This window comes from Lagopus leucura, unplaced genomic scaffold (genome assembly GCF_019238085.1).
Source record: "Lagopus leucura isolate 7727_CA_CO unplaced genomic scaffold, USGS_WTPT01 Super-Scaffold_100001, whole genome shotgun sequence".
NCBI lineage: Eukaryota > Metazoa > Chordata > Aves > Galliformes > Phasianidae > Lagopus > Lagopus leucura.
In genome coordinates this window covers 39,381,108-39,438,809 of record NW_024962262.1, presented here as the reverse complement: position 1 = coordinate 39,438,809, position 57,702 = coordinate 39,381,108, and the positions used below count along the sequence as shown (strand labels likewise).

The 57,702-nt window shown below is 39.8% G+C and overlaps 1 protein-coding gene across 1 annotated transcript; it reads left to right on the top strand.

The window, feature by feature from the left end:
• Positions 1 to 4,168: 4,168 nt before the first annotated feature.
• On the top strand, positions 4,169 to 47,504 carry EFNB2 (ephrin B2). Its single transcript, XM_042867771.1, has 5 exons — positions 4,169 to 4,333; positions 24,903 to 25,186; positions 41,177 to 41,269; positions 42,027 to 42,140; positions 43,719 to 47,504. The coding sequence occupies exons 1-5, from the start codon at positions 4,206 to 4,208 to the stop codon at positions 44,099 to 44,101; spliced, it is 1,002 nt and encodes a 333-aa protein (XP_042723705.1). The 5' UTR covers positions 4,169 to 4,205; the 3' UTR covers positions 44,102 to 47,504.
• Positions 47,505 to 57,702: the final 10,198 nt, after the last annotated feature.

The window sequence follows — 57,702 nt, the reverse complement described above, 5'->3', positions numbered from 1 at the left end:
AGCGTAGTAAAGGTTTAGTCCCTGTTTCTTTCCCACCCTGTCTCTCTATGGACCACAAATAAATAAGAATTCTTACTTTCACTAAATGGCAGTGAGGGTCCATATAAAAATAAATCAGAGAACTGAAGCGCATGGTTAGAACATACCACGCTCTTTTCCGATTTTTATTACAAGGCTGCGTCAATTCTATGGCTATATTTAGGAAGAGCCAAGCTCATTTTCTAAAAAGCTATGGTTAACCAAAATTGCAGTTATAAAACAGGCATAGAGAAGTACTGAAACATCTGGATGTGCATTAACTCTACCATAAATACAGAAGATACACTGTTATGGTGTTAATGGTATTTTAGGAGCTTCTTCAAGTATCTAGCACACTTGGCCTTTTGTACAACCAATAAACGCTGTGTTTAAATAGCTTTGAAGAAGCAGCAATGGCCCAATCATTTATCTCTATTAAATGTGGCAATACTTGTTAGATCTTTTCCACTTTTCTTTTGGTAATTTTTTGAGTAATTACAAATGAGGGTGGGCTTTTGTGGAAAAGCAAGATTTCAAAATTTCCATTAAAATTTTCTTGCCCCCTGTATTCTTATTTCATAGAATCACAGAATGGCCTGGGTTGAAAAGGACTGTAATGATCATCTAGTTTCAATCCCCCTGCTGCAGGCAGGGAAATGATGAGCTGTTATTTCTGATATGTGCTTAAAAAAGCGAATGCAGGGTACGGGCCCAATCTTGCTCCGGTTCAAATTAGCTGCAAATTTTGTCACAGATTTCTTAGGATTAGGGCAAATATTTATGCATCGCCCTCCTCAGTGCCAAAAAGAAGCCAAAACAAATTATTCCGGGATAAACCCGACTTTTCCGTTAGGCTGGCTGAACTAAAGGAAATAGAGGTTTAAGCAGTGCAAACAACAGAGCCCTGATTTTTATCGTTACTTTTTCCCTGAAGGTCACCCACACTCGGCGGCTCTCACTTGCTCGCCTATCGGTCCTTGACCGCGGCGTCCTACCGACCGGCATGGGCAGTTGGGGTTTAGAGGGGATGTGGGGCATCGCTCCCCAAGGCGCCGACAGGATTTCCTCCCCCCAAAGCCTGTCCCTTTCTAGTTAGTCTGTCAGGAAACCACATTCCCCGCGAATCCCAAAATGCGCTTCTCCTCGACTTCTGAAATCACCTCCCGCGTTAAATAAAAAAAAAAAAAAAAAAAAAAAGCCTCCTTATAATTTATTTTTCAGTTATTATTTTATCCCCTTCCCGTCTCGTATTCCCACGTCTCCTTGTCCGAGACTATGCCCTTGGAAGCAGCGGGGCCGCGGGGAGCAGAGCGCCGGGCCCTCGGCAGCCGAGCACCGCCCGCTTCCCACTCCCCTGCTCCGACCCGCAGCTCGGCCCCGCTGGTAGGACCCGAAGCCGCGTCGCTTTGGGTTTTTTAACCGTTTCTGCTTAGGATATCCCAGAAATAAGTTCCCATTTTTCGCCGGGTTCCCAAGTCAAGATGGTTTTGTTATTGTGGGTTATAGCGAGCACGGTGAGGACGAAAACAGCTGTATTTACGCAGAATGATTAGCCTCTGGACAATAGGAGTCAAGTGATATATTTAGCCGCAGGAGGATATTTTCAGACAATACCAGCGCTCTTCATTTCCTCCGGTTTACTTACGGGAAGGATACGGCGAGTTAGAGGTCACCGTTTACTCGCAGCTTTCACAAAACACCGCCCATCACCTTTTGCTTCCAAACAAACAGAAGCAGCAGCGTGACAAAATCGAAGCAAACCCACTTTACACCTCGGTGGTGTTGGGAGCGACCATCGGGCTCCGTGTTTACCTTGGTTCCCGCCGGGCTCCGCGCCGCGCGTTTGCTCACAGTCGGGTAACGAAGCGCTTCGCTCCGCGGCGGCCCCCGACGCGCAATCTGTGCCTCCCACTCGGGCGCTAAGCCCTGGGGAGCGGATCTTTTTCCCACCAAAGCGCGTCTCCGGCTCTGCAATTCCGTCCCGCCTGCGAATTCAAATTGAATTAAGCAGTTTACTTAGAACGCGTTCGATGTTTGGTGCGAAAAGCAAACTGCAGCCGTTCTCCCTGCCCGTCTGCGCGACGTTCGCCCGCCGATTTTTAAATGAATGCCGATTTTCCTCTGAGAATAAAACTACACGAATTTGGTTCTTTATTTGCAGTCCTTTGTCGCGCACTCTTTGCTCACTTGAACTAAACGGTAGGGAAACGACTGAGGGAGCGGCGCCGCTATTTTCTGGGATTTAACTTTTAAGCCTTTCTGTAGATACTGTTTTGGCATGAAATCCCTGCCGGAAGAAATTCTGCAACCCCTCTGGCCTTCTACTTAGCGGCTATTCACCGCCGCGCGGCTCTGAACGCAGTCCATTCGGTTTCAGCTTAGATGGGAGACCGCCACCCGCAGTTCGCGGCTCCTTTCGGGGGGAACCGCGTGGGCTCGCGGCCAGGGCACGGCCGAGGGGCGCAGCCGAGGGGCCGCCTATTGCCGCTAGTGGGAGCTGTGGGGCCGTGCAAGCGGCGCCGGGTCGAGAGAGGCAGGGACGCAGCCAGGGCAGCGGCGGTGTCCCTCCGTAGGTCCCCCGCCGCCACCGGGCGAGTGCATCCAGCGCTGTCCGGGCTTAAAAATCAGTAAAGTGAATGGTGACATGAGATAACAGGGCCTAGTGGGATGTGCGAGAGGCTGAAAAAAGTCGGATCCGAAAATGCAGTCCGTCAGTGTGGAAGGGCAGAAAGCGGCGGGCATGAAATAGCGGGGGCATGAACCCGGCGCGGAGCTCTGAATGTCACCGCCGGTTCCTCCGGTTCCGGCCCCTTTCCCACTGAGTGCCGGGCCGCCGGGTCGCCGCGCAACCGGAGAGACTTGGGAAGCCCACGTGTGGGAGCGGGCGGCCGGCAGCGGACAAGGAGAGCCCCTGTCCCATCCCCGGCTCCAGACAGACGCGTGCTTCCAAAGCGCTCAATTTTAGCAATGAGTTTTAGTGCTTGCTTTTTTTTTTTTTTTTTTTAAGCTCTTTTTTTCGCTTCTCGGCTACTCCCCTTCCCCGTCGGCCGCCCGCTGGGCCGGGGGGTGTTACCTGCCCGCTGAGCCCGGCCCGTCGCGGCCCCGCCCGCCGCGGCCCCGCCGCTAAGTGACACGCGCGGCGCCCAACCAGCGCGGCGGCCCGGCGGCGGCCCTATGAGCGGCGGCGACGGGGCGGCGGGGCCGCGCTTATATGGCTACGGCGGCGCTGTGCCGCCGGCCGCGCTCCTGCGCCGGGGACTTCGCCGCGGTGGCAGTGGAGCGCTCGCAGCGGCGGCGGCGCGGCTGAAGGCGCCGCGGTGGTAACGGCGGCGGCGGGCGCCGCTTCTTCTTCTTTTCCACCTTCTCCGCGCTGAGCTACGCGTACGGCTCTCCTCCTCTCGCCGCCGCGGCGCGCACTGCGGATCTTGGGGAAGGGAGAGAGAAAAGGAGGTTTTGACGCCGCGACCCCCTCTTCTTCTAATTATTTTTTGTTGTTTTTTAATTATTGCTATCGTCCTTTGCCCTGCTCTGGGGTCCGTGCTGGCGCCAAGGACAGCAGCGGAGCCCCCGGGGGTCGGAGCGTTGCGGATACGCCTGCCCGGCAGCACGGGTGCCGTCTCCAGGAGTGGATTTATGGACTCGCGGCTGCGTCCGAGCCGCCCGGAGCAGCGCGGGCCGGTACCCGTGTGGACCTCACGCTGCGGGGAGTGCTGAGAGAGATCTGCGGGAGGAGCCTCAGTCGTGGCACTGCTCTAACCTCTTGATTTCTCCCACCGCTTTTTTATTATTGTTTTTAGTATTATTATTATTTCTACTCCGTTTCACGCGAGCCTTAGACACTGTGAATGTGTACGGCGCACTGGATCCAAATGGGAGTTGGCAGTGTGAGTGGCATCTTCCGAGGCAGTCGGGGAATCCCGAGCAGGAGGAAGGACTGAGGTGCTGCTCGTTCCTGCCGTCGTCGCTCCGGAGGTGGCCTGGATCTTTACCCCGCGGAAGGAGTGCCCACACGCGCCTGGCATACATGACTCAGTAGATCGGTGCCGATTCTCGCCCAGCCTCCGACAAACCGCCGCAGCGCGTCTTTTTCGCCTTTTCGCCCCGTCCCGGCGGCCGGGGACAGCGGCAGCCCCCGCCGCCAGGTGCGGGGGAGCCGGGCGGGGGACTCGGGGCCGCCCGTCGGCACCATGGCAGCGCGGCGGCGCGACGCCTCCGCCTGCAAGTACTGCTGGGGAGCCCTCATGGTTTTATGGAGAACTGCGCTGGCCAAGTCCATCGTTTTAGACCCCATCTATTGGAATTCCTCCAACCCCAAGTAAGTAGCAGCCCTCCTCCGCAGTCCGGGGACGGGGTATGGGGACTCGGCCCTGCCGGGAGGGAGCGGGGTTGGGGGGTACCCCCGTCGTCTGGCTCTGCCAGGAGGGGCTGAGGGAACCTGGGAGGGGCGGTGGCCCTGAGCCGAACCGTGCGGGGCCGTCCCCCCCCTGTCCGGGGTGTGGGAGGGAACCTCTTCTTGCGGGGTGATCCTCTTCAACTTCTCCGTCTGCAGATGCACGCTCAGCCCGCTGAGCCCAGCGAAGCTCCATCTGCTTATAGCAGGGCTAAATTTGGTTGTGGAGTTGATGGTATCAAGGCACATGGCAGTGAGTAATGAACTAAGCATTACCCATCACACAACCATTTAGTGTCATTCTTCATTAACAAACCCAGGCAAAAAAATACATGCGCTCCCAGAGCTTTGCTATCAAAGCACACCCTTAAAATAGGAGCTTAAGCATAAGAAATAATGAATGCTTTGGGGAACAGGAACTTTTTGGAAAGTGGGCCGTTCTTCTGAGGGGAAGTCTACAGGATGAGAGAACTTTTGTCCCTTTCATTTTTGACGTATGCAAAGTAAAAGTTGGCTTTCTCCAGCGGTGAATCCCTTTGAACTTGGGTGATGAGCAGCACCTTAGCAACGTTTTTCCATGCTAGGGAGAAAGTCTGTAATGAAATAGGAAGCTTCCCACCAGAAATGAGTTGGAGTAATTTCATCTAACTCATACTGCGTCTTTAATGATATATGTATTTAAAAGCAAACCGTATGCACTGAATTAATTGAATTTTAAATTTCCCATTAAATCCAGTGAGTACACGTCTGTATTCCCGAGGGACTTTTTGGAGGAAATGTTGTGCAGAAATGAAAAGAAAGGAGAATTTCCTGGATTTGGGGTTTAATCCTGCGTGGGTGGCAGACTCTGAAAACTTGGGGAAGGTTTCCAAGTTTGGGCTCAAAGTGGCAGCCTATGTTGACCAAGTAGGCTCACTTTGCTGTCATCATTCCCCATCACTATTGGAGGAAAAAAAAAATCATTGAAAAACACTGGCAGAGATCAGCAGTAAGTAAAATATTTGCTGTGAGACTTCTTTCCAGATAAGTTTTCTAGTCTTTTTTTTTTTTTAAAAAAAAAAAAAAAAGGGAGACTGACAGGAACACTGCAGACTACCCACGGCTATATTCTTACTCCCAGTACTGTGTGACAAATGACCACATCACATATACACCAGGTGGGAAGCCTGTTAAGATAACAAAGTTTAGCTCTGGTCTCTGACTCTGCACTTCCATGCTGCGTGCAGCCAAAGCATTTATTTGGCTTGAGGAAAGATATGGCAGGACACCTGAGAATAAAGCCAACCGCCCGGCTTGCGGCGGGCTTTATCATGCACTTTGAGCTCGCTGTGGTGGCAGCTGTGGGCCGGGCTGCGCTGCACGAGTGGGCCTGCTGTGCTCAGGGCGCAGCCCGGCAGGAAGGGGGAGGCTGTGCTTCCTCAACCCTGTACGCGGTGTTTTCCTACAGAGGTCACTCTTCCAATACAGAACAGCCGCTGCTCCGGCCTTTGCAGCTGTTCCGTTTCCAACCTGCTTTCTTTTTTTTTTTTTTTTTTTTTTGCTTGAATGTTGTTAACGGTAGATCTAATGATAATATCTAATCACTTTTTCAACTTAAATGCATGCTTAAAAATAGGTTCTGCTGTTGATGTAATTGAGTTTTCTTGAGTGATTCATTGAGGCTTAATCACCACAGTGAAGAAGTACACTATTAAAATTAGTCTTTTCAATTGCTGGGGCTAGTGATTTATAGGCCACTCGGAGGCCTCTACTTTGAGGAAGCTTACAAATGCATTACCGATATTGCTGCCGGTGAGACAGTTCCACTTCTTGGAGCAGGATTTCTTACTAATTCTTGTCACAATTGTTTGCCTGAAGGATACTGAATAATTTCTCCTTAGACAGGTTGTCTTCACTGGGAATTCAAGCTGCTTGAGAAGTAAGCTGCTGAATGGATCTCAGCATAGCATAATAAAGCTCCTTTCCAGGCTCAAAATAATAACTATCTTTAGTGCTGGTTAATGTATTCAGGGAAGCTATGCATTTAACTCCATTGAAAGCCTCAGTGCATAAATCTGCCGAACAGGTAGGCAATTAAATGCTGGGAGAAGTTATTAGTCAGGTTAATATAAAGTAAGAAATAATAAATTTTAGGTTAAGGTGAACATACAAACTGAATTGGTTTTGCACTGAAGTTTAGAGGTTGTAATTTCTAGCAGGTGGCAGGGATTGAGAGCTTGTGGTAGCTGTTTGAACACAGACTTCCCTGCCCTGCTCTCCTGCTTTTCTCCCTTCCCAGAGCTCTGCTTTCACTGCCTCAGCCCAATCACAGGAGGTGTATTTAAGTGACACACACAAGATAATTATACCTGTGACTTTATAGCTTGGGAGGCTAAGTGTCATTGTTACAGATGCGTTTGTAGGTGTTACAGACTTCTCATTTGAACAACAGTAGATTTCATGATATTGAAAGTACAGTGAAAAAAACGTATTCTGTACATTTAATTCCTGTTGGTAGTTTTTAATTGGGGACTTTCTGCCTTTGCCGTTTCTGCCAAGATAAACAATGTGTATAGATTTCCTCTGTTACACCTCCCAGGCGCTGAGTGCTGCCTCTGAAATGTATGATGGAGCATAGCACTGTGGAGTGCATTTCAGTCAAACCTCAGAGAAATCTCATTCAGAACCCATTGTTTCTGTCTCAGTGTTGCTATGCCTTTCGTGCCATAGGTTGGTGAGCGAAGCAGTTCTCCTTGGTAACATGTGGTAGCTTATCCTCAGAACTGCTGCATTTGACACTGATTAAGTTAGATTACATAGCTATTTTTCTCTATCTCTGATAACCAATTATATATGGGATATTTCACAGTCCATCTCTGAATGTATGCTCAGATGTCAGAAACCAATAAAATAAACTACAATTGATGACCCTGTTAAATGGTCTGTTCAGCGGCATATAGACTAGTCTGCTGCTCATTGTATCTGAAATTCTTATTTTTGTAGGTAAACAAATGCACATTCACTACTGATTGAATAGCCCCTTGAACTATGCTCTGCAGTCTGCATTTGGGTTAATCTTGTCGGTTTTAATATAGAGAGAAAAAAGGAGAAAGCACCAGGGGTGGAATTGTTAGTGCTTTCACATCCACATTCCTCACATTTTGTCAGGATGATAAACTGTAGGTAATGGACAGTCCTTGTTCCACAGGACAAGTGAGCCCGGCGAAGCACAAAGAGCTTGCTAAAACGATATCTCACAACATGTTTGGTAGCCTCTTGCTAGACAAGAATTTATTTGGGAGTCGAATGTCATGGGAGTGCACTTTCTAACCTCAACAATTGCAGCTTCAAGCTGAAGAAACAGGAGTGGAAGGCTAAAACGATTTAAACACATGCTTCTAAATTGTACCCAAAACATAGCTGTTGACACTTGGCACACTAATACAAGCAGTGAGTGGTGGCCTCCAGTCCATTTGATATCTCTGGTGTTTGTAGCCAGGTATTAAGACAAGTGAGTTAGCAAAATGAATTTAGAATGAGCTGGCAGCCGAATTTTTTCACTTGGTTATTTTCTCCAGCCTTTCATATGTGCAGTATAATTGCTATATGACTTATAGCAATTATTGTAAAGTATGTTATCTGTAAGCTGTGCTGTATTGTTTCACTTTGTTTAATGAAGTAATTGCCTTTAGAAAGTCAGTGACTAAAAGTCAAGCTAGAATCACAAAGTTCTGTCTTCCCACACACCTCCTTCCCTCTTTTTTTTTTATTTTTATTTTTTTTCTCTCCCTTCCTCCTTCCTGTTTTCATTGCTTGAGGTGTGATACTTAGGATGGTCTCAGATTCATCCGAGATTCCTGCAGTGGGAAGGTGGTGGAGGGCCTGAAGTGATGGTGGTGATGTTCTGGCACAGATACTGGCCTTGCAGGCCTGCACAGCAGCTTCTTCAAGGATCTGGTCTGCCTCTGTCACACAACCTGCAGTACTTGAAATTGCTTATTGCAAATGAGAAGAAAGTGTTCTTCTGAGGGGGGGAAAAAAAAAAGTAGTGATTAAAATGTTATTCATGTGAGCCTTATGTCTGCCTGCCTTGACTGCTGACATAAAGGAACCTGTTTTTCAGGTCATTTATCATACAATCTACATGGATTTGCTTATGAGCTCATTCTTTGTGAGGCATTGTGGAAACTTAAATAGGAATGTTACACTGCTTGAAATATTTTGATTAAAATATGCAGTGCCGTGGAACTATAAACTTTCAAGCAGAGCACGGTTCTGGGGCGGAGGGGAGAAGGGAGTGGCGGGGGAGCGGAGTTTGGGAGGGAGCTGCCTGGAAAGCAGAGGAAGGGAGGATGGCAAAGGGACCACGGTGTCAGAAGAGCTTGGAAAAACTCCTGTGGCTTCATTGTCTCCTTAAAGCTGGGGAACACAAAGACAAACGCAGCTCAGCCTTTCTCCCATGATGGAAAATGTAAACCGTTGACACAGCTCCCATGTTTAACTTGTTTAATTCCCATTTTAAATTCAGCACTATACCGGCCGTGTGAACTCTGAAGATTTCTGTAGTGTAATCCATTTTGTAGTTCCGAATCAAAAACAAAGTGAAAAGGTCTGACACAATTTGCTTTTATTTTTAGGCAAATCAACCCTGGTCATAGTTAATAAGGGGATTACAACCCAGACTAGGTCTTTACAGATGTAATGTAAATCAAGGGCAGAGTATAAAGAAACTGATCCCTTTTGATTGAAGTATGGTAAAAAGGCATAGAGAAACTAGCAGCAGTAATCTGATTGTATGGCAATAAAACCACCATTTTCTGTCTTTCAGATAAAAATAATGTGGTAAATCCATGCAGTTCATAAGATGCAAAGGCAGATAAAGGGTGATGCCATGGCAACATATAGATTAGCTTGATGTTAGAAATGACACGTCTCTGAAAGGGGTGCTGGAGACTAAGGGCCTTGCTCGGGGCTGCGGGGCATTATGTGAGAGCTGCACAGAACTTGGGAGCGGGATTAGGAGGTATGAAAGCCCTACTTGTGGCTCGGGCTGGGTAAAGCAGCGAAGAAAAAAAGCTGCTCAGTTCTTGCTCATTGGTGGTGTATAATATGGTAAAGATAGATTTCATTTTGCTGCTCCATCTGGAGAAGGGGCTGGCTGAAGCGGCAGGCTGCAGTGATGAGGCTTGGAAAGCCTTGTTCCTTGAGGCCTGGCCTGGCAGCAGCCATGTGCCTCCCTTCGTTCACTTGCACATGGACAGGTGGGGCTAGGGTTATCTGCCCGTAAAAACAGAGACCTTGTGATTTCGGATGTGTTTTGGGCCTTGCTGTCAATCCCAAACTCCGTGAGAGCAGCACAAACACGCTGCGTTGTCCTTGCCTCAGCCGGGTAATATGAAGGCATTTCTTGTGCAAAAATAAAAAAGTAGTAGGAAAAATAGAAGCCAAAGCCAAAAACAGCATTCTTTCCTATTTATCAGGAAAGCTTGCAGATAACCGAATTGATTGGCTTAGTCTCTAGGTGGTGTTTACTCCTGAAAGGCTGCCTGAAATCTAGAAATGAACAGAGATAAGCATCTCCCCCCCCCCCCCCCCCATCCCCAGTCATTGGGATGAGTTTGCTGTCAGCTTCTTGGTTCGGCCTGCAGAATATAGCCATTGCTTTGTCATTTATTTTAAGCGATCTGCAGCTGCAAAGGTAGTAAAATACCTCTCCCATGCAGCTGCTTGTGTGTTTTTTTTTCTTGCCTTTTCTCATAAAGTGCCTTCCAAGTAGTTAAGGCTTGCTTTTCTACCCAAATAGCAACCATAAACGCCCAGAACTTCAAGTCAGCATTACATTGCAAATCGGGGTTACCATTCGAAAGAGAAATATTTACTTTATTGCCTGCTCATTTGTCTACTGAGGGGAAAAAGAAAGTACTCTGCATTTGTTAGGCAGTCTAGACATAAGGGAAAAAAAGCACCAAGCCTACAATAACAGTTGTGTCTTTCTTTAGTGAGAATGAGCCTCGGATGAGCTAGGCAAAATGGGATTCATGCTGTTTGTTTGGCAGTGGCTTGGATACTTTTTCAGGTTTTTTTTTTTTTTTTTTTTTTTAAATGAAGATGTTAATTACATGCGTGAATTTATCATTCTTATCCTACCCTATAGTAAGCTGGAATGCTTCACAGTTCTGCCTGGAAAGGGAACTCCAGAATCCAAACTGTCAAGCTGCTGATGTCGATGTGATTTAGCAAACGAAAAGTAAACAAGTGCATATAGGGAGCCGAACAGATTGGCGTAAGTCTGAAGTACTCAGATATGTTTCCTCTTTTGCAGCTTAACCTTCAGAAATCTGTATCAAAAGATCCAATTCATTTGCTGAAATTATCCAAAGCGCAGGGGCACCCTCATCTAATTTACAGGCCGGTCACATCCAAGCACCTTGCATTCTGCATTTGACAATGATTGCTAATGGGCCATTCAGCTAAAGTATTTGCTTGTTAACAGGGAACAGAGCATGATAAATGTCCAGCAAGCTTGCGGCCTCCTTCAGCTTTTCAAATGCAGACTGGTGCATATTTATGGCAGGCAAATGACAAAGAGAGAAGCTGAATTACTCTGGCCTTATGCTTTCTGTTAGAACAAGGGTTAAAGTAATTAAAGAAATAATGCAAAAACCGATGTCCTTTGTTTGCCAACCATTATCCAACATTTAGCTTTCGAACCTGCCTGTCATGTCACATTTCAGAAATGTGCAAGATAAGACTCAGTCCGTTCAGCAAGGCGCAGAAAGAAGTAGGTAATCCTTTGTGGAGGGCCTCCTGTGCTGGGGGTGCCAGAGCTGTGTCCCAAACAATCTGCAGGTTTCACTTTCCTGAACCAGTTTGCACTATTCTATTGCACGTCAATTCAGAGATGCACTTAAAACACGGAGGTTTTGCAACTTGCACTTCGTTTCCCTAATTGAGGGGGTAAAAAAAGCATTGAGGAAGTAAGAAAACAAGCATATTTGCACTCAGTCTATTTCTGAACGCCAAGTATGAAAATCAAGAAGCAGAACAAAAAACAGTTTTGCCATTGCTCCTCTGCCATCAAGTAAACTAGGTCTTCGAAACTGAACTGCTAAAGCACACATAGAAATTCCTTAAAATAATAATGTCTGCAGTCTCAGCCTGAATTAGTTGATGGTTTTGTTATTTTTGTTATAAATATATGTTCAGGGCTAGCCAGATACTCAAAAATCTTCAAGCAGTCTTAAATACAGGATAACAATCAATAATTTTAAATTCCATATTTGAATATGTCTTTAAGGATTTTGTATTTTCATTTTTAAGCTGATAAGCATGTTTAAGGCTTCTGTCTAGCTCCTGTTCAACTCCATGAAAATATTTCCAGTGACTTCGGAATTACATTTGCCTTCAAGGGCTGTACAGTGTAATTGTTTGGGTTTTTAAAATTACTATTATTATTATAGGCAAAATTTTGAATTTTCATGCAACAAGCAAAATCTATCATTTTCCTTGAAGAAGAGAACATCCAGGTTCCTTTTTTTCTGCCAGCTCTGATGCAGAGAACTTTCCTTTGATGTGATTATATACATTGTCAAATACAGCGAATAAGGGCAGGACCTCTATCTTTTTTGGCAATCCTGGCCAGCCAACACCCACTGTTTATTGCGGTATCAGCATGATAATTATAATGCAGCTGATTTAAACTTTGATGTAATAGTCTGTGCTTTCTTCTGGTATTAAACACGGGTCCCAAGCCAAAAAAGATAAAGGCTCATAGAGGATTATGTTGCTAGGTGAATCATTCCTGATGTAGAGCATATGCATAAGTTTCTTTTTTGCCTATAGTGTTCTTTTAAAATGTCTCAATTATTGGCTAAAATAGAATTTCCAAAACTCTCTTTAGTAGCATTTGGAACTGTGTACTCTTTGAAGAATAAACAAGTTTTGTGCATCAATGAAAACAAGAAATTACATGGTTTACCTTGCACAGGAGGATAGGTTAGATACTGGAATGATATGTTAGCCTGAAAAATCTGTGGTGCTGTAAATTACTTCTCACTATTTTGTTAGCTTTCATTTGAACAGTGTATTTACTTAGGTACCCATACCAAAAACAGTGGTGGGAAAAGTGAACAATGCTCTGTAAAGGGAAGTGCATGTTAAAGCTAATAAGAGGGATTTAAAATTTATTATTATTATTAGTTAAAGCCTAGTTGCAATTGAAAGCTATTTTATTTTGAACTGGGAGATCTGCCAGACACCAGGCTGTCAGAACTGAGAAGACTTAAATCAAGTCCAGGCCTATTTCTGCAGTAGACGGGAATCCTGGCTCCTTGCCTGTGGATTCATTCAGGAAGGCCCATCTGGCTTTTGATGTTCTGCAAGTTTGAAGCAGTTTGTTTAAGGAACCTATGCACCAAGTGCTGGTGAAAGCACACATAACTACAGTTCATACTCTTCAAGAGCTGCATCATTTTGCATTTTCGTTTTTGCTGGTCGTTTCCATCTGCTTACCTGCTGCCTGAACAGTGGTTGGTTTCATCCCACCAACCTGGTGGGATGAAAGTGTAGATTTGAAGTGAGGTACATCTTGACTTCTTTGGAGGTTTTGCAGTCTCATAGCATTCACTGTCCGTATAAAGTTGCTTTTTTAATTAATTTCAATTTAGTTCAGAAGCAGTTTAGTTTAATCACTGCACAACACTTGGCTGTTAGCTTTTTCAATTCTTTTTTTTTTTTTTTTTTACCTCTGTGTTTCCAAGATGTATGGGTTAGCTGAACAGGTCATGTTGGAAGACAAGACTCCTGGTCTGCATGATAAATATTCTAAAATATGTGATTTTTGGTGGTAGTCATTGATCCTTTTGTTTTTATTTTATCAGACAGTTTTCACATTGTTTTTGGAGAGAAACAAAAGATCTTACAAATTTACTGCTCACTGTAATCTTCTCAGTGCATGACAGCAAGGTGAATAAGATTGAGCTGTGCTCCTAGAGCTTGACTCAGAAAACTGTCCTCATTCAGAAGAGCTCATGTTGAGCATGTGCTGAATGCTGAATATTTTTGCTGAAGCGGGACGAATTTAAGCATGAGCTGTCTTGAACCAAAGCCAGTGTGAAAAGGTTTTTTGGGGTTGAACAAATACACATCTCTCTGAAGCTTCATTACATTTCTTTCTATCAGAAAGTGATGTCAGAAGCTACAGCTCTGTCTGCACTTGGAATGACTCTTAATTTCCATGTACCTTGCCAGCTGTCAGGGCAGCCGTGCCGGTGGTGATCCTTCTTGCTCTCTGGGACAGCTTGAGCAGGTCTGTATCTGCACCAGTAGCTCTGCCAGTACCAAGTTTTATGTCCTTTTTGCTTGCAATTCAGTGTGATGCTAATGCTTTTCTACAGACAACTGTGCTGTGAACAACTCTGCTGATCCCCAAACCGGTATAGGTGTACCCCCTGAAAGGTAACCCATTGGTTCCTAAATGGCTATTCTGAACCTGCCTGTGCTAGAGGCTGAGACAAAACTTTGCCAAATGCAGAGCAGTGAGTGGAGTCAAATGGAGTGGCTGAGGCTCCTGCAGTCTCCAGCTGCTTGGTGAACCCCCTTTTCCAGCTGGGTAAGGATTTCCAGTCTAGTGATGAGTACACCTCTGGACCTTTGCAGGAGTGTATAAACCATTCTACAGTCAGTTTATCTTAATTTGAGAGGCTCACTACTGCAGTGGACCAAAAGCTGATTTTTAGTAGTTCAGATGTTACTGCTGTCTTGGAAGTGGCAGCAGCAAATGTATTTTGTTCTGCTTCTGCAAATCAAACTTCAAAAAAGTTGGTATTTAACATAGGATCCCTACATTGGGTTAATGTGAGGTGCAGGTGTCTCATTTGTTTGGTTTTTTTTTTGCTCAAGGTCATTTTTTCCCATCCAGACCTGTATTTTTTTAATAAATAGGAAAAGAATGCAATATGGGAAATAAAGAGAGTTGTAGCTAAATTCTGAAAATCTTTGCGAAGCAAAGGTTTGCCAAAATGCATTTGTTTTGTCTTATGATGGTGTAGTTGATTTGGCCTAGCTTTTCCTGAATGTTGCGACTTAACAACTTGTTCCACTTCCACTGTTTCCTTATGCAGGCAAATGGTATGCAGTAATATCTTCTCTAACAACTGCAAAGCAGCTGAATTTTTTTTTTCTTTGAATTTGAGATATCATCACTGATAATTAATGTCTCATCAAGAAACAAGACAGTCCCTGCCCTCTTTTATAGACTTTGCTTGAAGCATGTCTTGGGACAAGACTGTACAGGTGTGAACAAATTGTAGTCAAGAGGAGGAAGACCAAAAACCTTGGTTTGTTTCCCTGTGTTGTGGCTGACATAAGATTTGTTTCTGTAATAAAAATGGTGGAGAAGAGTGCAGAACAGCGCAGCAATAGAACAATCTGTTTTCATTGTTTATTTCTCCCATCCATAGCCTGTGATTTACAGTGCTCTTCTTGAAAAGTGTTTTTTTGGCAAATGCCAGCTGGTCTCTGTTAGATTTCTAACAGCAAAGACTTCAGTGACTTCTGTAAGAAGCACACATGGTTTGGTTTGACTTTGTGTTCCATGCTAACTACCGCTCTGCATCTTTTCAACAAAGCGCCATGATTCTTAGGTTTGGCATGCCCTGCTTCTGTGAGCACAAGTAGAGCAGTGGTTTTGTGTTACGCTGAATCCATGGCACAGACTTCTTTTATTTTTTTCAAAAACCCAAACCATATAAATACCTGATTATCTTTGCTGAGAGAGTAAAGAACTACTTTAATATTCCCAGTAGCATATTTTGAACAACAATTCTTTAATTAAAACAACATTGGTCTCTTCCTGTATTTCATGGCTAGCAAATGAGAGAAAACACCAGTGTTAATATCAAAGGGAGTCAGTTTTCATTACAGTAATGGTTCAATTGTGCAATGCTGTAGGCAGTGAAATTTAATATTATTGTGACTTGTATTGTAATTGTAGGATGACAGAGGAAAATGGATTAAGTTTAAATACAAGCGTACGCAGCAGCACATGGACTTTGTCAAGTGGAAGCTGAGGGGTGAGGGTAGGATGAGTCCCCCTCTGGCTCTGTCATAATGAATTAGTATTTTGTAAATAACTGGCCACTAGACTATAGATTTATTATCTTTTGTAGATATATGTGGACACACACAGACACACATGAATTCTGCACTGACTGTAATTGCAGTGTGGAGTTGCAGAACGGGTTTATGCCTGTAGGCTTGCAGGGTATTTGAATGTCTAGGCTTCTTGTCTTCACCTTTCATGAAAATATCCTTGCCTGCCAGTTTGTGAAGTTTTCTTCTGAAGGATACACCCATCCTTTCAGTTAAGAGATTGCTAACACATGAATGGCCTCGGACTAGAAAGCCCTTTGTCATTCTTTTCTTCCTGTTGAATAAATCCAAATTCAAGTTGCAGATGATCTGTGCTTTAGAAAATTGTGACAGAAGGACAACTAGTGTTAATGAACACTAGTTCTTTCTGCGTTGCCTATGTACATGCAGATTGAAATGGAAAATGGTCATTTAAACCACCCTTCACCGATGTCTTCTATGGAAAATCAGGGACAATGAAGGCTAGATGTTTCACTTGTTTACAGTTCGGGTAAGTAGAGGATGTCCCCAGAGCAGTGCCTGATAATCTCTTACTGTATAAACACTGTGCCGTTGTCTTAACCTATTTCTTAACAGTGTTTCATAAAAGCATGCATATGTTGAAACCTGTTCTAATGTTAAAGTGCAAAAGGGGGCAGTAAAGTGCTATCCAAAAAATGTTTATTTTTTAAAAGGTGCTTTTTTTTGTGGTAAAAGTTGTATTTCTCAACGGGCTTATAATCTTCTATATCTGGAATAATGATCGTATGAATATTTTCTGTTTGAAAAGCTCGCAAATATAGCAAAAGTGTGTCTGTAAGCATTGTGGGAACAGTGCTCGGAGGTTATGTGTCCATGTTCTGTCCTTTAACCTAATCCTGAAACATGCTACATATTTGGAAGGAATTGAAGGCGGAAGGCTGCCCTCAGATATATTTAGGGCATAGCTATATGAAGCATTTCTGAAAGAATTCCAACATTGCTAATCATGTCTAGTTCTCATTTTGTGCACTACCAATGCTGCCTTTCTGGAAAAACAAAATGAAAAGAGTGCTGAGGCTAGAGGTTTCTGCTTGAAGTACTGAAGTGTGTAGTGGTGGCATGGGTCAAGAGTTGGGCTCCCATCCAGACCCACATGCATCATTTGTCAAGAGGTAACTAGAAAGAGCAACTAATTACAATGCACCTACTGAGTGTTTTCTCTTTCAGAAATTCCTCAGAATAAGCCATTTATACAGAGTGGCTTCTGCTCTCCAGTGCAGCCACTTGCAGTTTTTAAACTCTACGTAGAAAGCATGTTTCTGCTGAGCTGCAGTAAAAGAGAGAGTGTGTTTGTGTGTCTGCATGCTTGTACGTGAGAGATAGCAGGCAACAATTTGAGGAGTAATTCCCTCTTTGTTGAAGTTAAATAAGTCCAGCACTGTTGTGATGGTTCATATTTTTGTAAATGCTGATGAAATTATATTACAACACACTTAATACACTTACAAGTTAAATGTTGGTCTTATCCATCTTTTTTTTTTTTTCTTCTTCTTTTTTTTCTCCTCTTAATTAGCAGCCTGTTCTGAAGCACATTAGGGTTCTTTGGTGATAACCAGCATTGATTTAGTAAGTAGATCACAATTCTGTAGTGCTGTATGTGCTTCTAGCAAAGCAGTAACTGCTTTATGCACAGTAATGCAAAAAGTTAATTGGTAATAATAGTGCTTTATGTGAAGATCAAGTAGAAAAGTTAAATATAAAACCTAATAAAAAATCCTTCACCATCATTGATAAAATATCAAATTGTATAAATTTTCAGTGTTACAAGCCTTAAAGTATGCACTGCTTTGTGAAAAAAAGCCCAGATCTTGTTTCCCTTTGATATAGACTGACTGTTCTACGGGCAACAACAACAACAAAATAAACAAACAAAAAACCAAAGAATCTAGAAACAAACAAACAAAAAAAAACTAGATAGATGTTTGCTCTCAAAGAAGTTTTTAAGGCTGAGGAAAATGTGCTTTCCTTTTACAGGAGGAAAACTGCACATTAATTTTACAGCCTGGATTTATGTCAAGGGATGATAGGCAAAGCTCAAGATGACTGAAGATTTTATTTATATAACTAGGTGGTTTTTATTTTTATTTTTTTGCTTTGCTTTGTGTGTGAGAACCAAGCGGCAAGGAAAAGGGTGTTTTTCCAGCAAAGCTAGCCCATCTCTGGCAGCAGGAACAGCAGGAATTCAGCTGTACAGCAAGGCCCAAGGCATGGAAGAGTCTCCAAAAAGATGTATCTTGTGTCAGGCTCCAGGTGACCTTCCATCTATAGGGAAATGAAGGAGTAGGTATGGTTATCACCAGACTTGTCACAGTTGCAGGTATTGGGCTCTGTCAAGTGCAAGGCTGCTTTAGATTTGTGTCTCTTACATTGAATGGAAAGTAGAAGTGAGCATATATATGTCTGCAGCAGCAATAGTCACAGGAGTTATTTGGTTATCATGACACATCGTTCAAGGAGGCATTTCCCAATGTGTTTGAAGAGTCATTGTGTCCGTGGGTGTTCTACTATACACTGCAAGCTCTGTGCCTTAAGGACTGTGATGTGATGGTACAATTTGACTGTCAAATCTTGCAGATCCATGCAAAAAAAAGTCTTATTTGGAGAAAAGTGTATGCACTCTCAGCAAATTCTTATGCCTATAAAAAATTATTTGCTGTATTTTGAATGCTTTCCTGTGGTATTTTACAAAGAGTAGAATAACGAATTGCTAAATGAAACAACTAAAATTTCATGCATGCTTTGTTCTCTGTCCGTTTAGAATTTTGAGTAAACACATTAAATATTCCTTTTTGTACAGGAAGCTAAGCATTCATTTGTGAGTGTGTTACATGAGCATGCCCTAGTGGAGTCAGTGAATGTTTTGCAACTGACTTCAATGAGGGTTCAGGAAAAGTCACAGAGAGCGGCATCAATTTGTGTGGCTGCTTGAGAGACAAAATGGTGGCACTTTTATTTATTTTTTTTTTTTTACCATTTTGTCTCCAGGGTGGTGTTTAAAAGAAAATAAATCCGTGAGTGTTCCCTCTTTCAGTGCACTGCAAGGCTTTCTCTCAGGAGGCCTGAAAGAAGATGGGCTACTGGGGAGGTAAAAAAAGATGGGCCATGAGGAGGTGAAAAAAGGGGAAGGGCAAAATGGTGTATGGCAAAACCCAGAATAGAGCCGAGTTACAGTTTCAGTGAACTGTTTCAGTGTATTTATGGGCTTTCTGCGGGGGTTAACTACAGAAGCTGCTGAGCCCCCTGTAGAGACTCTTCCATTCCAATGGAAATGAGAAACACAAGAGCCGTGGCTTCAGAAACCTGTGCTACTGTATTTCATAATTTGGCTTTGTGTAATGTGGTGCTTAACATTAAAGATTCTAAGGGATGTGAATATATTTGTTTATTTATTTCTTTGAATTCCATTTAGCTTCCATTCTTCAATTCGTTTTTATGCAAGTAACCATTGGTTTAGTTTCATTAACTGCCTGGAAAAATGTTGCATATAAACAAAGGTTAGCAGATTAAACTTCTTAAATTTTATTGAAATTCAACAACATACCTATTTAATATATTCTGTAAAAGCCTTTTTATAGTATTAAAATAATTTAATAATATGCACTAGCAAAGAAAAGCAGCTTCCAAAACTCACTTAAAAGAATGTTAATAATATTAGATGTGTCTCCTCTTGTGTTTTCAAAGTTTCATTTGTTAGTCTCTGTATAAGGCCAGTTCTATCATTTTACTGTGTTAAGTCTATGGTAATTTTTCTTGCAGAGTTCATGTAAGAGTTGTGCCTTTCTTTTTAACTGAGTCCCTTACTTGTTTTGAGACAAAGACTCCACATTAATCTTTTTTGATGAAGCCTGTTTTTCTGTCTGTTCCATAGCAGTTACTGATCCTGTTTTCATTGAATTCTTGTTCGCTTAATCCATTTAAACTGGCATGAGATCAGTCCTATACAATCACTGAATCTGGAAAAAAAAGCATTTGGGGTTTATAGCTGGGTGTATATCTTATATCCACATGGTGTGTCTTTATGTGTAATACTGGATATGACAGAAACTAATATGAAAGCTCTGCAAGAAGCAAAAGACTCATTTTATAGAGGACTTTGGTCTGTGTTTTTGGATTTTTTTCAGTTCAAATCTTTAGGAATCAGTACACATATTTTCAGCTCATTCAGCAGGCTATGGTTAGGCACTGCTACATCACTAAAATTACTAGGACCCTTTCCTAGAACTTTTTACGTGCTTTGCACGAAGCTCTGTTAGGAGCTTTGCTTTGCTTAATTCTTTTCCTGTAGACAAAATGATGTTCAAGATCTAATTTATTTATTTATTTTTTTTCTCAAAACCCAGATGATGAATACACAAACTATTAATAACCATTCTTTTTAAACAATAAAGACCAGTGTGTGACATGCTATTCTGTATTCCATTTGCACTTGCACAAGTAACGGACTAACGGACTAACACTGTGCTATTAGTGTTCATGACATTTCCTGAATAAAACTTTTCAATGAATAATTTTAAAGTCAGACTGGTAGTTAAACTTCATAAAGCTAAGTGGGTAGGATTCCCCAACAGAAGGTTTCAGGCTGTATTTTAAGAAGCCCCTTGATTGTTCACATTTCTAGGGTTGTTTTTGTTATATTAATTTAAAACTAACCGCCTACACTGATTAGTTCAGGTAAGGTATTAAAGAACAGAATTTTGGCACTGTTTCCCCAGTTAAATATAAGAGACTCTCAACAAGTAGTAACATGCTCTCTAAAACTGCATTTATTTAATAATTACTAGGGTATAGTTAAAGATAAGTGTCTTGCATGTGTGCGTATATATATATATATATATATAAAATTTTACAAGTTACGAAGAGTATGCCAACATATTTTTTACATCACTGTTTATTAAAAAAATCTTTCTAAAATTTATTTCTTTGAAAAAAAAAAATCTGTTGATGCTTTTGCAGCTTCCGAAATGGTTGTCTAGTGAGGAACAGTCAAATATTCTCAGTGAAAAAAATCTTTTGGCAGATAGAGTTCTAATTTTATTAAGAATTTACTATTATGTAATTAGGCAGGTTTGAATGGTTATCATTAAGGAAAGTTCCATTAATATTTAGCCTGTGTGAATGTGCTGTGTTTCTATACAACGAAAGTGCTGTCCTTAAGAAAGCTGTTTGAAACTGTATTTTTTAATTAAATAAAAAAAAATCAAATTTAACTTTTCTAGGACTTGGACCACTTAGGACACATTAATGCCCAGGAACTGTAGGACCTTAAAAAAAGTAAAGTGCTGAAAATTACTATAGCACTGATGGGAGTGAGGAAGAGAGTGCTCCTTCTTTTTTTCTGTTATTTTTTTCCCACTTACTGCAGCATGTGATTTTTTGAGCTAAGCATAACTTATTTTTAAAAAGCTTTGAGAACTCTGTATTTTGCTGTTTTTCGCTAAGCTGCATGACTAGCTGGATGTGTGTGGGAGGGTTTCACATCCATGGGCTTTGCACAGATGTCATGTGTCACCCACAATACACCAATTTGGGGCTGCCAGCAAAAATGTCCTCTGTATCCAAAACTCCCAGACAGAAAGTGGATTAATTTCATCATACAGCATTTTTACTGTACTTCTTTTACTTTCCTGTGCTTTCTCACAGAAAATGCTATTATTAATTATGGATAAGATTGTTCAAATGCCCCTGTCATTTTATCTGGCTACTAGAACAAATGAGTCAGGAAACTAGCTGAGTTTTTGTTGTTTTTTTTTTTACGTTTCTGTTGGGGTACAGGAACCTGCATTGGTATGTAACTTTCCCAGTAGTGAGAATTTATATTTGAGAAGCAGAAAGTTAGGAAGTTAGCTTTTTACAGAAAGCAATGGCTCTGGCGCTGTCACTGCTCCCGACTGCTCAAAGAGCCATGTAAGTATCCTAAGCAACCGTGGATGTAATGCAGCCTCCCTGAGAGTCATCTGCAGGACTCTGGAAACCTCTTGATCCATCCTTAATATATTTCTGTTTGGATAAAAAAAAATTTTTTTTTAGTCACTGAAGGCGCATGCCCACTTCAAATATAAACCCAATTAATCAACTTTATTTTTTACAGATGCAGCCCTACAAGTGTGTTTATATCCTAGAATACTTAAGGCTACACCAGCACTTGCAGAAATAAAGATTTAGGATAAATTCAGCCTCACTGAATTTTTTATTGGCCTCTACCAAGGCCAAGTATATATTAACAAACCTCCCCCCACCCTTTTTTTTTCTGGGATGTAAAGTTGTTAGAGAAGTATCATAAAATAGTTGTCTTAATCTTGTTCCTTGTCATTAAGTAGTTTCAGGAAATGCTTGTTACCCAGCAAATAATTTACTTTAAGTCTTTGTGAAAATACAGTAGCTCAAGTACTGTGCAAACAGAGAGGGGTAGCAGTGTCCTCTGGTTAGGAGTGGTCACTGAGTTGTTGTGGTCAAACTGAAATGCATGAGGTGAAGCTTTTTTATTCTCTCCATCCACATTTGTGCTTTATTGTTGTAAGGAAGTAAGGAAAGTAAAACTAGTTTTACTGAGTTATACTAAGGATAGCAAAATTATCTTTCTTGTAAAGGTCACAGTCAAAGCTACAAGCTGTCGAAAATAAAAACGCAGTATGATCAAGTTCTCTGATTAATCCTTTCAATTTCAGCCTTTTTTCTTTCCTAATCCTATCAGCGTTAGATCCTAAAAGTTGAGAAACTGAAGTGGAAGCAGATTTACTGAGTTTAATGCTAAAACTGTACAGACTGCAGGCGCATAGTGAGAGTATTCCCCTGCCATAAAGTCTAACGAGTTCCTGGGCTAAAGCTCTTGTAAAATGTGCTTTAGCTGTCTGCTGGGGGTGGTTTTGTCCTTTGCTTTTTATGGGGCAATTCCTGGCTGCTTAACCAGGGTACATGAGTGTGCTTTCTGTCTGATGGCTGTTTCTGAGAATTGCTTCCCTGCTATCCCTGAACTTGTCCTGATTGTGCACAGAATTTTCACGGAGAACATACATTGCTGCTAGTTGATCATACAAATCTATATATGAAATCCAAGGTTAGATTTTAGCTTTTTTTGTTCTTTGACAGCAGTTTTTAGGTCATTTTATTGATATTGACAGACAGGTGCATGTTTCTAACCTTATGAATTTTGCATTTATTAAGAACACAGATCTAAATTAGTCAGTTAAAAAGCAAAGGGCCTTCCTTGAAAAAACCTTAAACGTTTCCATGATATGAAGAACTAACAGCAGGAGGATTGCATTTGTCCTGGCATGCAGGTGGATGGAAACAGGGTAATGTTCATCTCCTGCAGCATTAGTTTGGGTTGTGGTCAGACAAGATGATAACAGCTGTCAGTGACCTGGGTTAGCCCAGAAATGTTGTTGCTTTGCCTTTGCCTGGCCAGAATTGTTCCCACAGGAAGGGCTGAGTCAGAATCCATGCTACTCTCTTGGAAACATTGCCTGCTGCGGTAGTTCTTTCCGCATTTCTGATGTGCCCTTGCAGAGCCAGACACTCCCTTGGTAGCTCTTCACAGGGCTGGCGACTCCAGGGAGGATGTATTTCCACCTTTGCATTTCTGGTGCCATTTCAGTTTCAGGGATGTGGTAGTCACTGCATTCTTATGTTGCGTCTGGGAACTGAAGGAGGTGGTGCAGCTTCGTCCTGTCTCCAGTGTACGTCTATTTGCACAGTCGTGGCCAAGCCTGGTTTCTATAGTCTGGAAATTAGACTGCACGACACAAAGGAGCACAGTGATTTATGCATCAACAGTCTCTCTTCTTGCCACAACATTTCATTGTTCTTTTCCCCTAAATCTGTAATTACATGTCTTTGTCCTTCTACTTGCTGCTTCACAACAAATATAATTCTTACACAGGCTTTGTGAGTGAAAATAATCCCACTCAATTAGCACAGATCATAAACTCTCATTGTATGGGAGCAAGCAGTTGCAAATGATGTGTTTGAAATTTGGGGCATTGCATCCTACTTTTTTTCCTCATTTTGTAGGTTCTCTTCCAGTAGTGCTGCTTGCTGGTGGGCTCCTTTAGCAAAGCAAAAGGCTGGGAGTAATCTACGCCTACAGTTTTGTTCCTGAACCTTAATATTCTAATAAGTTTCCAGGAAGGCTGCCTGTGAATAAGCTAGATTTACTATGTGTGCTGTTTAGCGCTAGCTCTTGTAGAAGGGTGTTCATTAGGCAGCAATTGTTTCAGTCAGTTTTTCAGGCCGATTCCCCATTAAGGAAGCTCTTTGGAAAAGGCTGGCAGACAGGAGAAAGAGAAAAGAGAGTCAGACTTTTAGGTCTGTGCATTAGAGGACATTGTATCATTGGCTGTAGTTCTAAAACTATGCTTCCTGGCATTAATTGAGCAAATATATCTTAAGGAGAAAAGAAATGAACAAACGAACCTGCTGTGGCTTTTGTACTTGTGAGAAGGAGGCTTCTTGACTTGTGGATAAAACAGTACTATATGTAATTATTTATATTTTTCATTAGTGAAGAAGTAGTGAGATTTGCCTGGTAACTAATATTGATGAAAAAGATAACATATCAAGTCTGACCCCAAACACTAAAGCTTTCTGTCAGTCTATGTGAGAAGTCTCCGTGTATACAAATGCAAAAACACACCCGTATTTCATTTATAGCACAAGGAAAAAAAAAAAAAAAAGATAAATATAATGATGAGTTTACAAAGAAATCACTGTAGTGTAGCAATCACACTATCTTGAAAGTGTTTTATTGGAAGCATGTGCTGTCCTTGGCTCAAGTAGATCTCCAGTCCATCCTAGACCTGTAAAAATCATCCTGATGAGTGACTGATGTTCTTTTGTGCTATACCAGTAACATTAATCAACGTTTCAATATGTTAAGTCTGAAAGTCTAAGTTGCTTCCTTTCCCATGTGGCTGCTCCAAATGAGCAATCATTCTTGTCATTCTCCCATATCCAAAATTAGCAAAATATGTGCAAGAATATTAGAAATGTTACCAACGTGGAAAGACAGGATTGTAGCCTGCAATGGCTGCTGCAAGTGGCCAAATGTGGAAGAAACTGTGGTGCTGCCCTAGATACAGAACCTTCTAGAGTTCCCAAAACAGAGAACTTTGGCTATAAAACTCAATCCATCCGTAATTTCAAAGATCTAAATAAATATCTTGCTGATATTGAGTCAGGCCCAGACTATTAAGATCTAGTTTGTTTACACTGTCATTTTGGCTTTGGAAACTGTGTATTTGTTCCTTTCTGTCCATTTTAATTGCTAGTTTTCTGAATGAGATTTTATTAAGTGTTTCACATTTTCCTTTTTTTCTTTCCTCTTTTTTTCTTTTTCTCTTTTTAGATTCCTTCCTGGACAAGGATTGGTACTATATCCACAGATAGGAGACAAACTGGATATTATATGCCCAAAGGTGGACTCTAAAACTGTTGGCCAGTATGAATATTATAAGGTCTACATGGTTGATAAAGACCAAGCAGATAGCTGTGCTATTAGAAAGGACAATACACCTCTACTCAACTGTGCCAAGCCAGATCAAGATGTTAAGTTTACCATCAAATTTCAAGAATTCAGCCCTAATCTCTGGGGCCTGGAATTTCAGAAGAACAAAGATTATTACGTCATATGTAAGTTCAAAATAACAATCGTTCATTCTTTATATTATCATTGTTTGTTCCTTTGTATTTTGCCTCATTTGCTATAAGCAAACCAAGAAGACTCCAAATGGGTTTGTATTTTTTTACCTGAAAATATTTTCTTGGCAACATGTTTTGATATTACTGCTAATTTTCATAGGGTCTCTGTCTTTTTTTTCCTTGATTTGTGCAAATCAAATCAGACTGTACTTCTATGCCTGCAAAGAGCTGCTCCTTTAGCGCACAATATCATGTCCTGTATTCACACTGAAAGGTTGTGTGCAGCTTTTGAAGCTGGAGAGAGACTTTTTATATGGTCTTATATTGACAGTACAAGGTGGAATGTTTTAAAGCCAGAAGAGGGGAGATTTAGTTATATGTTAGGTAGAAATTCTTTATTCACAGGGTGGTGAGGCACTGGAACAGTTTGCCCTCAGAAACTGTGGATTCCCCATCCCTGGAGGTGTTCAAGGACAGGTTGAATGGGAACCTGGATATTCTGATCTGGTGAAAGGCAACCCTGCCCATGGCAGGGAGGTTGGAACTGGTTGGTTTCTGAGGTCTTTTCCAAGCTAAGCCTTCCTGTGAGCCTTTCCTGCATTTTCCTTTCTTTCCTGTAAGCCTTTCCTGCATTGGCTGATTTGCATTTACAATGAAGTCACCTACTAGTATGTCTTATTTCTCCCATCTTCTTGAAACTGGATTGTTCAAATAGGCTGATAACTATTTCATGTAATGTCTGCAACATTATATATTTCTTCTTTTCTTAGTTTAAATTATTGGTAATTTTACCAGTGCACTAAGTAAGTACTTCAAAAATGGGAATGGAAATGCTTTACATATAAATTAATTCTAGTTGCAGTCATAGTGGAACATGCTGTGTCATTATGTGGAATATAAGTTGTGTGTCATAGAAACAAAGTAAGAATTCATGGTATTTAATATATATAGAAATAACATATTTTACTAAATAACAAACATGGGAGATATAAAACACCGCTTGCTTTTTAAGGTTTGACAAAGCGATCACTTAACTCAGTTTAGTCAGGGAGTAAATAAAAACCTGATGCTACTTACATAGCATTTAGCTTTGTCAAAGTTCCCACTCAAATCCAGTTGGATTTACTGGAGTAAGATTAGATGCTGAGAGATAGTTGTCTGAAATGCCACAGAGAGTGTGCAGAATAAAAATGGCCATTCTCAAATCATTGGTTTTGATGGTGAAATACATTATTGAGTTCTAGTTTTTAGAAAACTCACAACAAACCAGCTATAATGGAGTGAATTGCACTGTTACAGTTATTGCTTGAAAACTGTGGGCACAAACAGGGCTTTCTGTCACATTGTCAGTTCTGTCTTATCCATGTCATGGATTTACCCACAGAATTATCAAGTACGAGTCATTTTCATTAATTTTGTATAATTATTTCATTACAGCAAGAAGACATAATAGACGTTGCGCTTTCTGAAGCGAGAGTTTGGTTGATAGAATTTGCTGAGACTTCAGTCTAATGCCTCAAAAGTCACACTGGCCTTGCAATAATACCGGACTGCCTTAGAATATTACCTTCTTTGCCCAATTTGGCATAAACGAATTACTGATTTATCATGTATTGCTAGCCTACTAACTCATCTGAAGCAGAATACCTCTACATTTCAATAGGTTGAAAAAAAAAAGCCATGGTAATCCAACCATCCTTAAACTAAAACTCTCTGGGCTTTTTTTTGTTTGTTTGTTTTTCATGGAAGAAAGCAACGTAATCAAAATGCCCTCAAAAACATGAAGAGGGGCAGGAAACTAGGCTGTGTCTCAGCTAGGACACTACAGAGACACTAGGACTAGACAGCATTTTAACAGTTTGTGTTCAGAAGCTTATGACCTAGTACATACAGCCTTGTCAGATACAAGTTCTGGTAGTCAGGTTGTTTACTGTCTTTTTTTAAGTAATACAATGCATCTTAATCATGTACGCAAATTAGCCCATAAATCATTTGTGTAAGTCCTTATTACCAGACCTGTAAATCACCAGCTGTGCTCAGACCCGAATGAGAAGTGCACCCCATCTCCCTCTCACTGACTCAGAAGCACAAACACTGCTCCCCTTTCTTCTCTTTCCTTTCTGTTTGTTTGGGAATTTTGTTGGTTTTGTTGTTGATGTTTGGAGTATTTGGAGGTGAGGGGGATTGCTTTGAAGCGAATACATCAGTGCATTTTATACGCCAGCTTTTGATTTTGAGGTATTCTTGGATCTTGTATTCCCCTGAGTAAGGGGCATCAAACAGCCTGAGATGCCAGTTTACTGAGTCCAGCATTGGTTCAGCGCTGGCTGTGGCTATGTCTTATGCTGCTTATGCAGGCATGCTGCTGTCAGCCCTTAAGTTCTCTGCATTGTCATGTACCCTTATCATCTTGCCATTATTTGAAACCATGGTATGTTTTTTGTTGTTGTTGTTTTTTCTTTTTTTTTAATCTAATTATATGTGGTTTGTGAAGCTGTATTATACAGTAAAATCTCTATTTACGTTAAGGTGTTAGTCATTTTGGGAGCCTTTAAGTAACAAAGCAGAGGAGTTATAACACAGGATAAAGAAGCTTCCTGAACCCTGTGTGCCTTTAGGGAAATGTGATTGTACATGAATTCTTCAAGCCATAATTTTTATATCACTTAGATGTATTCATGACAGATATAGTAGAAGAACTTTTCTACTCACTTCTTCCCTGGGTCTAAGCACATAAAAGATGTAACTTTTCTCATTCCCCATTTCACTTTTTTTCTTTTTTTTTTTTAAAGTAGAAATGATTGTAAGTTTCAGATACTTCTTTTAATATTTAATGGTATTTTAGTCCTAAAATAAGCTAAATCTAATCAATTTCTTGCAACAACAGCAGGGCAACATACTCCTCAGTATACAGGTTCCAGTATTCAAAGAGTTAATTCTGTGAATTGTAGTACTTAGAAAGATGATACTGAATAGTATTGTGTAAGGGAATAAGTGATGTAACAGAATGTCCTTGCTTTTCACTTCTTTACCATCATCAGTTTTTGGTTCCTGGGAAACTAATAGATTCATTTTCCAATAGCTACATGATCTCTTTTCAGCAGAAGGTCAAATGCCCTTGAGATCATGGATATATTAATGTTAGATTATCTTAAAATATTCAACCATTTAGCCAACATATCATAAGTCTCTAAGGAAATCCTTAATCAAATGCATGAAGATACACCATGCCAAACAACATAAATACCTGTGCAAAGGGCAAAGTTAAGCGGAACAAGGGTATGTAGGTTTGAAATTCTAATGTTTGCATCAAAAAATCCTTTTATGTCTTTGCGTGCTTTAGGAATGAATTATAGTTTTCTGCTGTGTGGATTGCTCAGAATGAATGGGAACTTCCTTGATTGTAGGAGATGGCTCTGCAAGTTTGGGTTATTGTGTAATTGCTTCGATACCACTCAGCTGCAGCATTTCTTCTATGGGTAGAAGATGTGGTAGAGCAGTACAGGCATATGCACTGTGCCAAAGATGTTTTGTTATGGTGTATAGGAATTGTCCTGATCTCTTCCTGACAAACTTGGCCTTTAGTCACAGGGTATGGGGAGAGCTGCAGTATGCTGAGTTTGCAATGATGGAGTGCCTCAGGGAACCCTGCAAGAAGCTGCACAGCCTGAGGGAAAGGAGTGCTGTGCTGCCACTTGCCTTCAGACCACTGTCATGCTTCTAAGATAGTTTGACCAAGCAAGCCCGTCCTCTTCTCACTTCATCTCTTCTATATAAAATGAGGGTTATATGCCAACACCATCAGTGTAAAAAAAAATCATACATTGCTTAAAATGAAATGAAATTTTACCTGCTCAAAATTTGTTCGCTGAAATAGTGGATTTTTTTGGTCAGTGAAGAATATTTGGGATTCAGGGAAGGGCTGCAGAATGGTCCTGCAAAAGGTTTCTCTAAAGTGCTTGCTCTGCCTGCAACTTCATTAGCCAAGCTTGCTGAGCTAGTGATGTTCATTGGCTTTGACACTGGCAAAATGCAATATACAGCTTTCCTTAAACGTTTTTTTGGAATTTTTTTTTTTTTCAAATGACCCACATACATAAATGGCCTCTGGCTTAAATTAAAAAATATATGTATTCAACTCCTGACTGATTTAAAGGGCTATACTGCCTAGCAGTGCTTTGTTTTGGATAAATTCTTTTAATAGCGTGGTGGCTTTTAAAATGGAAACAGTTGTTCTGAAACTTTAGCATTAGCTGGGTTTAAAAATTCACAAAGCTTTTATGTTTTCACTTTGTCATTCTGTTACAATTAAAGGGCAATAACTGTCTGAGGAAGAACACATTAAAGGACAATATAGATTGCACCCTGAAATACAGCCCAGTTGGGAAGAATAAATGTCTTTGCATGGCCAAATAGATTTACATTAAAATGCTATTTTAGTATTCTGACCAAACACCAGCTAATCTGCCTGGCTGGACATTCTGACACCTCTTTGAGATAGGATTCACTCTTCATTCCCATTGCTGCAAACACCCAGCAAGAAGTACCCTAAAGAAAACAGTAAATTTTCCTTTGTTTTGAGGTTAATTCTCAACTAGCTAAAACTGGGACAAAAACAGTATTAAAGTTTCAATTTTATTTCTTTTGCAATACAGACGTTACAGATGCTTTTTTAAAAAAAGACAGTACAGCTCAGCAGTCAAATGTTATTTATTTTTTGGTGGGGCTTATAGTATTAAGGAAAGCCTGTGTGATAATAGCCACCCTGATTTCAGTTGCACAAAGATCCATTTTTTTCTTTCCTTTCTCTTCCTCCTCCTTCAGCAAATTAGATAAATGATTCCTTAGTGTAAAATGATATCCAGAGGTCAGTCGCTGACTTTGCTGAGAGTCTTTTAAGGGATATATCAGCAATGCCACTTAGCTCTTGTTGAATTAAATATAAATACAGCTCATACAAATAATATTATTGGAGAAGAAAATCAGTGTCTGTGCAGCTTCAGATTTCTAACAGTGTCTAAGACCTACAGGATTAATGGAATCATGGCCCTCTGGGGTTTTGTCCCAGACCACACAGATCTTCTTGTAAGAGAATAAGGCAATTTTAGATTGATGGACTTTGTTCATATTTAGTGCCATTACCTAGGCAATACCGACTGTTTATCTCCTTTAAAGTAGACAGAGATAGTTGAGCAGAAAATCTGTTATTTCTTTATTCCTTAGGGAGGGAGATGAAAGATAGGAATGCTCAGTGTGTTAATTGATGGTATGTTATGAAAAAATACATTTATTCTTCCTCCACATCCCCCAGGTATTCTGAATCAGATGAAAATGAAGAATAATTATTTGTGAGGAAGAATTATTCAGGAAGTACTCAAGAATTAAACAGGATTTAAAATTTCATAGGAAGCTGTTTAATATTTGTAGTCACTTTGCTGATTTTATTAGTTTCCTATAAACAATTTATACATACTGAAAATACAGTACATTAACAAAGAAAAGCACAATATTCTCATTTAGAAGTCTTTATATGTATGTATAGTACACATGGTACAGTATTACAATACTTTGCAGGAAAAAAAAACAAAAACAATTTAAGCCCTGGTCCTCAGCAGTTGTATATATTCTTACATTTACATATATATCTTTGTTAGGACTATCTGCAGCAGGAGACGGTAGGGATGAACATGTGTTTTATATGCTTTATATTCAGACTATAAGTAACTGTTTAAATAGTGGGGATGTACTGTGAAGAAATAGACAATGCTATGAGGAAAGTACTATGATCTGAAACTGAGAAATACACCAGCATACTGAAACTCATTTAACTTTCACTTAAGTTATGTGATGAGCATGCATGTGTCAAAGAGTGATCAGTCTTTCTTGTATGCTGTTGCTTACAACATATCTTTGTTACAGTATTTTAATTCCTGAAATAAAAGACCAGGAAAATGTAAGCATTTATTAAGGCTTTAATGAAACTGTTTTAAATATTTGAGATCATTTTTCTCTTTGAAGTCTTTACATAGTTGAACTGATGGGAAATGTATTTTTGTCTGAGAATTGAATTAGCCAAAGCACAGGATTGAAATGGCTGAAAACAGGGTTAAATGTCAGTTTATATTTTCTTTCTTGATTTTACCCAGTCCTGAAAACTTTGGAGGAAGAGTATTTCAGGATTAATTTCTGAAGTCCAACTATAAAACTGAGCCCTAAAGGGCAGTCTTCCAGTTGCTTTTTTTCAATCTCAAAGAAATCTTGCAAATATTTTTTTGCGAGTAAAACCAGGATTAAGCTTCAGGTTGTCTTAGTAGTACTTGGAGAACAGTTTCTACTAAGCTGATAAGCCTGGTTTTAAAAGCATGTTCAGGCCTTTGTTAGCAGAATTAGTTGATTAGATGACAGAAAAAATAACTAAACTGCAGCAGCAGACTTGTCTTTATGCTCACTGATGTTCTGTAAGAGAAACAACTTTGAAACTGAATCCTGACAGGGAAACTGAGAAGGAATTGTTTTTCAAATATTCCGTGTTAGCAAGTAAACGCATTAGACTGCTATGGTGCAGTTGTTCACAGAATCACAGAATGGTTGAATTTGAATGGCATCTCCCCAAGTAGGATCAGCTACAGCAGGCTGTTCAGGATCATGTCCAATGATGGAGACTTTGGAGCCTGCCAGGACAACCTGTTTGAGGCTCACAGCTAAAAATGTTTTCTTAAGTTCAAATAGCATTCCCAATATTTCAGTTGGTGCACATTGCCTCTTATTCTGACACTACTGAAAGCAGCTTCAACCTTTATTTCTTACTCTCCACAGCAGGTACACACATGTATAATATCCCCTTGAGCCTCTCCTTCTCCAGGCTGAACAATCCTGGGTCCTCACCCTCTTCTTCAGTCCCTTCATCATCTCTACAGTCACTTGCTGGATTTTCTCTGCAACTTTCTATCCTTTCCACAGTGGGAAGCCCAGGCCCAGCTGCAGCTCTCTAGATGTCTCAACAGGATTGAATACTTGCAAGGGATCATCTCCCTAGACCTAATAACAGCACTCTGCCTAGTGCAGCCTTACGGGGTTGTTGGCCATCTTTGCTGCAAGGGTGCATTGCTGGCTTGTGATTGATTTGGTGTCCACCAGAACCCCCAAGGCCTTTTCTGGAGAGCTTCTTCCCAGGTGGTTACCTAAGCTTGTGCTGCAGCTCTATGATTTCACCTGTATTCCAGAGTCTGCCATAGCAGAAATAGTAGAAGAATCAAGACATTGGTGTTGTTAAAGAAAAGAAAAGAGCTAAATATCCTGTAGCACCTTGAAAATTCATATTGCTTTTTTCAGCAATGTTCCCTCATTAAGTTATTCAGAAGTTTTTTAAAAGTTCTGTGCGCAAACAATCATGCAGCAATCAAAACACTGCTTAACTTCTGATCATCTTTGCCAAGAGTGCAGTCATCCAGTAGTATCATAATTGATCTCAGTACTGAGGTGCCAAACTCTGTGTTGCTGAAGGATAGTTAGATGATGTAAATAGCTTTTTGTGTTTTGCAATAAAGCACACTTTTGTTGTGCTTGATGTAAAAGTGGGAGATGAAGGTATTCTTTTATTGGAGCAAACATATGGAAAATTGCTCTAGATTGTTATAGTACAGAGCATCTCCCCTGAAAGGAATGAGGTTCATCTATAGGGCAAACTCTGACTGTGGCATTTTATTGAGGTTACTGCTGGACTCTGTGTGGTCAAAGCAAATAACGTCATGTCCATCTAAACTGTTATAACCATGAGACTGATGCATTTTCTCATCCATAGTGTTATATTCTGAACTGTCACTTGGCATTAACTCAGTCAGTGGTGAAGTCCTACCACCTAGAGATGAACTCTGCCTCAGAATGATGTTTTCCACTTCAGTGCTACTCGTATAGCAATTACTGGGTCATTAATATCATTGCATGCAATTAGTGACAGTAGAATGAGCAAGAGGTTTCTTATTTATTTAATATGAACTTTCACTATAACCCTTTCTTATCCAAGTACTGCAGACCGAAACGTGAGATTTTCAAGGCAGATGAGCATCTTCGAAGAGTAATGGGTAGAGTTCATATGATATAGAATATAGATCCTCATTTAATATTAAACCCTCTGATTTTGTTTTGTGCAAGGCCGCTCGTCATTAGTGACAATCAGTGTAACTTGAATGGTAGCTAATTGTGTTAGTTCTGTTCAGCTGAAGCAGAGCTCACTGTGGTAGTGAGAAGGTATTCTCATCCATGGGAGCCTTTTGCCAGCAGTGTGCTGGGAGAAAGAATAAACTATATAAAAAACACTGCTCATGGCTTGTGAAATTAACTAGCTAGTAATCTGCTTTAGATGTATACATTCTGATATACACTGAATATATCATAATTAGTGGGCTTACATCTGCCACAGTTTCTTCAGTGCTCACAAATATATAATTTGTTTATGTAAACTAGAATCAACCATGTGTACAGTAGATCATTATCTGAAAACATTTCTCAGAGTATGTGAATGTACAACTGAAATACTTTCAGAAATGCTTAGCTGTAATCAAAGAGAAATTGTCATTCGTAGTGGTACAATGTTGAGATGCTTTTATTTTTTTTTCATCATCTGTAAATCTTTCTGAAAGAAAAGGGTCACGACAGCAGTGAAACAAGTAGGCTTTTGCTGTGGCTGGGTGGATGCTGTGACCTTCTGTATTGGATAATAATGCAGCATATAGTGTACAGTTTAGTACGCTTAAGTTGTGGTGTTCCTTAACCAAGAGATAATGTGGTGCTGTTTTTAAAATGATAGGCAGCAGAAACCAGTTAGAGCTCACAGCTTCTTTGGTGCAAGTTGCTCATTGTCTCTTTTTCCCTTAATGGAAAGTCTTTGTTTAAAAAATGAAATGAAATGAAATGAAATGAAATGAAATGATTGTATTCTTCCTGTACCTGTACTCTTGTTGTGTGATGCCATGTCCACATGGAATTAATAGAGTCATTCTGAGTATAGGAAAGGAGGGAAACTGTGCAAGTACTCTCTCCTTATTTTGTGCTTAATTCTTTGATATTTGGGTGTTCTTTTTTTCAGTCAGGCAATGTGAGACTCAGTAAGGAGAATCTACAGATTTCCAGAGGAGTTCCTTTAATTAAACAGTTGTCATTTACAAGGTAAATAAAAAGGCATTTTAAAGTACGTTGTACAGTACAGACCGGTTGGCTCTGTCTTGGTTGTGTCCCCTACACTTCACCCTCAAAGAATTAAACAGTAAAAAAATCTACCCCGCTCTTGTCATATGAATATAAGTGGAGAATTTTAGGGAAAATTTTATAGAGAACCCTATTATCCACAAGTCCGTTCAAATTACAACCAGTCACACCATTTGCATTTGGACAAGATACATTTCAGAGTAGTAGTTAGGGAAGTGAATCACCGAATTCCACTGTGGAGCCTTTGCTTTCTTCCAGGCAAGAAGAGGCCTGTTTTTTATTTTACTTCATTTTGTCTGGCTTTATTTGAATGAGATGGGCATTGCTTCTTACTTGCTGTGCAGAGTACAGTTTGTGGATCCATTTTAGATAGCAAATTGGACAGATGCAACATAGGACATAATTTAAGAAATGATGAGATATGAAAAAGAAAATTCTTCTTGTCCTTCATTCATGTAGCAGTTTTGCCTCATGTGGAGAGTGGGAAAAAAGGCTGGCTGCAAGAGTATTTAGAACACTCCATAATATTTAGTTTAAGAGAAATTGTATGTTAATTTGAAAAATATATATATATAGAATAAAATTGAACCAGTGGGAGTTTCTGGATGGTCTTTAGGTTGAGAAAGTCCTCAAGAAATTCTGCTGCCACTTTGACGTTGTAAGGAGGATGAACAGAAAACAGAGGTGTTAAAAATATAAAGAAAGATGACTGGTAAAGTGTATTTTGATTATAGATGTTTAATGATTGTTTTGGTATCCTATAGTAGGAAATATTAATTGAGCAAATCCAGCTAGGTTGGTTTTGTTTTTTTTTTTGTTTTGTTTTGTTTTAGTTTTTTTGTTTGTTCGTTTGTTTGTTTCAATTTATTTAAAGATCTTCTCTTTGTTGCTGTAAGATCAGGAGTAAAAGTAGGATGCAATTGTGTTGTTCAAGCACAAAGAGTTAAACAGAAGAAGTCTCCAGCCTGCAGATAGAAACGTAGGCAGCATTCTCACAGTAGTCTGTGCAAGTGCTCCTAATGCATTGAAATGTTACTGCTTACAGTAACATTGTCCATGTTTCAGACCGCTCGTAGTTACATACTGGGAGACATTTTCATTCTAAAGCAAGAAATGGAAGTTTCATTGTCAGTCTGAACTTTTGTAACTAGAAACAAGGGTAGACCGTTAGTTACTAGTGGTTTAAATTTGCGTACTTACCTATTTTTTCTCTTTAAACTTTATGCAGCTCATCCAACACCATGTATTTGCCAAACTACCTGTTCTGTGGTGAGTGGTCTGAACAATTTTTTGTACGGCTGTCTCAGATCTCTGTGCAAATCTGGCATTGCTACTAAGTGAAAAGAGAGAGAAAGAAAAAAAAAATTCATTTAATTAAAACACTCTATTACCTCAGATGCCTTGTTCTTCATCCCTGGCTAGTCTAGAAACAACCTCTGTGTTGTGATCTGTGATTTGTGGTTTCTCAGTGTGTGATTTCTTGTGTTCTTAAACCTGTCCCATAAATTTAGATAATTTATGGGAAAGAAGAATTATTTATTCTGTGCTTTACTAAGAAAGTCATTAAAAGAACTGAAAGCAGATGAAAGCAGTCAGAGCATGAATACATGATGCCTGGCCAAAATAGTGTACTATTACTTAATACAATTAAAAAAAAAAAAAAAAAAAAAACCTCAAAAGCTTTACATGTTCTTAAAAATCCTGTGACTGTACATTAGATCAAGTGTAGCTTTGTATTAAGAATAATTTCCTACTACTGTTGGATCTATAGCTTCTGTGACTTTTTGTTCCTGCAACGTGTAGGCTTTTCCATTCTAAGCACAGAAACAGCACAGCTGAGAACGAGTGTAGATGGATAGAGTTTTTATGTTTTATTTAGCTCTGCTTTTGAGAAACCTATTTTCTGATGCTGGCTTTAAGGAGAATCTAAGATAAAGGATGTTGACAGTCACTACTATTAAAACAGTACTGATCTAACCCAAAGAAACCTGTAATTCTCTCCTTCCCTCTTAACAGATCCACACCAGCAACAATTATTTCTTATTTTGATGCGCTGCTGAATGGCTTATGTTGTCCACACACATTAAACCAATTTTGCCCTAACCCACAAGCTGAGATCACTTATTCTTTCCTATAGTCTGTGGCTTAAGGTTTGTTTAATTTTCACAAATTATGTATGATGGTCCAAATTTCCCTCCTCAGGCCTGTAGTTCATTTCATATCCACGGTGCAGAAATACGTGTGTTATGAAGTTGTTGGTTTAAAGGATGTGACATTTAATTTGGCAAGTGGGTAATGTTTTTCGCTGTCCTAAAGCGTAAAAGTACGTATAATTGTGACAGAATTAAGTGGTTGAGGTTTTAGTTTACTGGTGTTTCCTGTTAAGTAATTGTGATGGTGTTTTTTAATTTTGTAATCTGTATTTTTAAGAGTGAGGGAGGATGAATTTTTGTTACTATGCCTTCATTTCTAATCTCTTTGTGAATGAAAAGCTATACAGGCACAAATCCAGCAGCTTAATTCTCCATCTGATTAGAGCAATGTTACCAACCCGATAGGTCGAAAACAGCCAAGATCTGTGCAGTGGCTTAGCCTCCTGGGAGGCAGTGTAATAACAATCAAATGAAGACATATTAAAATGTAATATTACTTCCTCTCCACGGGGACTGTATAAGAATCATAGCCAGGAACTATTCTTGTCAGCTGATTCTGTTTTGCTCACTGATTCTCTGCCCCTGCATTTATGACTAATGCATTTCATACAACAATCAGAGCTTGTGAAGTTTTAAAAGCAAATGAATGTAAAGCATCAGTCATTGATTTACATGAGTTCCTTTCTTAACAACAAATGTGTATATATATATATTATGACACACAAACACACACACACACACACACACACATATATATATAATATTGGTATTTCAAAGAAGGGAAAGCAGAGCTGGCATGAAATTCTTTGGTCCAAATGAATTTATTTCTGCTTGTGTTAAATGAGATTATATATTAAGAAAGAGCTTCGTGAAACAGAAAATGTACAGTTTCTTCTCCAAAGTAAGAGACTGCGTCGACAGACTCTTAGCCATAATTTCATATGAATTCATTTTCTCTTATAGTTGAAAGCCTATGCTTGTATTCCTTACAAAATGACAGTTGAAGTTGTATTCAAGGAATGCAGATACATGGGGTTCGTGTAGATCTCAAACATCATTTTTTACTTACTAATGAAAAAATATCAACTAAAAATTATGATTTTGTCAAAAATTTTAGGGCAATTACATGGATTTATTTGTAGGTGTGGTTAGACTGTAAATAAGAGTAATGTATTGTGCTTTTGATAGTGATTAGTTTTGCAGTTGACACCAATGGAACAGAACAGGTCTCAGAAAATTGGAGGTAGCTATCCATCAAAAGATTAAAATTTTGTTACTAATACTTAGTTTTAGTTTCGTATGTATTAATTTTCCTTTAGTTTCTATATTAATATAAAATAAAGTGTGGGATCCTGAGAAAATTTAATACTCATGAGAAACTTCATAGTAATTATTAATTATTCTTATTAATGTTAACATTTAAGTAGTATCTAGTCTTAGCACAAGGTCATGTGAATGTGAGTAAATTTCTCTAAATATATCCATATTTGGACCTAAAAGTTTAAAAAATGCTCTTTTATTTATACACATGTATGTAAAAATAAACTGCAAGGGGGGTCTAAAATTTGATCGTGTAAACAATTGGAGAGTAGCCTTTCCCTCTTAACATAACATAAGGATCTTGTGTTATGTTTCTGAGTTCATACCCAAATCTGTATCACAGACACTTTTCTTTCTCTTTTTTTAATACCACATCAGTATAAGCAGAGATCCAGGTACAGCATTACTTTTCTGCAGAACTGTGAGTGTAATGGAGGCGTTTGGATGGTAGCAAGTATAATTTTCACTTGAAGATCAATATAAAAAGACAGTGGCAAGCATTTGAGGAATATTTTGTACTTGTTCCCTTGTTTGACTTTTGCGCACTATACTGTCAAGGGGTATTAGCAGTGTGAAACTGTTTTCTCTGATGTCCCAGATTACTTCTCCCTCTCTGTGTCATTTTTCAAAGCTTAGAAGTATGTGTTTAAAACTACCCACATTCTTCCTGGTACGCTAGGGATATGTGAGGTTATATTTCGATAGTCTTAATGAATTTTGAAAAATAATTTCCTCCAGTGGCCTTGGGTAATTGTCAGTTTAATTACAGGGAAAAGCTGAGATGGAAACTTTGCTTTGTCACTGAAATACTCCTCTTTGAAAATTCTCTGTTCCTCAGGATGTAGCACTCTCTACTCTGAGCTATAACATAGGCTTTCAGAAAACCCCTTGAAGAACTGTGGAAAAAGCGAATACTTCTGCAAATTCATTCATCTGACATCAAAGCTATGAAAGCATTCTTTTAGCAAGCAAGTGAGGCAGATTGAACTCTCACAAGCACACAACCAGACTCATTGTATGTTTGGTCTCTCTCATTTGGAGACTGTATTTGAAGTAATTTTGCATTCTTTTTGCTGTCTTACTTTCTTATTTCTGTACTGAGGTCAGACTGCATCCTCTGCATCTTATTGAGATCTCCTGCTCTGTAGGTTAAATGGATAGGCCTTTAAAGAATAAAAAGACATTGATGTTCAGAACAAGCAGCACTCCATTCAATTAAAATCAAGAAAAAGGTGGTTAAAGAGCTGTGAACCCCCATAGCCTAGATTAAAAAGCAAACGAAGAATTACAAAAAAGGAAGACAAAGTCAGTGTTTATTAGTTGTACTTTCAGTTGACGCTCAGCTTTGGTATTTCTATTTACTGCTTTTTTCCCTTGTCCTTGTGCTCTGGTACACTGGCAAATAGGTCATAAAAAACACTTTCAGCAAAGACACATTTGATTTATGTCCAGAACTGGTTCTTAGTATTGATTTTTTTTTTCCCTCTGGAAAAAAAACAAAAGAAAACAAAACTATATGTCTCCATTATTTTTTGAGCCTGGCAATACAGTGGCACATTTCAGATCTGTTTTTATCTTAAATTACTCATTGTGCTATTTTATATTTTAGAAGTCTTCCCAAGTCTGAAAAAATCAGTAGTTTAATGTACTTCCCTTGCCATGATTTGAGGGCAAGGGGAGAGGGGGGGGAGAAAATAAGAGGAACTGGGAAGGCCTGTATACAGGGAAACGGGAATTTTAGGAGAAGAAAGCATGGTTTGGGAAGTTTGTATGGTGGCTGTAATTTGAGTTAGTGACAAAAGAGGCAGGAGTGGAACAAAACCAAGAAGTAGATCAAAGGCTAGGAAGCAGGGTTCAGCAGTATGGGGTTTATATCTTTACAGCTAGAGAGAAGATTAAGAGCAAGAAAAATACTGCCATGGGGCTAGGAAGACATTGTGAGGGAATAAGGAAATATACGTTGAAAGAAAATCCCCAAGGAAGCAGAAAGAGGAGTGTGAATTAAAAACAAAGATCTGAGCAGTTTGAAGCCCTTGTTGAATCAGATCCCTAGCTGAAAAGAGGTAGGCACACATAGAAAAGTGCTGCTTAAGCTGTTTGCCAGAACCACAGCAAGCTCTGCTCTCTCATTTTCCATTTGTTTTCTCCAGTTGGTGGCCTGGTATCAGTGCGTGAGCATGTGTCTGCTTGCTTGCGCATTTCGGGTCTTGCATACATAGGTCCAAGAAATGACAAGAGTGCAGGAGAACACATGGTTTTGGGACCTGTTGGTGGGGGTCACTGAGGGGCTGTTTCCCTGCCTGGCTCATATGAGGTGTCCCCATTGTGTGAGCCTGGCCCAGTCTCTCTGGAGCCACCCCACAGAGGCTTGCTGTGCCAGCATCATGGCTGGGCATCAGCACACGCTGGTGGCAGCTGGGCCTTGGCATGGGTTGTGGTGGCAGTGGTGCCCAGTGTCCAGGAGCTGCCAAAGGGTTTTCTGGCAGCTGACAAGACTGTGCAGTCCTCATTGTGGTGGTGGTGGTGACTCAAACTGTTGGACTCTCCCCGGAAGCTGTGTTTTGCACACACGTCAGCTTGTAGTGACAGGATTATGCGGGGGTGTGCAGTCCCAGCAAGTGTGGAGATAAGAGAGAACAATATAAATACAGGGGAAAGCACCCGCTTGTTTGCATGAGAGGAAGGTTTTTGTGAGAAGGGAATGTGTGTCCCCACACCAGCCTGCCCCAACAAGGAAGGCTCCTCAATGCTGAGAAAAGTGAGATTGTACTTTCAAATATTAAATGGTTTTCCAATCAGTGCAGAATCTCAGCTTTCACCTGGGTCTTTTGTACGCCTTCGCTTCTTCCAGCAGGAGATTTGTAATAGAGGAAGCAGGTGTAACGTGGTGATTATAAAGATATTGTTGAAAAAAAAAAAACAAAAACACCAACAGGGTGAATTTCCAATGCTTTGCTCCTTTGAGACTGCCAGGGCTTCCCTTTCAGCTGACTGCATTACCTTTTAGCAGGTGCTGTGTTTTCGTCCAAGTCAGCCAGTCAATTGTGTGCAGAAAAAAACTTGCTGGGTAAATTTGAAACCTTGATAACACATTCCTCCATTTGTATGTATTGTACAGCTTACCAATGTATTCATTCCTTTGGCTTTCAACATTTCACAACTTTCCATAGGTCAGCCTGAGCAAGAAGGACAGATCTTGGTAGACTGAAAGATTTCTGCTTTCAGACACTCATGTTCACATTACTTTGCCTGTTGATTTCCTGATTTTATTTTTATTTTATTTATTTTATTTTTTTTTAATCAGCAACATCAAATGGGTCTTTGGAGGGCCTGAATAACCAGGAGGGAGGGGTGTGCCAGACAAAAACCATGAAGATCCTCATGAAAGTTGGACAAGGTAAAGACCATCTGCTGTTTCATGAAACAACTTTGATCAGTCTCAGTGTCCTTTTAGTTTTCAGGCTTCTTTTGCAAGCATAGAGCAGTGAGCCAGCTGAGTCTAGTGTGGTTGTTCCTCCCTTACAGTCTGAAAGCAAAGCCTATTTTCTGCTCCTCAGCTACTGACAGATTTCTGCAGGAGGAGGGTTGGTGTAATAAGATCTCTTCAGTGGAGAGCTCCCTAGGAGGAAAGGTCACCTGGGAATTACGTGTTTCAGTCATTTTTATTTTCATTTTAAAAACAAAAGCCACAACTGCGCTGTTCAAAATTATTTAAAATGCATGAAAGGAGAGAAGCTAATATTTCTATAGTTTGCTTGTTATGAATTCTGATTACAGAGAGGTTTTTGTTCATTGTCTCTTCATATATAGATAACCTATTGTGCAGAAAGAAAGAATTATTCTTCTAAGCAGAAGTTGGTTTAGTAGTCAATCAACTTCCTCAGTTAAAATGAAATGTCATCTGCAAAGCTTTTCTTGCCAATTACAGGAGTCCCTATAGTTTCTGCAGATGGCCTCACAATTTAAACCTCTGAAATAACTAATATAACCATTTTGCTTTAAAAGGAAAATTACATTCTTGTTTCTCCTAGTCCTTTGCATAAAGATTCTTCTGTTCAAAGCTATTCGTGTCTCACAAGATACCTATAGCCGGCTTATAAAACTTAATATCTTCGGGCGCCTAAGCTGCAGTGAGTCGTTTTTCTCTCCCACAGATCCCAATTCTGCAGGGTTACCTCGGAGCACAGACCCAACCAAGCGCCCTGAACAGGAAGCTGGTACAAATGGGAAGAGCTCCACCACGAGTCCCTTTGTGAAGGACCACTCAGGTAGGTACTATAAGGTTTTCCCTTGGAACAGAAAGGCTCTAGCATATTCACCTTTGTTCCCAAATATGGGTTTTTTTAAGCATTAAAATGTTGGAAAAGCAAATGTTTTCACACTGAGATGACACAAAAGCCAGTTCTGATGTTCTGGTGGATAGAACTTTGGAACTTCTGTTTTTTGCAACAGCTGCTCTTTCCCCTCTTTCTGCAGTAGAAGTTAATTACATCTTGTAAGAGTATCACTCATTTACAGGAAAGTTTTTGGATAGGGCATTCTCTAAGAAGCTTTACGATGGTAAATGCTGCCTTACATTTAGTACTCTGGCAGATGAACGAGTCTTTCTGTCTTTCTCTTCCCGTATAATACATTATCAAGTGGTTCTCAACAGCCATTTATAAAGTTTATTTCAAGACATCTATAATTCATGTCCTGATGTTTTAATTGACCATATAAAGTCTACATATGATTGACCGGTCTTTCACTAAATTTAAAGATTAAAAAACAAACAAGCAAACAAACAAAAAAAATCCAAGATAAACAGATGGGGTGGTTCAAAACAAAAATCTTGAGGATGCATTTCAGGTATTATAGGCAAGAAATTGAATAACTTTAAAAACACAAGTTCTCTGGAAGAAAGTTCGGTGAACTGGAAATGTTACAAAGCAAAATTTGCTGATAGTTGATTTTGGGGTTCCCAAAAATGGCTACATATTTTCCTTGCTAGCTTCATCACTTGATATCATTGATATGACAGTTCCTGGGCAGGTTTCAGACATTTCCTGCTGAGGTTCCAGATGTTATGAGGACATAGTATCTGCAGCATTGTTCTACCTGTAAGACAGCATCAAGAGAGGGAAGTCAGTTCAGATTTTCAAGTGAGAAGGTCTCAAGTAAATGTTGATTTAATTTCTGTGACAAATAATGTGACAATATTCAACTCGCTATTCAGCAATTGAGCCTTTCCTGACTACCTCATATGTGCTGTTATTTTCTTTTAAATAAATGTAAGATACATAATATAAACAAATATAGTCCGTAGACATTTTACTCATCGTTCACACTGTCCCAAGCTCTTTTGTTTCATTTGTAAGCATGAGGAGTCCACATAAAGAGACGCTAAGGACAGTTAAATCAATATCGGAAGAATAAAATAGCAGAATTGTGTGACACTAAACAGTACCAGTTGTTTTGAGAATTACTGTTTCACTGTGTTAATTTTCCCTTGCAGTCCTATCCCACCCCTTTCTGCTGCCATGAGCTGGCCAGCATCTGTTAAAAGATGCTGTGTGCATCAAAGGCTGCCTTGTCAGTGCCAGTCCTCACTGCTGATGGATGATGATGTATGAAACAGGGTGGCTTGGGAACAGCACAAAAGTGAGACCAACAGACACAAAGTCTTGTTTAATATTGATTGCTGACTTCGGCTGTTTGCATTTAGCTATCTAACAGGGTAATTGGTTTGTCAAAGTATAGCTGTCAGTTAATTCTTCTAGCTTTGCTTACTCTACACATTTTTAAGCAGTGTAAACAGGTCACAGGATGGCAATAACTTTTGTCTGTTGTATTTCCATTCTTTCCAGGATCTAGCACAGATGGCAGTAAGGCTGGGCATTCCAGTATACTGGGTTCAGAAGTGGCCTTATTTGCAGGAATTGCATCAGGGTGCATCATTTTCATCGTCATCATCATCACTTTGGTGGTTCTATTATTGAAGTACCGGAGAAGACACAGGAAGCATTCCCCACAGCACACCACGACTCTCTCACTTAGTACATTAGCCACCCCAAAACGCAGTGGCAACAACAATGGTTCTGAGCCCAGTGACATTATCATTCCTCTAAGGACTGCAGACAGTGTTTTTTGCCCCCACTATGAAAAGGTCAGCGGCGACTATGGACATCCAGTGTACATAGTTCAAGAGATGCCTCCTCAGAGTCCAGCAAACATTTACTACAAGGTCTGAAAAACACTCCACTGATTCTGTGGTACAGTTGAGGCGTAGAGGACACTCACTGGTCAAACGCTTTCTGTTGGGGTTTGTGATGACGCCTTGTGCGCTAGCATTGACTCAAGCACAGAGGGAAGAAGGCAACAGCTATTTCTATGAGAGCCAACTCGAGCTGGACAGCTAACCTAGTCTGTAGAATTCCTATCTCAGTGAATTGATATTCACTAAAAGCTGGAAGACTTTTATGTAGAAGATGCCCATTCTGATTGCTGTACTCTTGTTACATTCATCATCCTCAAAGCCATGTGCTGCAGGCCTTCAGGCATGTACAAAAGCCAAGGGAAGATGGAGTGATCTGTGGATGTTAATAGCTCTAGGCATCCTGGGAAGGTGCTGTAGGATATCAAGCTTGAAATACAATCTTCTGACTTTTGTGTGTCTCTCTCAGTGCATACTAGATTTGTCACACAGACCTTGGTGTCTAAGTAACACTTGCTAAAGTTCTCTTGCTTTAGTCCGTCACTGTTCCATTTATTTTTGTTATTCAGGGCTCTGCCATCCTTCACATAAGATTTGCTTTCACTCCACCTCCTGAATCACTAATGGAACATTAATGTTTAGAGATGCGTGCTCCATCCATCTGCTACAGCAGCCTCACTTGAATGGGCAATGCATTTTTAGAAATTGTGTCTGATAGCAAGGAGCCTTCCAGCCAAAAAGTTAGGCTGTCAACAAGTCAAGAGTAGGACTGGGTGGTGGAGGGAAGGGCTGACTGTGGTTGTGATTGAATGCTGCTGCCTAAAAATAGAAGCTGGGAAGAAAAAAATCATTTAGGTAGCACAGCACTTTGGTATGCTACGTTTTAAGAGGCAAGTAGGAGACACAATAATACGTTGCAGTGACTTAGAGCTGTGTTTGAAGGAATTCACGGTTATCAAATACCAGTGTGCAGAAAAAAAATAGTACCTTCAATACAGTAGAACAAAGGGGTATTGTTAGGAAGTGAACAAGCTTGGAGGGGACAAGACAAGAGCAAGGATATATTAGGGCAGGGCTGTTGCGGTACTGGCAATAAATTATACAGCTTCGAAGCTGTAGCAAAAATGTAGTCTGCTTTGGAAGACTTTTAAGCAGACTCAGCTGCTATACTGTCACATTATACTAAACACAGGGAAAGCATTTAAGAAAATAGCAGAGAGCCAAATCTAACCAAGGTGATTATAAGCCAACGGGTCAAATGAGCTGTAATGCTATCACTGGTAAAGTTTTGGGGAAAAAAACAAACCAAACCTTTCTCATCTCTAAGAGTAAAACAGAATATTTTTCTGACTGAGCCTTTTGACACTTTGGTTTATCCTAGTGCTGTGCCTGCACAGTGCCTGTAGGTACTGTAATGGGCACAGCAGTTAGTTGGTGCTCTGTGGCAAAGTTAAAGCACATATGGCAAACCTCCTGCAGTCCATAAGAATAAAATAAATAAATTATGACACTGAGATGGAGAAGGAAGATATGTCTTATTTATAATAGGTGTATAGAACACAAGGGATACAAAGTGAGAGTTTTTCTTTCTTACTTACTTTTTTGTTTTGTTTTGTTTTTACTAATACATGTTTTGAGATTGCACAGAATCTACACCAGAAGATGTGAATTTCATGTGCGGCAATTAAATAGTCTTAACTTGTCATCATTCTACTTATGTATGTGTGTGTATACATGTACATATATATATATATTTATGTATGCATGTATACACATACATTATAAAGAAGAAACCAATTCTGGGGAAAATGACCACTATCCCAAAAAAATGGTAATCAGAGCATATTAAAAAAAAAATAAATCCGAAGTCCTTTAATGGCATCATGTTAGAGAAAATTGGGAAATAGTCGTGAAGTCACATAGGTAACAACAACAAAGTGTGCCGGCATATATATTCTGTGTTGTGTTTTCTCTTGCCTTATGGACTGAAGTGTTCTGTAGATTTCATTGAGATTTGTAGGCGGGGGAGGGGTTCAGGTTAAAGTTTTCTCTTTAGCATGTCTGTTCCCCTACGTCTCCCACCCTGGGGAGGAAATAAGAAAACTCTACTTTTATATGTGCTATGCAAATAGACATTTCTAACATAGTCATGTTACTATGGTAACACTTTGCTTTCTGATTTGGAAAGAAAATGTAGCAACAGCATTTTGGGGTTCTTAGATCTCTGTTGAGCACCTGCAAGAAAAGAAAAAAAAAAAAATCTGTCATAGAAATTATCACTCTCTGTTTCTTGGACCTGAAAATGACGTTGAGATGTTGGTCCAAATGAGAGAAACAAAACAAAAAATCCCAACCCATGGATCTGTGGAAGGTTACCATGGTGACTAACTACACTACATATGTAATTCTTTTCAACAACCCTTCCTTTCTGTGAATCCATCCATACAAGGTTCTCTTGTAAGTCATTAAGATTTTATTTTGGGGGAGGGGGAGGAAGGGGTGGGTTTGCTGATCCTGATTTTTATCAGATTGAACCTATGCTTTATCAGCTGGCTACATTCTAGTTATGTACTAAACTGTGAAAAAAAATAAATCAGATGAATTGCTGAAGAGCAACCTGCAACCAATTGAAAAAAAAAAAAGTGTACTGTGTGTCTGCTTTGTGTCTGGTGCAGAATTATGACAATCTACCAACTGTTCCTTTATCTGACGTTGGTTCAGCTTTGAAAATTACTGTAAATGCCTTGCTTGTATGGTCATCCCTAGTCACCCGACCTGAAATTTGCACCATCATGTCTAAGTGAAGATGCTGTAAATAGGTTCAGATTTACTGTATATGGATTTGGGGTGTTACAGTAGCCTTATTCGCCTTTTTAAATAAATCTCAATTTAAAAAAAAAAAACAAAAAAACACGTGAAAGCAAGAAAAAATGGCTTTTCTTAACCAGATTGTGTATATAAAGCAATGTTGGTTTTTTATAAAGTCTGAGCAAGATGTTTTGTATAAAATTTGAATTTTGCAATGTATTTAGCTACAGCTTGTTTAAAGGCAGTGTCATTCCCCTTTGCACTGTATTGAGGAAAAAAATGGTATAAAAGATTGCCAAATTGCCGCATATTTGTGCTGAAATTGTGTACCATGAATATTTATTTAAGAATTTCTTTGTCCAGTTTGTAAGTAACACAGTATTATGCTTGAGTTATAAATAATTTCTTCTCTTTTTTTTGTTTTGTTTTTCTTTTTTTTTGTCGTTGTTGTTTGTTTGTTTTGGTTTTTTTTTGTTCTGTTTTTAAAATAGCCGGTAATAAGTTTGAAATCTGCTTTAGTTCCACACTGCAGTTAGCTCCCAGCAAATGAAAATTATGAAAAATCACATTCCACGTCTGTTTCAAACTGAATTTGTTCTTAAAAAAATAAAATATTTTTTTCCTATGGAAACCTTGCCTTCTAAGTATGTTCTTCTTTTTATTTTTGTCATATATTTAAGTAAGAAAGCCATCAAGCATACCTCTGCCAGCCCCTCCTTCCTTTCCTGTCTGTCTCTCCTCCCCCATCTCTCTATCCTGGATTCACCTGGTTCATAAACAAACAAGCTCCTTACAGCATACTGACTTCTGTTAACCTCCTTATTTTCCAGACTTCTGCTTACACATATCAATGGATTTAAAACACACAGAAGTCAGTGAGTTTGTAGTAGGTACAGTAAACAGCTTGCCTGGATCATATGGGAGGTGAGATTATAAACACACAGATAATTCCTAGAAATTATGGGGAGGATTTATATTGTGGGAAGAGCCAGAGGAAAAGAAAAGAAAACAAGACATGGACACTTCTGGGTGCTGTTGCTGCTGCTCATGAAGAGGAGGACCAAGCCTGGGACATTGGGGCTGAGTAAGAAGGAGAAGGAGATGGAATAAGGTGGGAGGAATGGTGAAGAATTAAAAAGAGCATGATGTCAAAACATCTGAGCATGTGTCTTTCAGTGGGGCCATGCAATGTCCTGTCCCTGCTTCACTGCTGTGAATAGGGCACTCTGAAGTCACTTGTTGTCAAAGCCAAGCTAAAGAAGTTTGGTGCCAGTGTACACGGGTGACACAATCCTTAACACATTTTACGGTTGCGTTGCTCTAATTTTCACTTGGTTAATCAGTCCTTGCATTTAACAAATACATTAATTTCTGGGAAAGTCCAATCACCTTGAAAGTGAAGGAACTGTCTTTAGCATGCTAGCAGTGCATAAACGGCAGGATCATTCACGGACTAACAGGTGGGAAAGATCAGCAGAGGGGAAAGAGGCATTCATCACTGTAACAACTGATGCACATTTTTCATTGAAGAAAGGCAGCAAGTTATTATGGTATCGCTCCTGCAATTCCCATTTGTCAAATTATTTTTTTTATGACTAGTCAGGGAAAAAGTGACTGACTGCAAAGGTAAACTTTGAGGCATTGTATGTGTTGCAGTAGCACAAATGTTCTCAAAGTAGGTTTATGCAAGCCCTAGAGACTACTAATAGTTGGGCTAGCATGGCCTCTTGCTGGTGGAGCTCATTTTATCAACCCAGCTCACAGAATCAGTGCTGGAGGTTGATCTTGGAGGGCAATTCACATTCAGGTTCCCCTCCTGCCTCTGCTGTATATGACCCTGGGGGAATTCCTTTGTCCAGCAGAAAGCTGTGCCCTGGTGGAACTTGTGAGCATCTGCTGATTTCTCATGTAATTCGCTTGGGCCTAATGCTGCATTTATGGCCATGAGTTACCTCAAAGGAAATATTCCTGTGTAATCAGAGGTATAGAAATACTTAGATGGATCAAGACTCCCTGCTTTGTGCCTGCACATGGGGAATTTCACTTGCTCATCTTGGTGGCTTGTGGTAAGAGTTGCCATGTCAGTAGTGGCTGTGTGGCTCTTATTAATGCTGTGATCCACACTAAAAGCTTTTCTAGTACACTTGTCTGTTAGAACTGCAACTACCTAGCTTATTTAAGGTTTAGATTGAGTGCTTTTATTTTAGGCCTTGGTAAACACCCAGAGAAAAGTGATAAAATTAATTTGATTGAGTCAAGCTTACATGTCATTTTCATTTCTGTGCCTCTTTTCTCCATGCATGATAAACATTATTATATAATTATAATATTTTTAGCTAGCATGTATACTGACACCCCCACACACCTATTTTTGTCACTGTTTTAGCAATAAGGCAAAGGAGTTTTGTTGTAAATGGGGAATGAATGCTTGGTGGTGCAACTGTATAGATACACTTGGGGAAAAGGATGCTATGTTAATGGAAGGGCCTTGCACACACATTCACACATAAAACTGAGCCCCCACTGACTCCGTTAAACTGATCGTAGTTAATGATAGTCAATGCTATTTAGTAAATAGCATAAAGCTATTAACTTATAACCTGTCTTTTATAACTTGCAGAGGAAGAAAAACATCATGGTTGCATTTTGCACTGCTGCTGACACTGCACTATTAATTATCAAACAAGCACAAAATCAGAATTTACTGCCTTTATTATGAAACTGGCTCCCTGGCAAGAACTAGTCCACGTCAATAGGCTTTGCTAAGTGGAAAATAAAATTATAATTCACAGTTGTTATCCATCTAGAGTGGAATAAGATTCTATTACATAAAAAATTGCTTTACAATGTAAGCATAACAGTGTTACTACCTGTGTTTAAAATGTTGTACCTCTTTCTTTAGCTGTGCTGTGATGCATTGATCAAATGCTTGCTCAGTCAGCAGCATGCTCATTCTGTTCTGTGTGCACTGTAAATTTCCTTTTTGCAGAAAAGTTTAAAATTGTGTAGCGGTTAGCAAAATAAAACAAAAACTCATTTTTTCTCAGAGACATTCTTCACCTTTGTAGCCAAAATAGAAATTGTAGTGAGAAAAAGCCCAGGCTTTTAAAAACACCGAATGTACTCATTATGCAGTTGGCATGTCATTACATGAAGCATCAGATCAAAAATCAAGTAATATTTGTTTTGGAAAAAGAGGAAGGTTGAAGAATATACCACAGTGTATTCATAGTTGTGCCATTCATAATTCGTATGGTGCCAGATTCAGCTGACTGAGCTATAATCTATGAAATAAAATAATATCTGTTTTTCACATGACTCATAGATATACTTTGATGCTTAATTAAAGCATAATGCAACACATAAAACTGCGGGACTCATGGGGGAACTAGAGTTACCATTGGAAGTTTAGTGTAATGAGATCCTTGCCTGTGCTTGGATCTTGCAATAAGAGATGAGGTTGTGGCAAATGCTTGTTGAAGAGAAGACTCTGAGGTGACCTGACAGCCACCTCTCAGAATCTAAAGGGGAGCTACAAGAAAGAAGAGGGTGGACGTTAGCAGTGTCTGCTGTGATAGAAAAAGGGGAAATGGTTTAAAGCTTCAAGAGGTTAGATTATGGTTAGATACAAGGAAAAAGTCTTCCACAGTGAGGTGGTGAGGCACTAGAACATGTTGCCCAGAGATGTGGCAGATGCCTCATCCCTGGAAAATTTAAAGTGAGGATGGATCAGGCCCTGGGCAGCCTGATCTAGCTGTGGATGTCTTTGTTCATTTCAGAGGAGTCAGACTAGATGGCCTTTAAATGCTCCTTCCAACTTTAAGGAATCTATGATTCTAAATGGGGACTGGCAAGTTTTACAACTTATGGGCAAGAGCCTGCCAACACTTGGTGAGGATGGGGAGAAGCTGCAGGTGGCTCTTCCTGGAGAAAGGCTTCATGCAGAGCAGAGGAAGTAGGAGAGGAGAGAGAAGGCCAGTGAGCTAGCAGCAGCTGCCCATGGAAGAGGTCTGGGGACATCTGAAATTACAAATCCCTGGGCAAAAATCAGATCAAGAAGACAAGCTCAGCTGTGGAAGGAGGAAGAGAGACAATGTCTTCACAGCTCTGATAGAGGGTTCAGTGGAGAACAGGTAACAGCAAGTAGAAGAAACATATTAGAGGAAAGGCAAATAAACACAGTAATTTCTTGTGTTGGCTGTTGTTATGAAAATGTGAGGAGACCAGACCAGGTTGCTCTGCTAGACACTGAAGGACAAAGACGGTATACCAGAACTCGATGTTGTTTGCAAGCTGGGATCCTGAGAAAGGGGATCAAAGGTCTGCAAAAAAAAAAAAAAAAAAAAAAAAGTGAGTAACTATGGATTATTAAAAGTCTGAACAGCAGAGAACATTGTGCATAGCTCTTGAAACCTATGGAAAAAAATCAGTATTTTCATAAGTACGTTGAGGAGTCATTAAAGAGGAGTCATAAATTTAATAATATGAAGAATCCATTGAGGGTAGGAAAACTGATTGCTTCTAGATCAGGCCTTCCGTGGATATATTAGCATCGTTCAGTTTGGTATCTGATCCTACTTATCATAGTTCAGAAGTGCACATGCATAAGCAATACTCATACAGATTTTATTATACCTCTTACACTATGAGAAAGTGCTTTACAAGAGTGTCATCTTGAATATTATAAAGGCTGTTCTAAAAAACATATCAACAATGACATGCTTTTCTAAGATACTTCTATAGCTATTGTAATTTGTACAGTATTGAACATCATCAGCAATTTTGTTGTATCTGTTCATTAAAAATAGGTTGGATTACTATCAAATACATAATAAAAAACAGTTCACATTTTAATGTGCCTTTTTGTCCTCTCTTGCAATTTTTAAACTCATTCCTTCCTACTCCTGCATTCAGTCCTATTCCATAAACATAAATGGCAGGTCAGCTGTCTGCTGTTTTTAGGTTTTCTATTCATCTGCACACACCATTGTCTCAGTATTTCCAAGTCTCGCAATTAGCTGCAAATACTGAAAGTTGGTTTTCTTTAAATTTTACTGTTGGAATTTGACATGTTGAAAGACGTGAACAATTCAGTAATTATTCAGAAGAAATAGCATTTCAGCCTTTGTCACAGTGAAGAACACTAATGGATGTGGAACAGTTTGCCCAGAGAGGTGATGGATGCCCCATCCCTGGAGGCATTCAAGGTCAGGCTGGACAAGGCTCTGAGCAATCTGACTGAGTTGTATATGTCCCTGTTCATGGCAGGGACTAGACAACCTGTAAGGGTCCCTTAGAACTCAAATGATTCTATGATCCTCTGTGAGGCCAGAAGGGTCAGAAGTCAGAATATGATGCAAAATGTCTCCTCGTGTGTCAGTCTGAAAAAAATCTCAAAAGTTTGAAGAAATCCAAATGATGATAACACAAATGAAAAAAAAAAAAAAATGATATCGGCTGTCTTTGTTTCACATTCTCTGCATTATGTGTCACATATCCTTTTTGTGATGTGAGTTTTCCAGATTGCAAAACTGGCTTCAGGCGGTAAAATTCATACTGCTAATTCTGGAGGTCTTCTACTGACTTTCCAAGACAGAAAATGGTAGCTGCATTCCTTTAGCCTTTAAGCCTGTATCACGCACCCTGATGCCATGCCCTGATCACCTGCTCAGTATACCAGCCCTGTCAGTTTCAAAGCCCTTTATCTTCCAAGATAAGGTTTCACTTCTGGACAAAGCTTTTGTTGCTCACTATGAAAGATTCTTTTCAAATGTTACCCTAGACTTTTCTTCCTTTATGTAACCGGGTCTGGACTTCAGCTGGTAACATTTTTGTAAAGAAAACATTCTGATGGAAAACAGTTCTTGTACAAAGAGTGTGTTTTCTGCTAAGCCCCTTATTTTCCAATCAGCTTTGGTTTGAATTTTTATGTGGCTTTGTATCTTCCTTTTGTATTTATTCAATTGCACCTTAAGGAAAATAGTGTACAGCGAAATTCCTAAATGCAATTCAAATACAGCGCATTTCAGTCTGGTTGGTTTTACATCTCCATTCATTGATATATTATGATAAAATATTTCAGGTTATATTTTCCTATATTTCTTCTAAATGATTTTAAATAAAATGTTAAGTTTTTAAAAATCTTTTTTTTTTTTTCTTTTTTTTTTTTCCCCAGAAAAGTGTACGCAGTTTGCTTTGGAAATTATTTGAGCAGAATTAAGAAATGGTGATTGATGTGCTGCTCAGAAAGGAGTGAAGATGTTACAAAGATGTAATGACTTTTGCCAATAGACAGTATTTTGCTTTATTTTATTTCTGAGCATACAGGAAAGCAGAAAGCACTGCTGGTTTTACTGTCTGTTCAACAGCTTGGTGGCATCCACCTTGGGGCTTATTTATGTAGCTTTTAAGTCTCTTATGATGAGCAGTGGTGAAATTAAAGTCTGGATGCTTTGGCCACCAGTAGGTGTAACCTATGTGATTACACACAATACAAGAGATTTATACAAATACACTGTTTCTGCAGGAGAAACATAAATCTCTTTTGTCGTTCCCCTCTGTCCATCCTTTTCTAATGCGTTTTAAATCAGCAAACAGATTTTTCCCCCAGCTTCAATACTTTAAAGGTAGGACTATATTCATCAAGTTATATAACACTTTTGTTTTTCTCTGTAGCTGACTGATGATTGCAATGTTTTCACAGCATCCCTTCAGTGAAGTCACTGTTAATAGAGCAGAGCTTACGAATATGTAAATGAGACTCAAGATAACGTATTTTTGTGCTAATTTTATATCAAGGCTTTGGGAAATCTCTTACTGTCATATGACTGCCACATTTCACTTGTGCCACATCGCTGACAGATTGAAGCACAAATACAGCTTGGTGCCGAAGGGCCTTGTTCTAGGCCTGCAGGCATTGTAAGGACTGATCTTATTTTCTCAATAAGGGACTGCACTGGGTTGCCTGGGCTATTGTATGGAGGCAGATAGGAGGTAGGGAGGCCTCAGTGCTGAGCGCTTTGATGGCTCTTTCTCAAAGCAAAGAGCTGCTCTGTGTCGCACAGACAGCACTGGTGGTTGCACTGAGCAGAGATAAGTGCGAGGCCGAGCAGTGGTGACAAGCAGTTCAGCTTCCTGCAGATGACAGTGACAAAGGGACCACTTGGAAATCAAAAGATCCCTCAGAGTGACTGATCATCTAAGGAGTGCAGGTGGGGGCTGATGGAGGGCTTTCAGCATGCGTAGTTCATCTGACTTCTCCCTCTGTACCTCTTTCCAAGCTTCATTTTGCCAGAAATAATAAACGAGGAGGAACTGGCTTGACTAACAGCTCAGAACCAGCCTGCGTGGTGCAAACCACCAAGGCAGGAAGGAGCAGATGTCAGTGTCACAGAGAGCCCTTCACAGACCTGGGGGTGGGCACCGGCTTCTCAGGACAGCATGCTGCTGGGTGATGCAGGGAGGACTGGTACTCAGCATGAACAAACTCCATGCGCTGCTGGCTCCTGGAACAGTGTTGGAGCCAAAGGGATTTCTTAAATGTGAAGCAGAATTTCTCACCCATGCCACTGATGGATTTCAGTAGCATGAATGGTTCAGGCCCTTGTTTTCTTACAAATACGACTCTTGTAAAACTTCTGTCACCCTCTATTTTAAGGTGAATGTGAGTGTAGCAAGTTCTTTTCTCCAAAAACAGTGAAAGTCAGGACTCTTGAGTGTTCTTAATCAGTGTTTGAATTCGGATTTTTTAAATCTTACTAAATCCTATGCCTAGTGGCTTTCTGTGGAGCTGAGTTTTATCGTTCAGTCACTCATCATGCAGAAGAACAATTTTTTTGATCAGTTTTAACATTCCGCCTTTAATGTACTTAAACTCTATTAGTGTCTTCTGAGACAGGGAGAACTCCTAAATTCTATCACTTCTTAGCGTATCTAGACTTTTTTTTTTTTTTTTGACAGTTCATTCATCTCATTCTCATTCTGATACTACTCTTTTTTTTCTCAATCTACTTGCATTTATGGATTTTTGCATGCCCTAAACTATTTTTCACTCTGTACTTTGAAATCTTACTTTCTGCTGTATCCATACAAAGCGAAGACACCAAGAATATATAGTTTCCTACTTGAGATTACATGGCTTTTTCTGATAGAGCAATCTTAGACTGGCTGAGTAAGAACTGCATATGAAACAGTTTGGGTGCCATCATAACCAATTATTTTATCCACAGCACTGTGGCAGACTGTTCCTGTAGAACATCTGTATCTTGCTTGGCGATAAGCACTTTCAGCTTGCCTTAATATAGCTGGATTTGAAACTACTCAGCACCTCTTATGCATCTTATCCAGAGAGGATTATATTTTTGACTGCAGTCAAAAAAAGATTTAAAGGTTTTCTACCTGCATTTCTCTATAACAAAATCGGGATTTCTTTCACAATACATTGGTTGGAAATGTTTCTCTGTATACTCTGTCATTGTATAGTTCAACTTGATGCATAAAACTCCTTTTTCAAATATCCACTTTAATCCGTTTCCTTCCTCACAAACCAAGTGAATCATCCACACATCAACAATTTGCCTTACTCCTCAATCTATCTTTTGCAGACAGATCATGCTTGAAGCAAAGGCTGGATACTTTCATAGGTACTATGTGTCACTGCCACAATGCTACCATCTCCTATGCCTCTAAAAACACTCATTTGCCTTCCATTTTAGTTTATCCAACAGGGATGCAAGAGTCCTGCATTTACTTACATGGCCAGTATGATTCAGAGCAGAGATATAAGTATAGGATTTCACGTAAGTGCCGTATCAAGTCTTTTGAGTTTCTCTCTCTTTTCTGTTGGATTATCAACACTTTTGATAGCTGAACAGCCACAGAGGGCACAGAGTCTCTAACAGCAGTTTATTAAGCAGTGATCTAGGGAGTGAGATCCTTACCTGCTCATCCAGCCTCATGCTTTATACATAGTGGCATCGTCCCGTTGCTCTTTGGTAAGAAAAAACAATTCAAAACCTGACATTTAGGGAAATACCTTTCAATATAGAAGACAAAGCTCACATCACAGCAGAGACTGCAAATAATCCATTATATATATTCCATTATACCAATTCAGTATATAAGTGGCAGTATATATCTTATTGGAAGTGCACATATTTGCAAGGTCTCTGAGCTTTTGGCTTGAGCTGAGATCCCAAACACATCACTGACGTTGGAGAGTGAGCTCTATTAGGAGTTTTTTTTCAGCAATCAAGGTACCTACTTGTTTCAGTAGGAGTAGGGGGTGTTGGTAGTGCCCATCTGAATGATTTAGATGAGTAAAGGCACAGCTGAGAGCCTGACTGCTTCTGAAGATCTGGAAAAGAGGAATCTGTCAATTTTTGTTCTAAATGGAAAGCTGAACTTTAAGTCATGGCTTAACCAAAGGGCAGCATATGTCAGTACTACAGCTGTTTGAAACCCACTTGCATTTCACGCAGGCATTTTGACAAATGCTATTGTGTTGCAAATGCTTGATGACATAGTAAATCTAGGGCCATATTCAGCTGTGGCATACACAGGCATATTTCCCACTAACTTTGTACACGTCTGCACCAAAAAACGTACAGATGCGCGTAGGACTGAAATGAATCTACAGCACTTATAAGTTAACCTTCTGGCAGATTAAAAACATTTTGATGCAGTTAGTCCCTTGCAACAGGAAGTGTGAATGCTAAAAGTAGAAACAGAAAAAAAATTAGGAAATCCATGAGGTCTAGGAGATGCCTGGAGATTTGAAAGTCAGAACTTGGATTTCTGTATTGTAGGAACAGGCTTTTCTTTAAATGTGGAGAAGGACTCCCCCTACATCACCCTCCCCCAAGATCCATTTGCTATCTTTCCTACTTTGTTTCTTATCTCTTTGTCAATTTCTACAAAAAAAAAAAAAAAAAAAAAAAAAAAAAAAAAAAAAAAAAAAAAAAGAACTCAGAGGGATTGTTTTCTGCAGCTACAGCCTACAGGAGGCCTAAAAAGAGCATTAGACAAATATATCAGAGGATAGATCATGTTGCAAGGCTGCGGCTGCCAATGATGAGATCTTCAGTTTCTTAGTCACTCCAGGACAGAAACCAGGTGTTACAATGTTGATCTCACAGCTGCTTGCCATCCCTTGCCTCTTCCCGTAACAAACAGTCTCAGTCGTACAGTTTTCACATCTCCAGATGTTTAAAAATACATTTTAAAGTACTTGAACACAAAGAGCTCTTCTCAAAGTACTACATTCTGTGCTGTGGCTGAGCCTGTACTGACTCCTATACACTGATTTTTAGATGGCGTTTTGAACGCTTCAGTAAGTCTGGACACACATTTTCTTTGCTTAAAAATCTGCTTAACTCTTTCAGCACTGCAGTTTTAGATCCCCTGAGGTTATAACTATGAACATCTTAAACTATGAACAGCAGAAAATACGTAACAGGAAACCAACAGCCTTCATTTTCTCAACGAGAGGAAAGTCAGAAAGGAAGACTTCTGTAAATTTATCTTATGAATTCTATTTTCTTGTATGTTTTCAACCACTAAGAGCCAAAACTTGCTGGCTTGTAATTAATGGTTTGGAAGAAGGGGCAATTATGCAGATAAGCAGAGTGTACGATAACTAGAAAAAATACTATCCCATTTTAGCATTTTGGGGACTTGATATTCTAATAGTCACAGCCTGAACTGCATTAAAACAAACGACATCTACATATGGTTGGAAAAACAGAACAAGAGAAAAATGTTGTTTAAGGTTCAATGAATAAAATCTAGCCTCATGTTAAAGACACTTTATGCTAAAAGCAGCAGTGCCA

Bases quoted from the DNA above. Each gene is read 5' to 3' on its own strand.
- EFNB2 (XM_042867771.1), top strand. From the start codon at position 4,206: ATGGCAGCGCGGCGGCGCGACGCCTCCGCCTGCAAGTACTGCTGGGGA. The intron at 4,334-24,902 runs GTAAGTAGCAGC...TTCTCTTTTTAG, and splicing joins TGGAATTCCTCCAACCCCAA to ATTCCTTCCTGGACAAGGAT. The intron at 42,141-43,718 runs GTAGGTACTATA...CATTCTTTCCAG, and splicing joins CTTTGTGAAGGACCACTCAG to GATCTAGCACAGATGGCAGT.